Raw genomic sequence first — 69,838 nt, forward strand, 5'->3', positions numbered from 1 at the left:
TGCCGAATTTCATCGGATTAGCTATATGTTTGGTACTTTTCCGTAGCATTTCGGAGTCTTTGAACGTTTTAAGAAAAAATCAACTAACGATGGTTACTTCTCCGTTAAGCGCCACCAGCCAAGTGTTTCAGAATCCAGGGACAGCCAGAAAAAAGATTAAACAAGCAGTTAAGTCACCATCACAGCTTAAACCGGGAAGAATAAGTATAGTGGATGAGAGCCATCCCTCTGATTGTATACTAAGAAAGAGAAACGTTGCAATCAAAGTTGGAGCGTGCATGAAGTATGCAATTATATAATTATGCGCCCCTTTTTGTTTGCTAATGAAGCAGGAATAGATCATCCCACCAAGCAAAGCACAAGATCTGACCATGCATGCATGGTGGTGCACCCAATGTCCCAAAGACCCAAATCACCATAGTTAGATCAGCTTCTGCACCTAATATTTTTTTTGAGGGATCTGCACCTAATAATTGGTGGTAGTACAAGCCGGGCCTGGTTCTATCGGGAGCAAGTCCAACTAAACATGGGCCCCGTTCTCTGCACCCTGAGCTGACTTCAATTGGGCCTATTTTGTCAGCACGGGCCGAACCAGTAATAAGAACAAAACAAATAAATCCATCGCGTTCCTCTGATTTTTTGTTAGCACGGGCATATTTCCTTGAGCCTCAGAGGATCTCCAAGAGTGCCTAAAAATTGAAGTCCTAAAAAACTAGTCTTCAGACCTTGCCAAAAATTATTGGGAGGAAAAAAGACCCTCTCTTCCAACAGTTCTCAAAATTTACTTCCAAAATAATTTAATTCCAAAATAATTTAATTGCTGCCACATCATCCACTTATCTCTCACCCCATCGTTCCTAGCAAGCCTCCAATGCCCCTCTCCTCCGTCCTCCCTTTTGTCTCTACCGAAGCACCCACTCGTCAGTTGCACCCATCATTCCTCTTTTCCCAATCCGAGCTCCACAGCCATCAAGGCCAAGCATGTCTGCTCTTCCTGTAGCAACTCGCAGCCCCAACATTCACTAGTCATTCCTCCACCTGCAAGCTATGGCGGTCTGAGCAGAGCTGCACGGCATCACCTATGGAGGTTATCCGTTGCGTGTTGCGGGAGGACAGATGAGGAGGAAAACTGGCGTCCAGGGAGAAGAAATCGTGCAGGATCTGCTCAACTTCAGCGATTGGGAGTGCAACCGAGTGGGGCAAAAAAGGCTTGGATTTCCGTCAGGATTGGGCGTGCGGGAATATTGGGCATCAGTTTAGGGAAATGTTGGAGCTGATATTTTCGAATTTATTTCTAAAACTGCTTTTTGGGAGTGTATATTAAGCATTTTTGGAGATGCTCTTAGCAACAACAATATCGATCGAGAAGGGAGACATGACGTGTACCTTTTTCTTTTTGAAAAAAAAACTTATTCGTTGGACCAATATCGGCTAATCTTAGCCGTTGTTCTACGTACTCCATCTGTTCCAAATTATAGGTCGTTTGACTTTTTTAACATCAAATTTGACCACTCGTCTTATTCAAAAAATTTGTACAAATATAGTTAAATTTAAGTCACTCTTGAAGAACTTGAATTGATAAAACAATCTACAACAAAAGAAGTGATGTTTTGCATAAATTTTTGAATAAGACGAGTGGTCAAATTTGAGATTGAAAAAGTCAAACGACCTATAATTTGGAACGGAGGGAGTATCTCGTAGCGAGAATGAAGCGTCAGGGTAGAGGGAAGTGGATGCCGGATGCCTTCGTCTTCGCCCCCTCCGCGTCACATGCACGCCAGTACAGTACACCACCGCCATGGCTGTCTCTGTCTGATCGAACTCTTCCCGTTTCACCACGGTCGTCGTCGGTGAGGACTCCATTTTCTAGCTAGATTACTGTATGTATTTTAGTAGTATTTACAGTATTTTGCTACTACAAGATAAATTGCTTCGCTGTCACTGCTAATTGCTGTACTAACTAAGCTATAGCTACCCGGCTACCCCTTAACACAGATGCACTAGATCATGATTTTAATGGTCTGAAAAAAATAAGAAATATATAGAATGCTGATGCATGCCATGGGCTCATGCATGGTATACTATGTTACTTGGCAGTACGCAATTAAATCCATTGATCCCCGGAGGCCGGAGGACAGATTATATTGGAGAGCAAAGAAATTAAAGATTCAATTTGAAAAGGCAAATTAAAATACGTATAGATACATCTAGCTGCTATTGACATAGTGCTCATATATACCCAGTACAAGATGATCGATCGATCAATCGATGCAACCCAAGAACAGGAAGCATGATGCACGCACGCTGAAGCCTGCTTATGGAAATTAAATACACGCAATATACATACGGGCGCGTGCTGGATGGACATCATGTGTTCATAGGCATGGCATGTGAAATCAATCGCAAAGGGGGAAATCCCCGTTCCGTTCGTTCCTACCAGTAGTCCTGGCCGTAAAGCAAGCTCCCGGCAGTGTAGTCGTACATGCCCTGGAACGGCGGCGGCGCGGCCATCGCGGCGCCGTACTCGGCCGCCCGTCCCGCGCCGACGCTCGCCCCCGTGGCCATCGTCGGCGACAGAGCGCGTGCGGCGCCGCCTGCCGCGCCGGCCCCCGTCGGGGAGACGCGCCCGAACGATGCGTACGAGGATGAGGACGAGGACGAGGACGACGACGGCGCGTAGTAGGCGCCGGCGAGGTCGTGGTCGGCGACGTTGGAGTCGCGGCCGGTGAGCTCCTGCACGACGGCGCGGAACTCCTCGGCGCTGGCGGTGAGCTTCATGGGGCTGGAGATGTACACCACCTTGATCCCCTTATTACTCCCCCCTCCGCCGCTGCCGGCGTGCCTCCTGGCGCCCCTCTTGCCGCCGTGGTGGTGGTGCGCCGGCGGCTTGGAGATGCCGCTGTGGTGGTGCCCGTGGTGCACGCCCAGCTTGCCGTCCATGATCTCTCCGAGCAGCTGTCCGTTGAACGTACGTGGGCCCACGACGCGCGTTCGCTCGCAGAGCTCCAACTGAGATAGATCGATCGCTTAATCAAATTAAGCTGCGGGTTGTTCAAATCAAATTAAGCGGCTGGCTGGCTCTGGAAGTCTGGACTCTGGAGTGAGATGAGGTGGGTGAGGCTTGCCCGCGCTTTATATAGGCTGCGCACCCGGGTGGCGCCGCAAAGATCGTTTAGGGGAGGTGATAGCTTTTGTTCCTGACGAGATCAGTGCTCCCCCGGGGGTGGATCGGATTGGTCCGCGCAGCAGGTTCCCGGAATCTGCAGCGGTTTTATTTTCGAATTGGGCACATGGGTGTTTGATCTGATCGTTTTTTGTTTTCTGTGCGGTGGCGGTACGGTCATCGGCGCGACGGTTTCTTGCTTCGTGCTCTCACTTAGCTTGGATCGTGAGGGTTGGTGAGATCGACGACGACCTGGATGGGAGAGAGGGGAGAAGGTTCCTGGAAGAAAGGGGCTGGCGCAGGAGATGTTGACATGCGTGGATGATTTTTTTTTTTAACTTCTTGGCGCGGTGGGAGGGGCTGGGGGATTATTGGGGGAACGAAGGAAAGCTCGGTAAGCCAGCCATCATGTCGCGTACGAGCCCAACAAGAGTCGCCGGTCTTGCGGTCCACGCACGACTCCCCGATAGATCCACGTCGCGCGGGCGGGAGATGTGTTTCCGTTGGAGAGGAGGGCGACGTCGACCTCTCCCGCCCGAAGCTAGCTAGCGATCGGCGACGTATACGTGTCGCTGCGTGTCTGTGCGCGCATCAGCGCATGTTCACATAGTGGAAAACAATAATTGGGCCGGTTGATTGAAATTTGAACGCGCGCGCGCACGTGCGGTGCGATTTTTCCGCGATCTATCGCAAGCGATCTGGAATTAATCCAATTGCAGCCGTGCATCGGCGGCGCATGCATGGACGCGCGGATGGATTTCTCGCTGTGCCAAGCGTACGTACTGCGACGAGGTGAGATGCGACTACTATGAGAGCGCGGCGCCTGGTAGCATTGGCTGACTTGGCGGCTGCTGTCATGTGAGACCGTATACTGTTCGAGGTGCATGCACACTAAGCATAAACTACATGCGCTAGCTAGCTCTCTTACCAGCATCACTTTATGTTCACACACTAGTTCATCATGGCTTTGATCTAGTCATCTATAGTTAGGGGGTGGTAACGGATCATAACTCTAATACTCTCTTCACAATTCAACTTGATCCTTAATATTTTTAGTTCAAAATTATATAAGATTAGAGCCCAACCCTCTCAAAATTGTATAAGATTAGAGCCCAACCCTTTTAGAACCCGACTCTTATATTATCTAGTTTAAAAATTAAGACCTTTACCACCCCTATCTACAGTACACTGTTTGTTTGTTGAAGATGCATGTATATATTCAACACCCCAATTCTCAACCGTGGTGTGGTTTACCATTCTTTAGGCAGTATATATGTTCATGCACATGTGGCAGTTTTACTACCATGTACTTTGGTCATCGATCGGATGATTTATGACATGTAGTACTCGATAAATCTATGCTTGCACGTCTGTTTCACTACTTGGAGTATAGTACGATCGACTTATTCAGTCCTAGCCCCGCCCCCCTCCCCATATATGCTAGCTAGGTCAAACACCATGTGCTACGTACTTTATAACGTGCACTAACAAACATGGTACAACTGAAGGCTAAGCTAATAATGTCTTCCTTCACGTAGGCACGTCGATCACCTCCCAGCTACATTTATGCCCTGATCAGATTCAACGCATCAGTATAAATAATAAGGCAAAGAATTAAGAACTCGTATGAGTATACAAAAGACAACGACTAACAAAAGGAGTTCGATTTGGAATCGAAAATGTCAGCCGGCCGGTCGATCGAGCAGATGCACCGGATGACGACATGCCCCGAAACTCCGATAGAAGGTCCACAACTGCAGATGCCTGACCAATCATCAAGATTTAATAGAGGCGCCACCTCAGGACGTTGGAAGATCGATACGAAGTTTCAAATAAACACAAGATAGGCACATATATGGCATTGCAACGTGAACGAAGAAAACTATGAATAGGATAAAAAAAATAGAGCTGCATTTAACTGAAGTCAATCACATAACAATTATATTGGACAAAGATTCCAAGGTATTTCCCAGAAAATGAACAAAAGAGATTCCACCTCTGTCCCAAATTACTATTCGTTTTGACTTTTCTATAGATACATATACTTTTCTTCACATTTAGATATATACTATGTTCCGTTTTTTTTTAAAAAGATATATACTATGTCTAAATATAAAGCAATATATGTAAAAAGGTCAAAATGAATTGTAATTGGGGACCAAGGTACAAAATAGCCCGCTAATAGCTCGCTATTGTCCGCTATTAGTTTTTCAGAGATCTCCCGCTACGCTATACAATATGTGTCCGCTATGTCCGCTATAGGGGTTTTTTTTATAGGATTTAGTGATAATAAATGTCCGCTACTTCCGCTAAAGATGTAGCCAAAAGAAATAAAGAATCAATATAACTAGGGTGGACCATAGACAAAGCATCACGAGCACAGTTAGGCAGTTAAGAGACGTGTTGAGTCTATTTTAGAATGTTAGACCAATGATGCTTCTAATTTTATATGTATTATGGACGTATGGCCATGAAAAATTTGCTGAAATTGGTTGCATTACTGATGTTATTGGCCACATTATGCATTTTTTTTTTTGCAAACCGCTAAATGGATAGCTCCGCTATAGCTTTCGCTATAGCTCTCTTAGTTTTTTGGAAGGGCTTCCGCTAAACATCTTAGCCCGCGATTTTATACCTTGTTTGGGACAGACGGAGTATATAGAGCAAGCATAATAATTTATTATGGTTAGCTGTGTGCAGTGGTGAAGCCAAGTTGGGCTCTCTGAGTGCACATGCACCAGGGAAAAACACAAAGATTCGGTGATTAGCTTCTAAATTTTACCACGAACAAGATTTTTTTTACTTGTGTATATTGAGGTGTGCACTCGGGTCTTCTGTGCTCTAGCTTCGCCCCTCGCTGTGTGCACAAGCTGATATAGATATACCAGTCCACCCTAATTAATAAGATTTATAACCGTGTGCAGAAGTCCACCAAATAGCTAGATACTGCTTAGGGTAAGAGAATTGACAAATAAATTTCTGGTCCAAGATTGCGTCTCCATTGCCACGTACTTTGTATCGCCTGATAGTTTTTTTTTTCTTTTGCGAAAAACTGTATCACTTGTTAGTTAAAGCAGGTACTTGCGAGGTGGTTTCTGGTCTGCTGTCCCACCAGCTGCTGCATGCACGCACGCGAGGTCAAAAATTGCCCGCTCAAGACGACCGTCTCCCTGCTTAATTTGAATGTTGTGCGACGACAGCATGCCAATTCGAACTTTCATGATTCTGCAGGGAACACGAAGACGGAAGCTCCAACACAGAGCTCTCCTCGATACAAAATACGTACGCGCGTACCACGTCGAGGCAATAAAAAGTCCCGTGTCAGCGACACGTTTGGACGGACGCGTAACACAGATCGCTTGCGTACATGCAGGCACATCGAGCGAGGGTAACTGACACCGTTGCGCAACCGATGACGTCACTGCCTTTCATCATTCAAAATCAACGGCACGCAGCATGATGGAGCACGCAGACACGTTCGTAACAGGCAGGAAGCCACGGTTGGAACGGGACGGGACCGGGGTAATAAAGTGGCTGGAGAAAGCTAGGGACGGAGGCTTATTTGGTTTGGCGCTACAATCCTAGCGCTAGAAGAGAATTTTTCCCGCATGAAGAACTGAATGAAGTCTATTTGCAAAAAAATTTTAGAGATGAGTGTAACTTTTCATGACGAATCTAATGACGTTAATTAATCGTTGATTTGATACAGTTATGCTACAGTAACCATCCTCTAATCGCGCAGTCAAAGGCCTCATTAGATTCTTCAGGGGTCAGCGGGGGTTCTGAAATTGGTTTTGTAAACTGTCTTTATTTGACACCGTAATTAGCAGTCAAACTGTCATTATTCACTAGCACGCTGCAAACCAAACGGGCCAGAGACACCAAGGCCATTTTCATTTTTTTTGGGGGGGGGGGGGGGTCCTACGCGACAGCAGATAAGGAAAGGGTTCCTTCGAATCGACACGAACAGCCGGCCGGGCGGGCTGATCCTTGCAGCTAGCTAGCGACGAACTGCGGGTAGCGATCGGTCGGATCATGGCGCGGCATTTTCAACTGTTAGTCAAGGCGCAGTCCCTGTCCCGCGCAACGAAAAGCAAAAAACCCCAGCATGGATATGATCGATCGAGCTCAGGAGTCATCAGGACAGTAGCCTCTCCCGGCCGTGTCCCGTCCCACTTGCTTGCACGATGATGTGAACCCTCGTGTGCAGGCCTTCTTGTATCGTCTCCAGTCACTGTTGCAGTATCTGGAGCTACCGCAGCGCTGGATGGATTTTTTTTTTCTCGAATGCAAATAAAGGAGAGTTGCACATTTTTATATTAAGAAATAAAAAAAATTACAAACCATACACACGGCCAACACTGGAATGCGCTGGATGATGGATTCTCATTCTCTACCCACACGATCACGGATCACCTGTTGAGATCTTTGCCCGGACTAATGAGAGAAAAACTCACCGCCGCCGTGGCGGTTCCGTGCTTCAAGCTAGCTTTCAAGTCATCAGATCGGTTCAAATCGTATCTGTTGTATACGTACAAGGTACAACGGAAGGCGCTAGGTACTGCTACCTGCTCTTGTTCCTGACATAGTGACACATGCAACCCATCCAAAATCTGAGCGTATTTAATCTTGTCCATTCTAATCCATCAACCTGTGGCCCGGAGGGGTTAGTTGTTAGGCCATGACGTGACGCCTTAATAATCAACTGCTAATAATATGAGTTGCGGCTTGACTTCCAATAATCCTCACTCGAACCTAAGTGGGTAGGTTCCACCATAAGAAAATGGTACCAGTTGAGCTACGATCAAGCGATTTCATTATTAATGAGCAACTCAATTATTTTCTTCATTGTATTGGTTAACCACCCACGTTCTTTATACTGCTAAACAAAAATAAAATCACCAGGAGACTGGAGCAGCGCACGGCGGCAAGGCTTGGGTTCGGGCACCGTCTTTGAACCCTGGCCGTTGAACCGACCTTTAAAGATGAAGCAGTCTGTCGTGGTGTGACAAACCACAGCCGGGTGGCGGAATACACTCGTCTAAGTCCAGAGGGTGAGTACTCGGGGGTTAGCTTTGACTAGTTCGATCTCGCTCAAGAACACGATGAACACAGCCGGCTTAGAGTGGTTCGGGCCGCCGGAGCGTAATACCCTACGTCCACTGTGTGCTGTATTGCTTAAGTCTGGGTGAGCTCGGAGAGAGCTCGGTCTGTGTGTGTGTGTGCTCGAGAGAGCTTTTTCTGTGCAGCGAGCGCCTCCCTTTATATCTCAAGGGGGGCGCGTACATGGCCGTTAGGTCCCCGACAGGTGGGCCCCAAACGATGTAGTATAAGATAACGTAATGTTCATACATTATGGCGTTGCAGGTCAAGGAGATCTCATCTCCGGATTTCCCTGGTTTGTCCGTGGGAATCTTCCGACCGGCGTGCTTTGCCCTGTCTTGTCGAAACGGCGCAACAATGTCATCAACATACACCTCAACAATATCTCTAATTAGATTACAGAAGGTTTTGTTCATAGCTCGTACAAACGTGAGTAAGGCATTTCTCAGACCATATGGCATGACAATATAGCAATAAAGCTCATCTACTGTTACAAAAGCAGTATGCTTCCTATCCTCTCTAGACATCTGAATCTGGTGGAAACCAGAGTATGCATCTAGGAAAGACAAAAGGTCACACCCGGAGGTGGAGTCCACGATCTGATCGATACGTGGAAGAGGATAGGGGTCTCTAGGACATGCCTTGTTGAGGCTGGTGTAGTCGATGCACATCCGAAGTTTCCCGTTGGCCTTTGGGACGACGACCGGGTTGGCCAACCACTCGGGGTGGTGGACCTCCTCGATGAAGCCAGCGTGTAGCAGCTTGTGGACCCCTTCACGGATGAAGTTCTGCCGCTCCACGGACTGCTTCCGAGGTTTCTGGCGCACCGGCATGGCGTCGGGGTAGATCCTCAGATTGTGCTCGATCACTTCCCTGGGATCCCGGGCATCTGTGACGGTTCCCAGGCGAACACATCGACATTTGCCCGGAGGAAAGTGATGAGCGCATCTTCCTATTTCTCCTCCAGGTTTCCCGCGATGCGGGTGGTCCTGGAGGAGTCGGCTCCGATCTGCACCGTTTTCACCGGAACATTGTTCGGATCAGACGACTGAACCTTAGGTGCCTTTGCAGGCGCCCTGGCTTGCGAGGTGGATGGGTCCTCCTCGGAACGTGCAGCTTTTGTCGCCAGAGCATGCAGTCTCTCAACTGCAGCGACAGCAGCGGTGCGGTCACCCCACACGGTGAGGACACCGGCAGGGGAAGGCATCTTCAGGACCAAATACCCGTAATGGGCAATGGCCATGATGCGGTAGAGAGCCGGCCGGCCAATGATGGCATTGAACGGGAGGTTCACCTCCGCAACATCGAACTGGACGCTCTCTGTGCGGATGTTCTCCTCGGTCCCGAACGTGACCGGCAAGGTGATGCTCCCCAGAGGGAACACCGGATGTGGGCCCACTCCGAAGAATGGGCGAGAGGGAGTCAGCTTGGACCCCGGGATCTGCAGCTGCTTGAACGCTGCATAGCTGATGATGTTGAGGCCAGCCCCACCGTCTATCAGTACGTGATAGAGCCTGACGTTGGATATGACAGGGGCGGTGACTAGAGGTAGTACACCAGCCCCGGCCATGTTCTCCGGACAGTCGGATGGCCCGAAAGAGATGGTGGTGTTCATCCACCTGTGGTACGGCGCCGCCTTCGGGACCCCCGGCTTCACCGAAAGGACCTCTCGGCGAAGAGTCTTCACGTCCCGCCGGGAGACAAGCTCCCAGCTTCCGCCGTACATTACGTACAACTTTTTGCGGCGGTCGTCGTTGTCGGAGTCGGAGTTGTCGTCGTGGTACACGCCCTTCAGCTCCCGAGCGGGGGATTGGTACCCCAGCTCCTTCCCTCCGGCAGCGGTCCCGCTGTCGGAGGCTTTCTCCTTGCCAGACCGTTGGCGAGGAGGAGGTGAGCCGTCCTTGGAGGACTGCTCACGCCGCCCACTGACCCGCTTCGCAAGTTTCTGGATCTCGCGGCAGTCAGCGGCACTGTGGCGAGCAGTGAGATGCACTGGGCATGAACCTCCGCTGCCACCTTGCGGGCGCGGGCGTTTGCCATGCGCATTCTGGCCCCTAGCCGCTGCCGCAGCAGCTGGTGCTGCTGCTGCAGCGACTGGACCGCCGGGTTGCGGCTCCCCGCGACTCCGGTTCTTGTTCTTCTTTTTCTTGCCACCGCCCTGGGCGGTAGCACCGGAGCCACCAGCTTTGGCGTCTCCGTCTTGGGGGGCTGAGTGCCATGCACGGCCCTCAGCGGCCCTGGCACACTTGTCTGCCAGGGAGAAAAGCGTGGTAACGCTTTCCACCTCGTGCGTCGCCAGCTTCTCGAGCATCTTCTCATCACGTACCCCCTGACAGAAAGCAGTGATAATAGATGCATTAGAGATACGAGGAATGGTACCCCGTACCTTGGTGAAGCGCGAGATGAATGCCCGGAGCGTCTCCCCGGGTTTTTGCCTCACGGCGTGGAGGTGAGCCTCCACACCATGCTGCTGGTATGCACTGGCGAAGTTCGCAGTGAACCTCGCACAGAGCTCCTCCAAGGACTGAATCTGTGACACCCTAGGTGTCTGCACATTAAAACCGCATTTATTTCCTCTGCTTCATGTGTTAGTATGCTGTGAGCAAGGGCCTATTTTAAAACTTTAAGGACCTTTGTGTAATTATAGATTGTTCTAAGGTCAACTTTACAGTCTTATTAGAATAGGATGTGTGATTATAGCTTTTGTGGAGGGTTTATTTGCAAAATTCAGTGCAATCATTGCATGGCAGGAAATCTTTCAATTCAGCCTAAGTTTAAAGTGAATTTACCTTGAAAAAGACAAAAGTCCTTTGAATTCAAAATCCCTTCTATGTTTTCAAAATTAGCTCTTTATCCTTTGATCAAATCAATTTTTGCACAACATCAAAGTTGTAGATCTTGAAAAATTAAACAACTTTCATGTTGGGCACTTTTTCATTTGAGCCCTAGATTAAAAGTTATCCTTATTTTATAGTTAGGTCCCTAAAATTTTAGAAATTACAAACCGGTCCTTTTCCCCTTCCTCCAGCCTGCTTGCCTGCTCTGCTTCTCGCCGCCGCTGGGCAGTGCCGCCCGCCGCGCTGGGCCACCTTCCCGGCCACCTCCTGCTTCGCTGCCGCCTCACGTGGCGCCCCCACAAACCCCTTGACCTACCTCTTCGCGCTGGAGTTTCTCCTGCCTTGCCACGCGCCCAGAACCGCCCGCGGCCGCCACCTCGACGCCGCCGTGGAGAGCTCGGGATAGAGCTCGCCGCTCTCTCCTCTCGCGTGCAGCAGCCCTACAAGTACCCCAGCTAGCTAATCCGTTTGTCCTTTTGCTTTTTCCCCACTCTGACACCTCGGAACGCCGCCGCCGCCCATATCCACGCCGACGAGCTCACCCTCACCGTCGCCCCACCATTCCAGACCCGCTCTACCCCTACAGACCCCGCCAAAAGCTTTGCCTCGTCCCCACGAAGCTAACCGATCATTTCTCGTCACCCAAACCCCACCAGAGCCACCCCGCCGCCATGCTCCGAGCTCCAACAGCCGCCGCTCGCCGCTGATCCGCCTCCTCCGGCCACCTCTTCGCGAACCAAGGGTACCCAGGGGTGCGGCTTGAACCCCTTTAGCTCCTCCACCCTAGCCTCGCCGCCGGCGACCCCACTTTCGCCGGGATTTGGCCGGCCACCCCTGCTCTGTTCTTCCCCACCGGCCAGGGACCTCGGGTGAAAAGAAACAAAAACCAATGGGGTTATTTGAATAGCCCAAGACTCATATGAATAGTAGCAGCAAGGACCTCTTTATTATTTTTGGCTGTAAACTTTGATATTCCATAGAAATTCGTAGAAATTCAGAAAAATGTAAACCTCGATGTTTTGGAATCCTTGAGAGTAGCTCTTTTCAGTAGAATCATAATATGTTGGGTGTTAGTTGAGAGTTTTTGCTGTAAAAATAGATTTGTGTTACTAGTGCATAATCGCTAGTTGTTTTTATCTTTTTCTTAACTGACGGTTGAAACCATGTTTGGCTATGAAATTTTTATGGTAGAGTAATCATGTGATGCCAGAGCTTCTATAAAACTTTCGTGGTCAGTTCTCATGTTTAGCTATTTATTTGATTTAATGCTTGTTAAGTGAGCTTTAATCATGATAAATAGTTTCCTTGCATAAAAAATCCTGATACTTTTTTGTAGAGCCTTATTTTGAGTATATGTTCATACCTGTGAAATTTGAGCACCAGTTCATGACTAGAACAGGAGATAAAAATGAATCTTTTTAAGCTGATGTCTGTTTTGTTTATTTTATCCTAATTAATTCTGTGCAGAATAAATCCTGAAATATTTATAGTAGCTAAGTTATCTCTGTGTCGACCTTCCTTTTAAATTTTTAGCTTATTTTTTGCTCTGATCTGACCTGTATAATTCAATCTTGTTATAAGTGTTGTCTGAATAAATGATTTGTCCTGAATAAATGGCTGCATGTTTTGGTATGAAATTTTCAGGGCAGATCACTCTGTTTACCTTCTATTTGATGTAATTTTGGCTGAGTTTACTACTGAATGTGTGCTGAGTTATTTATTTATTAGCAAACCATGATTTACTTGCTATAGGAAACAACTACCACTTGTTTATGAAGTTAGTAAGCTTCTTTTGTGCCGTTGATCATGATGCCTTGTGTAGTTAGATATGTTAGTTATCTACTCTATAAACGATTGCCCATGTAATACGATTATTTGCTATTTGTTAGACTACAACTTTATCGTGATATGAGTGTGTTTATAATAATGTTCTCGCATTACGTATAGATACGACTGCTCTATCGGACGGAACGTACGAGCTAATTCCGGATTCCGAAGGAGGTGATCTCGAAGCTCAAGTGAACATTGCTGTACTAACTGAAGCCCCGGACCAAAGTTCGGAAGAGCCCTGTGCTGAAATAGTTAGTGACTACCAAGAAGGCAAGCCCCGGACATAACTTATATTTCAAATTATTACCATTTATTGTTATTACTTACTTGTGCATTTACAGTTCTTAGGATTTGAATTGAAACCCTAGATGCATGATCCTAGTAACCTATGTACTAAACACTAGACCTGAGTTCGATTAATTGCTAAGCTTATAGGACCGGTAAAAGTCGAGTGATTGCCTGTCACTGGCGAGCTTTATAGGAACTGCTTGTTTACTTTCTGTTATCAATATAAGGACGACGGACGGGGTTATGTTCGATATGATGACCTTATGTGAGACCCCGTCTGTGTTGATGAACTTGCTAAGGTCGCGGTGTGTGGTAGTGCTGGTTAAGTTTTTGAACGTACTAGCCACATGACGTAAATATGGTATGCGGTAAGCCTAGTAGCCGATTGGACCGGAGAGTGGATATACCTATCACTTTCTCTTTAGAGATAGGCTTTTAAATGTTATTGTTGATCAACACTGCGACTTCGAGGGACAAGGTTGGACCTTGGAGCCCTGTAGTCGGGGTGACCCTATCCACAAGCCGGAAAGAAAGGTAAACGGTTGTTTGGGAACGACCCGACAGTGTTCCAAACGTGTGTGTTAGGTCTGCCTGGGCAGGTTAACAAATTCGATTCGAATCGTCTGCTTCCCACAGTTTGGGACTGCTTGATCTCTTTGCCACACAGAGTAATAAGAGCAACATTATTATGATTAATCTTGATGTTTGCTTAAAGTTCTACCATGGTTGAATAGGATTAGTTGCTTACATAGAATGGTTAATCAACTAGAATATGGAAAGCTAAAATATGACATTAAGGACCTACTCTTTATTGCTTTTCAGCAAAAGGAAAACCAGAGCCTCTCAGAACCTTGCATAGTCTAGTTAGGTGGGCTACGTATACCCGTTGACGGTTAAGTCTTGCTGAGTATTAGAATACTCAGCCTTGCTGTTGAAACCCTTTTCAGGTTTGAGTTTTGAGGATCAGGTCGCTAGTTTGTCTTGGCCCTGCTCCTTGCCTCCTGGCTGGTCCGTAGAGTGGGATACGTCTTCGGCTGGCATTGACCTTGACGAGTGATACCTTGCTTGGGCTAACTTGGTATACCTTTGCGACGTGTTGTAGCCGTCGTTGTCTTTTTCCGCTGCTTTTCAAACTCTGGACTTACAATTGTGGTTTGTATAATCTGTTTTACAAGGTTTGGTTTTGTAATATTGGTTTGAACTGGTTTGTAATCACTACTGAGCTTGTGTTGTAAAATATGTGGTTGTAATATCTCTGGACTCGCCTTCGTGCGGGGTATGCTTGTTTGATCCGAGAACCGGTGGTTGTATCGGGACGTTATCCGACAGACCAAGAATTGTTCTGTTTGAAGTGCGTTGAGCCGGTGTTGCCTTTATGGTGATGGCCTGAGCACTTGAGCCGGGATAATTCAGGTGGTTCTGCCACAGAATCATCCCAGGAGTGAGGTTCATGAGCCAAGTCCGGGCTGGCCCAGTCAAGGCTACATGAAAGTAGCTCGCCATTACGGCGTCGTTACCACCAGCTGCTGTGATGGCGGTAACGTACACCTGCAGGAATTCCGACGGGTTAGTGGTACCGTCGTACTTCTCCGGCAGGTACGGGCGGAACTTGGACGGCCATGCCACCGCGCGGAGGTGCTCCGCCAGTGCAGCGCAGCCCACCCCAGCCACCGGGGTGCCCGCCTGTATCCGGGTGTTCACCAGAGGCTTGGGCGCCACCTCGTCCAAGACGGCGTTGAGGTTGCGGCCCTCAATGTTGAGACGGCGCTCTCGCGCCCTATCCACGGAGATGCGGCGCGTCCTCACCCGCGAGCCTGCGATTGAGCTCCACCCGCAGGTCTTCTGTTCGTGCACCCCTCACTGTGGGGGAGCGCACGGACGCCGACGCACCGCCCTGGCGCCGGTGGTAGGGTACCACCGCATTGCCAGACGGAGGTCGTTGCCCAGTCCTTGCAGAACTGGGGGAGGCCTGAGCCAGACGGAGGAGACGGTCAACGTCGTCCCGCCACTGCCTCAGGGCGTCTGGCGAGGCTGCAACAGCCGGAGGGTTGAGAAGCAACTCCCTAGTCGCCGCCAGCGCTCCGCCGCTCGCAACTTGTGAGGGCGCCCTCGACGGGCGCCCTGACTCTTGCCGACGTGCAGCGCGCTCCGCCGCCGACGGTGGCTGCTCCACATGCACGGTTGCCCCTAGAGCAGGAAGGCGAGAGGCGTGCGGCGCGGAGGACGCCACACCCTCTGTCATCTCCACGTCGTTCACTCGAACCATGGAGACGAGCAAGAGATGAACTGAAACCAGCTAATGCCCCTACCTGGTGCGCCAAATGTCGTGGTGTGGCAAACCACAGCCGGGTGGTGGAATGCACCCGCCTAAGCCTAGAGGGTGAGTACTCGGGGGTTAGCTTGGACTAGTTCGATCTCGCTCAAGAACACGATGAACACGGCCGGTTTAGAGTGGTTCGGGCCGCCGGAGCGTAATACCCTACGTCCACTGTGTGCTGTATTGATTGAGTCTGGGTGAGCTCGGAGAGAGTTCGGTCTGTGTGTGTGCTCAAGAGAGCTTTTTCTGTGCAGCGAGCGCCTCCCTTTTATATCTCAAGGGAAGCGCGTACATGGCCGTTGGGCCCCCGACAGGTGGGCCCCAAACGATGTAGTATAAGATAATGTATTGTTCATACATTATGCCGTTGCAGGTCAAGGAGATCTCATCCCCGGATTTCCCTGGTTTGTCCGTGGGAATCTTCCGACCGGCGTGCTTTGCCCTGTCTTGTCGAAACGGCGTCAGGGTGTAGCGTGCGGTGTTGCCTGCAGCGTAGCTGAACGGCCGTGTAGCTTGCGGCGTAGGCGGCATGATGGAAAAGTGTCGTGCCGACGTATCCATTTAATGCGGCAGATGGGCTCTGCGCGGATGCGGCGCAGGCGGCTGCACTGTGTACCTCGGTAATACGCGGTCTACAGTGAGACCGGACAAAGGCTGCCCCGCGTGCCGCGGAGGCAGAGCGCGCCTCAACCACCCACATTAAATGCGGTGGGTGGGCGAGCCTTGCAGTGGAAGACCCGTGCCCGCGCCCGCGCCTACGGGACACGTGTAGCCTCCGGACCCCCCCCCCCCCGGCGGTATGCTGGCTTTACGCGCGTGGGAGGTCCGGATAGACGCGGGGAGGTCTCGGACCCCTATGGGGGGTCCAGGCCCTCGGCCGTTGGCTCGGAGCTTCCCCTCCTCAGGGACACGTAGCGTCACCGGACCCGTCCCAGAGCTGGGAGCGGGTCCGGGGCCGTTGGCCCGGTGAGGTAGGAGCCTGACCCGTGGGTCCCGGCAGCTCCGCCCCTTATGACGTAGTCGCGGATGGCTATGCGAGTCCTGCCTTGCTGCAGTAGAAGCGGGTATGCCTGGTACAGGTACCGACACAGTCGTTTCAGTCACAACTACACCGGTTATTAGAAATATAACCACGGGCGGAAATAACCCCAGCCAACCACCATTGCCGCACAGTATATACTGCGGAGCTGGTTAGCGGAGCCGCGGAGCTGGACGAATGAGGGAAGCGCCGAAGCCTGAAAGAGGGCGTACATGAAGCCTGGTCAGTCAGCCGGTCAAGGGCTCAAGCTGGCAGGTTGCTACAACCAGCAGCTATTACCGTTATAAAAAGCATTTCATGATCTGTCCGAATGGCAAAGATTATCACTGGGCTCGAGAGCCGCGCCTGATTCAACAGACACCCGATACAAGGAACATATTTTCTTTCCCGGCCCTGTTTTTTCTAGAGAGCTTCAGCTTTCACACATAGAAGGGGTGTTTAGTTAGTGAAAATTTTTGATTCAAAAATCTCATCGATTGTTTGACCAGATGTCGGGAGAATTTTCGTGCACTAATTAAAAAACTAATTTCAGAACTCGCTTGGAAACTACGAGACAATTCTTGAGGTCTTTGACCGCATCATTAGCACATGTGAGTTACTGTATCACTTATGGCTAATCACGCACTAATTAGACTCAAAAGATTCGTCTCATCGTGTATATCCAAACTGTGCAATTAGTTTTGTTGTTTAACTACATTTAATGTTTCATGTGTTCAAAGGGGAGCCAAAAAATTTTTGGGAACTAAACGGCCCCAGAGATAGAGCTGCGCACTTTTTTCCCCTGATGCACGTGTGCCTTGATGAGAAAGGCAGCGATCGAGCAGCGTGCTAGTGAATTTCTCCGAAAGATCACTATAGCACACGACCACAAGCTACCACGTCCCCAAGTAGCTTGGTGCCCACGAAGGCAGAGCACCCGGAGCCACAAATCAGTACGCGCACGAGCCACGCGCCTACGCCAACGAGGCCGGCGCTGACCCCGGGCCTGCTGCTGTACGTGCTGCACTGCACGCACATCTTCGATCTCCCTGTCCTCGGTCTGAAGCGGCCAAACTGCCGCGACAGATTCCATTGCACAGCACATGGCTTCCTGCGCCGGCAGCAACATGCAGCGCTGCACATACTAGTCGATAGTCCACGGTTGGTCAAGAACTGTTCAAACCTAGAGACCGGCGCGCGCGGAAAGCGTCCCCTCCCCTGACCAGATTGTTGTCAACCGCCGGCGACTCAATGCAACCTAGAGGCTTGAGTAGCATGCATGCATGGTCGACGCCTCTCCCTCCTTCCACGCGCAGCTAGCTGTTAACAATACTCTGATGGAGGACACTAGACTTTTGATGATCAGCACGGCCTAACGACTAGCCCGTCCGTGTCATGAGCGTTGATAATCGGCCTTGGAGGAGGATGCGCCGCGCAGATAGTTGTACTCCCTCGGTTTTAAAATAATTGCAATTATAGAGTTCAAAATTTGTCCCACAAAAAATGGTAACTTTGACCTACCTACCATAAAAGACAAGATAATTTTCGGAATATTTTCATAAAAAAACAACTAATACCTCATCCACCCATCACAAAAGACAAAAAGTATTTTGGTAATTTTACACCTAGTATTGATTTGTGTGGTTGGTTCTAGAATTATATTTATTTTGCGACGGAGGGAGTAGTACTATATTTGTATCGTACGGCATGAAGGCTGACCTTCTAGATGCGGATGAGTTTTACATTTTGGTAAGCTACCTGGTTGTCCATGTCGCGGAGTAAAGGAACCCTGCCCTTTTTCTCACCGGTTTCTGGAAAAAGGGGATGCCTCCCTTGCCCCTTTTGAACCGATTTAGTGGGGGCAGTTGAGCCGGGCGAGCGGATGAGCCTGATGTTGCTGAGCCAGAGATGGAGAAGCAATGTGTGTGTCGCTGCTGGCTGGTGGATGCGTGATGGACATGTTGGACTGGGCAGAGACAGAGAGGCAGGCAGCGTGAACTTCAGATTATCCGAACGGGGAAAGTTTTGTAGCACGCGCGGCGGGATGGGGAGGAGATGCTGGCGCGATTCGTTTTTTTTTTTCGTGACCATGCCGAACCGAGCATCCTTAGCCCATGGACAGGCAGAACAGCGGCTGGAGGGAGATAAAGACGGAGCATTTACAGCCCATTATCTCACTGCCGGAATATGGAACAGGCCCACCGTTTGTCGCCGACAAATAAAAATTCTTCTCTTGAGAGATCATCTCGATCAGCGGCTGGTGAATTCTGATCCAGGAGCCCACGTTTTCTCTTGTTTCTGCCCTCCGGATCCAGGAGCCCACGTTCTCTCTTGTTTTTCTGCCTGGAAGGCCCAAAACAAAAGGAAAAAAAAAGTGGTCGAGGTGCGGGGAATCGAACCCCGTGCCTCTCGCATGCGAAGCGAGCGCTCTACATATGAGCTGCACCCCCATTTTGGTTTACCGGATATTAATGAAATTGATTTAACCAAATAGTTTAACATCATTAGAGTAAGGCATGGAAATAGAATATGCGTCTGAGGCAATATATATTTATCTAAAATGAAATTATATGAAAAATAATTCCAGAGCTCCCTACAGTGTAGTAGCCCTACATCCAAGTAGCATTTCTTTTTTTTTTCTGAGAGTATCCAAGTAGCATTTCGAGATAAAAGACTCACTCTGGTCTACAATAACTAGCAAGGTTGCCTGCGCAAATAGCGTAGGTAGCTAGATTGTTTTTTATACTAACATTTTCAAATTTTACTTGGAAATAAATTTATTAAATTATATTATTTTCATTATCATTGTTCTTTTCTATCATCCTACTGTATGACGTGGAATGTGTATTCATTTTCATGATAAAGGGAAGATTAGTTGTGGAGAAGTATGGTTTTACGTATTTATCGAAAACATTATAACTATTTTTTCTTTAGCTGTATTTTTTCATTATAAAATTTGAAGTTTGCAAACTCACAAGCTCTTCCACATGCTAACCACGTGATTAATATTAATTTGCCTCTTGATTTTTTTCACTTTTGTTTACATACAAACTATGGTCGCTTCTATATTTTTATTTCAAACATCTACTTGAAATACACTCAAATTTGATTATTTCACTTCCGAAGTCATGTAAAAACTAATGGCTAATATACCTAATTTATTATTTGGTAGGACTCTATATGTGAATATTCAATTTTACTTAATTTAGTTTTCAATATTAAATATTTGAAAAAAATACATAGGGAATATGTTCTCAAGGCGTCATGTTCAATCTATTATCGATCACCTTCTTTGCTATGGAAGTTTGCATTCTATGACTCTTGGCTGGTTCTTTATCAGAATCAACTTCTGATTCCCTCAGAAATTCACTTAATTTCTTGGTATACATGCACGCTACCCCTACACCTGAGTATATTCAACAGGTTGAGCTGGCAGATTCCTGAGATATTGACCGAGTCACCATAAACGTCTCGCTGTTGACGGGCACATTTCCTATCACTGAGAAATAACATCAGTTAAATTTGGAAATAAATCTAGAAAAATGTGAGCTCTAGTGCCGAGTCAAATTGAACCTGGCAGGACTGGTTCCATCACAAGAAACCTTACAGATGAGTGTTGCACTTAGTACACATTAGGCTAGTCTAAACCGTCATATCTCTATAAAATCCAATGGTGTATATACTTTTGTTTTTCCAATTAATATCGTAATTTCTACACGCTTTCAATGAACATTGGCTTCTTTTAACATTATGGCTAAGTTAGTTTACAACTGGTCCTGCGGAACAATCTTGCTGGAGTTCATGGTGACCTTTTTGTGCGTGGAGATTGGTCCAACGGAGCAATCTCGCCGTTGTCTTGCTTTGGTATAATGTTTTCCCTTCTATATCTATCTAGCTTTCATATTGCTTTGATCCTCCTCTCTTCAAGCATCACGATCGTGGCACTCCCTCTGCTCACACTATTTTTTTTTCCTTTTTGTCCTGGTGGACATACATGTCCTTTAGGCCATTATAACACATTAAGAAAAAAACATATATAACTGGATCATGTTTTCTTTTATGGGTTATGGAATCATGTTTATTTTTATTATATTTATAATCCATATGATATTTTTGTTGAGCTATTTTGGTTCCTTGTCTGGTTCCTACTTCGTATGGAAATCAAATTTCATATTTTTATTTTTTATTTTTTATTTTATGTATTTATTGATCATATTAGATATGGACTCTTTGAGTTAGTTTTGACCGTTAGATCTTTATAAAATTCATTGGTGTAGGTTTTTCTCTTTTTTAGATTAACGTGTGAATTTCTAGATCCTCTCGGCGAACGTGGTGGCTTCTTTTAACACTGTTGTATTAAGATAATAGATGCACATGTATATGTCCTTAAGGCTCCTCTCATGTTACATCCGTTTTGATTTTTGAACTCAGTGGAACGTTTTCGTTTGCCTTGAACTTCCAAAAAGATAATCAAATGACCTGTCTGACTTTTCCATTTGGTCCGGCACCAAAACTCCTAGTTCAGGCGCATTTTTTATTTAAGTCAAGTTTATTTATATTTCCGTTTTTCTTTGCCACAAGCCTACAAGGTATTAGCAGTACTCCTAACTACTTCAAGACAAAAAGAAATGCTTGTCAAAGCAGCAAGCGAAGGCAAAGAGCGATGCCGGTGGCTGCAAGCCCTTTTCTTCCCCCATCGTGCGAGTCCACGGAGTGATGTCACGGAGCGGTGGCGGCTTTCCCCGATTCACTGTGTGTGAGAAATCCCCGTGCACCCTTCTTCCACCTCCTACTCCCCGCGACTCCTCTTCGTTGATTTCTCTCCCTCAATTCAAACCCTTTGCAGCCCAAAACTCCATGTTCTTCTCCGGCTCGCAACCTGTTGACATCATCACCGGCTACCTAACCGCCGGCGACCGGTGATACTAAGCTAGGCCCCTTGTCCACCAAAGTCTTCTCTCGTCGAGAGCAGCTGCCCTCCTGCTCCTCGCCCGCTCTGCTGGTACTGGACTTGCGCGGAGTGGAGATCCACCCGCCCGGGCCTGGTTGGATTTCTTCGTTTCGGTTAGTAACCCTAGCTTGCTTGGATGGACTGTTCTAGCTCTTAAGAGCTCCTTTTGTTTGCTGAAGGAATTGTGCGCGGTCAAATCAATTTTTTCGTCCCCCTGTTCAGTTACTTCCGGATTTGTTGCCTGAAAGTAGTAGTACGTACGCTCGTGATTTCTCACCCCGTAAACGCAAAATTTTGTGAAGGAATCTTGCTAATTTGAAATACTAAATGAAGTCTATTTACAAAATTTTTTAATGGATGGGCTGTAAATCACGAGACGAATCTAATGAACCTACTTAATCCATGATTCGCAACAGTGATGCTACAGTAACCCTCCGCTAATTATTGCTTAATCATGGATTAATTAGCATCATTAGATTCGTCTCGCGATTTACAACCCATCTGTGCAAAAAGTTTTGTAAATAGACTTCATTTAGTACTTCAAATTGGCAAGATTCCTTCGCAAATTTTTTTTGCGTTTACACTCGCGATGAACTAAACACAGCCATTATCTATCTAACCATCCATGTTGGATCAGCTTTGGTCTACTTCTGCGCCAAATACCATTTCTGCCGAGACCACAGGACGACTTGGTGGTAGTCGTGGTGCGTGTGCACTTATTTTTCTTAATTAATTTGGAATTGGATCCCCAAGCCCCACGTCTATGTTGTGGTGCTGTCGTGCTGTCCTTGCTCGTACTCGCGTTGGAGCTCGGCTGCTGTTAAGGCAAGACAGCATTTGGGAATGTGTTTCACCACCACCTCGAATTCCCTTTACGAGGTAGCCAAAGCCGCTTTGCCGGCTTCTGGCTGATCTCCTTTAAACAAGCATGAGCTGCTCCAGCTCCTCCATCAGCCACCCCTTCACTTAAGACAGACCCTTGTTCTCTTGGTGACAAGTATTCTATGCTTCTCCTAATTTATTGTCACTTTCAGATTTTGTATAATCCTAGCGCAAGTGTTTGGTATAGCCAAATTTACAGTATCTATGCTCATCAATGCTTGGATTCGTATGTGCAGTCGCGAGTCGTCTACACAGCTCTCAGTTGCAAATTTTCAGGCCGATCTTTGCTTCCATAATACCTTTGCAAGATGGGGTATGAGATAGGAAATTCAGGATTAAGCTTAGTAACTAACGTTTGGCACTACAAGAAAACTATCCCCACTGTCTCGTGATACCTAATATCCTAGTGGTGTGGTGCTGTACTATTTGTTTTTTTTTGGGAACTACAAGCTGCTATCAACAATAGCTGGCATTTGGGAAGGTTTCACCACCTTGATCGATGTTCCTTTGTGAACCACAACTAAATGCCATTTGTTCGATGTCTCCAGGCTCTGAACATGCAGTTAACTCTGACCTGTTGCTGTTTTTGGTAAATGTATGAATATGCCAGGGTTTAATTGGACTATCATTTTGTCATTTCTAGCTGTATATCTTTTATTATGCTGCTCATGTACCTGGAAATTCATTTCTTGTGATGGATAGGTTGCTGGTCTGCCAAGTGGGTGGATTGTGCCAACCGCAGGCTGGCTTATCATCCTGTCATAAGAAAAACGAAAAAGGGACGACAGAGCAATTTGTTGTCTCATTCTTAGGAGCTGGCGAGAACCCAGCATGGCAGATGCTAGTTCGAGGACTGACACCTCGACCGTTGTAGACACTGACGATATGAATCAAAGGGTAACCCCACTTTTCTCCATCTGTTGTATCTTGTGTTCCTTATGATTGATCATTCATGAATTATTGGGAGAGAAGTGAACATAATGTTCGTACTATGCCTAAACTCTGTCGTTTCTAATAGTCTAATAGGGTGTGAAGTATTGGATTGTACCCAATAGATGATAAGCTGAGTTTATGTTCTTTTACGCACATAATTTCTCCATGTCTGTTTAACCATCTGCAGACCATTGTACTCTGCATGCTTTTATGTTATACTATTTGTTTAGTTAAGTGGGAATTTTAACTTGGAGTTACAGATTAGATATTAACTTTCTAATTTGGCAATCTGATGTTATACTATTTGTTTAGTTAAGTGGGAATTTTAACTTGGAGTGCCTTAAAGTGCGAACACTTGAATACTGTTAATTTCATGCAATGAAGATTTCAACTAAAATAAGGTTGGTGCATGAATTGGTTAATACCCTTGATTGTTTGATGTACACTAAATCCCTAGAAAACAAGGTCTTTTCATGCATTTTCCTCCTATTCGCTTTCTCAATTTTATCTGTTTCATCTGTTACTGATTATGTATTACTGTTTGCCATCAAGTCACTTGCATATAGATCCAAGGTTGCTAAATTTGTTTTTGTGTTTGCAAGCATTAGTTGACATTGCAGCATTTGTTCACAGTTCACACTGAGCACATCTTGTACATTTTAGATGTAAATATTGCCGGGAAAGTTGATTACTGGTTGAATGGAACCATTTGTGTTTGGAATTGTGGCCTTGTAGGTATAATGGATGATCACCTAATTTTAACTACTCATCTCAGATTATTTTACAAATTTTCAACTTCACTCCATTGGAGATCTATAATCATGAACTCCATAAAAAGACCATCATCGATGTACTGCTGCCCTTTACCTTACAGTTTCATGCATACAAAATTTATCTTAACCAACTCTTACAGTTACAAAATGGACAGAGTGGAGCTATTGTCATGGCTTCTAATTCATCTGATCGATCTGACAGATCTGACAAACCTATGGACCAAAAGGTATAAATTATATCCCCTATGCCTTCTTTAGTGTGTATTACCATTCCACATGATTGTCTGTAGACAACGAATTTGCTATTCTGTAGGTTTTACGGCGGCTTGCCCAAAATCGTGAGGCAGCAAGGAAAAGTCGACTGAGAAAAAAGGTACTATTACCATAACCGTGCACATCTGATAGCTATTCTGTTCTTGAATTTTGGTGCAGTGTGCCCGCTTCACTGATGCATGCATGTATTTGTGCATGTGTAAGTCAGGACTGTGAGGCAAATCTGCCTAGTTGTCATCAGTACTGTATTTATTTTACTACCGTGTAACGTTTGCACATTGTTATGAAGCTTCCATGCAAAACAATTCCACATAGGAGAATGGCTACATATAACATGAGAACCCCATATCGAATTCTTCAACAATTGCACACAGCACAAGTGCTGGATTAGATAGATGTTAATCTAGACCTGTGTCAATTCCTAACATCTGCTACTATTTGTAATAGCGTAGTATGGATGAGTTTGATTTTGTGCATCAGGGAGCTACCGCACGGTGGGGCAACTACTTGGATAACCTGCTAATGTGTGTGATTTAGCACTTCTGATTTGATCATTTTCTTTACTTGTTTCTTGTTCTCGGAAAATTTCAGAAAAGACAGAAGTAACCCTTGCATTGAGAAAATAGTACACGAAGGCACTCCTTGTGTTTTAATCTACTAACTTCAAAAATTTACTGTTTAGACTAAGCAACTGAATTATGTAAATTGAAGTATATCCTCTAGCTTTTCTTTGTTCACTTTTGTATTTATTGTTTTGCTATAAGCCCTTTCTAACACTACTTGTTTTCAAAGGCATTTGTCCAACAGCTTGAAAGTAGTAAACTAAAACTTGCAAGCCTAGAGCAAGAGCTCCAGAAAGCTCGACAACAGGTGTGTTTTCTTTGGTTGTTGAAGTCCATTTTGTGCTGATATGTTTCAGAGGGTTCTTTTAATTTTGTTACTTGGATATTACATTGCAGGGAATCTTCATATCCAGCTCCGGAGACCAAACCCATGCTATGAGTGGAAATGGTAAGCTCCCTCCGTCCCTCGCCCCCGTCGCACACATACATGCTTTTTTCTAATTGCTATTGCGACCTTACGTCATTGTAATTCCCAGGTGCTCCATAGGAGTATAACTGAAAAAGTAATCTCATCTCTGCAGGAGCTATGACCTTTGATTTAGAGTATTCTCGATGGCAAGAGGAACAAAATAAGCAGATAAATGAGCTGAGGACTGCAGTAAATGCTCATGCAAGTGATAGTGACCTCCGTCTTATTGCGGATGGGATAATGGCACACTATGATGAGATATTCAGGCTGAAGGGTGTTGCAGCGAAGGCTGATGTGTTCCATATACTTTCAGGCATGTGGAAAACACCTGCTGAAAGGTGCTTCTTGTGGCTTGGGGGTTTTCGTTCGTCTGAACTTCTAAAGGTGTATGCATATGATATAGATAAAATTATATTACACTGGCTTTTAATTGCAAATGTAAGCCGCTTAGAACCATGCTCTCACTGTTCCCCTCCACCCGCCCCCAGCAATTTTTAAAGGGTCACATTTCCCACATATCAGTACAAATACTTCCATAATGTGCCACTTCTTTGTTTTTTTTTCTTTTTAGCAATATTGCTCAATATTGTAAAAAATATCAGAATCACAAAGTATGCTCTAATATATCAATGGCTTGTAGCTTAAGGTTCTGCATGTCACCACCACATTCAATGACATTTACCAATTTATAACTCTCTGTGATAGAACTAGCTAATTTTGGTTTTCCCCAAAACAACTTCCAATTGTAAGTTTGTAACCGGAAAGGTTTAAAGCCAATTGCATGACTAATTTCCTTGGTAGGATGTGAGGTTTTCTATCAATGGGTGTTTCTGCTTCAAGATGAACTATTTGTCTATTCCTTACACTTCTGTAAAATTGCAGCTCCTTGTGAATCAACTTGAACCACTAACTGAGCAGCAATTGATGGGGCTATCCAATCTCCAACAATCCTCCCAGCAGGCTGAGGATGCATTGTCACAAGGAATGGAAGCATTGCAGCAATCCTTAGCAGAAACATTGGCTGGGTCCCTTGGTCCATCAGGATCTTCCGGAAATGTGGCAAACTATATGGGTCAAATGGCTATGGCCATGGGCAAACTTGGCACCCTCGAGAATTTCCTTCGTCAGGTAAACTTTGTGATATCCTAACCCTGTCAAACATGCAGTTTTGTTGCTGTTATTTGCTTGTGATAGGTAAAAGAATAATTGAAACTAAATTACTATTTGGCTAAGATGTTTGCTCGAGGATTTCACAAAGTTTAGGGAAGAAGGCAAGACACTTGATTTGACACATTTACACCACTTTTCGGCAATATTTATTGCCCTTGATGTTTCTAGCTCCGAAGATGTTTTACCATACTTTTGAGTTTTGACCAACTGGTTTTATTTGAACATGTTTTATTTATGCTAGGCTGATAATCTACGACAGCAGACCTTGCATCAAATGCAACGCATTCTAACGATCCGACAAGCTGCTCGCGCACTCCTTGCGATCCATGACTACTTCTCACGTTTGCGCGCCCTGAGTTCTCTTTGGCTTGCTAGGCCACGGGAGTAACATCGCTTGCGTTGGTGTCTGCTCCGTGAACTGCTGGCGGCAAACTCACAACACATTTGCAGATGACTGGAGGTTCCCTCCTTTCTGTACAAGATGTATTAACATCTTCTGGTCTAAGATTGTGGTCCAGTGCTGTACAAGTTAGGGTAAAGCTTGGAGTAACTTGTAAGTTATCATGAATTTATGATTGGCTTATTGTACACTTGTATTAGCAATAAAGATGGAAGTACGTAATAGGCTGGAAGAATATCCAGCGTCTATTAAGGTTGGGAACGAGCAGCGTGTCGCTTTGAATTTTTGGTTGAAGTCCTTTTTGGTTCACAGAACGAGAGAAATTTTTTTTTGGAGGGATCCACCCGATACTAGCAGGGACTCTGGTAAAATTTGCTACGCATTCTGGTGAATGAATTGTACGTCAATAAAATTTAGTGAACATTTTGCCCGAGGTTCCGTAAACCATTCCTTCACAAGTTTCACTTTCCATTCTTCAATTATCTATACAAAATTCAAATTTTGCTCAAAACATGCGGAAGGCAGTGCCTGTGCTTTTGATACGGCAGGATGCCTGTACTTTTGTTTAAATTTAAATTATGGTAAAACATCCAAGCGGCTAGCCAAGAAATTCAACTAGACGTCTCGACCTACACCGTGGCTACACGATGTGCGACGCGTCGGTACTCGGAACTTAAGTACCTACGGCGGCGAAGCTCCAGGTCCAGCTTCCACTGTCGCTATCCGTTTCACCCCCTCACAGGCTGCCACGAGCAATAGCCCTCTCTTCTCAGCCTGCAAGGTGTTTGGATCGACCCTCTTGCGAAATCGCTCCGCGCCCTTGAATCAGACCGTGGATGGAATCGGGCTGACCCCAAAATGGAGAGGAGTAGCAGGGTCGTGACCCTATTGACCCTTGGAAACCCTAGGATCGACCCTCGCATCGCTGCTCATTGCCGCTGCCTGGCCTCGAGAACGATTCCTGCTCCTTGCCGCACGTGGATCAACGTGTTCTGGGCAACGATCCTATTGATACGTAGCTCTCCAGACTCTTAGCACTTGCACACGTGGATCACCGAGATTGAGCACGTAGCTCTCCAGACTCTTGCACACGTGGATCAACGTGTTCTGGGCAACGATCCTATTGACACGATCAACGTGTCCAGAGATTCCTGCTCCTTGCCGTTATGTGGCTACTACTACAGTCTTGTCTATGTTGATCGTGCAACCTGCAGCATCGCACTTTGCGCCGCGCAGTAGGGAGGTTCGGTTCGGGGTGCCCCGTGGATTGTTCTAGGCAGATGAGAACAAGGGGCGGGCCGATCCTTGATCCTGCTTTTGTGCAAGCGGAGCAGCGGGGCGCGTGCAGGGGCACTCCGATCCGCTCCCTTTGCAGGCTGACTCTCTTCCTTCCCGCATTTCAGTACTTGTCCACGCGACCAACGATTCAACGAAGGGAGCAGGCAAGTGCTGCAGGAGCAAGCAGGCGACTAAGCGAGCAGTGCCGGGCCGCCCAAAGATGGCAGGGCTGGCCGTGGCGGCGTCCGCAGCAACGGTGGCGCTCTTCCAGTTCCAGCCCTCGCTGTCCGGATCGCGCTTCGCCCCGGTGAGTGCTCGCCTTCTGTGCCTGTGGTTTATTTTTCCCTCCGACACCGTGCGCTTAACCTGCTCGACGAAATGCCTCGGCCGATTAGCTGGGCGCTGGCGTGCTGGAGCGATACGTGTCCGTGGCTCTGCTACCCCTTGTATTGATGGGAATGGTCGGTGAGGCTTTGCTTCGCCCGTGCGGGCGTGTGATCCTCGTGAACCTTTCTAGCCATGTTTTTTTTTGGACGGACGGAGATTAGAGCCGATCAGATGCTCTCATTTTCATCACGGGTTCTGGTTGATGCCGTTTGCCTTTTTTGCGCACGGGGGTGGGGGTGGCGCATCAGAATGAACGTGCCAACATGCTCCACATATTTCATGTAAGCCAGGTGGACCTGCTTGACAGAACTGTTGCATCATCACTCGGGGTTGATTATTTGCTGGTGCAACTGCTATGTTTTGATTATGTTGTGCAGTACATGAATAAAATTTTTGCCTCCTTTTCCTCAACATTGGTTGATTCAAATCTTAGAGAAATCACTTCGAATTTAGCGGCTGGCACACAGAATTTTCCCAAGTGTTATGAAATCCGATTTAGTAGGCACTGGAGATGGAATATAGTTTCTTAGTTTGCATGATTTGGTATTTTGCACGCTGACACATTCACTTGCTGAATGTTCCATTTGATGCTTCTGTACATAGGTTGCAGCACCTGCTGCCAGTTTCAGAACGCAAGCATGTGGATTGAGGTGCTGGATTGCTGCAAAGTTGAAGCTCCGGAAGGCATTGAAAAGGCATGGATGGCATCTTCAAAGAAATCTAGATGCTCGAAGGAATGATAAACTTCCTGATCACTTGGAGGCTGCATTGCTGACTGAAAACAGAACCCATCGGAACATGCATCATGCTTATGGTTGGTATTAGGAAATCATTTTTCTTGCGTTCCATTACTTTTCATCTGCAGATGTGCTTATCATTGTCTGAATGCCTTATGGTTCCCTTGGTGCTGATGACATTGGTTTGCTTAATACCTTTGATAGTTACATTCAATTTGCATTGATTGTCTATAAGAAAACATGCTCAATAGAAAAGTTTTCATTCGCATCATGTAACTTCTCATTGGGCATTTTATATTTTTCTTTACACTTTCATATGCACGTAGTCATTGCCCCCCCCCACCCCCAAATGTTTATGCAGATTCTGGAGGTGAAATGGCCAGTGCAAGCTCTGTTTTTTTGGATGGTTCTTCAATGCAACAAGGACCCAATCCATCTGAAATCCGTTCCCCTGTGCTAAATGAAGAGTCTTCCATGTCCAATGGCCATTACAACAGCGAACCATCTCTTTGCATTGCTGTAATTGGAGCTACTGGTGAGCTGGCAAGAAATAAAGTTTTCCCAGCACTATTTACTCTGTATTACAGTGGTTTTCTTCCTCAGGTATGAACATAGCATAGATTCTGCTACTGGAAAATTGAATTTGCAGTCTTGCCGAAACTTGTCTGTGCAGCTGCCATTGTCATGTTGCACCTTTCATTTTCATTTTTTTGTACTGCAGAATGTGGGTATATTTGGGTATTCTAGGAAGAAAATAACAGATGAAGATTTAAGAGCTATAATTGAAGCCAATTTGACCTGCCGGGTTGATCACCAGTATGTTCTTTTCACATGATAATTTCTTTTGTCATGATGGTTGCATTGACAAAACATTAGCACTGAAATTAGTATCTATAGTATTTCCCTTGTATCTTTGAAATTAAGATAAAGAATTATTATAGCCAGACCAATCTTTTTTGTGCTTCTTCCAGAGTTATGCATATGTTGATGTATTTTCCTTCTCTTCCAATGTATCTGCCACCCTTTATTATTAACGCTTCAACTTGGATGTTTGACTTGTCAGCAAAATCATTTTCCTTCCAAGTGTTTTTATTTAAATTTACTTCCAAGATTTTTAAAATCAATAATTTATGCATCATGCTGATATGTTTTTGCTTTCCAAATTTCTTATGTATCCCCTATTATATTTTGACGCTCATAAGTTTTCAAGATCTGTATGTATTTCTGTAATGATGACATAGTTTTACTGCTGTAAATAAGTTTTACCAAGCTAAGAAGAATGCATGTGAATGCAGCGAAAACTGTGACGACAAGTTAAATGAGTTCCTCAAAAGGACATATTACATAGATGCTGGACATGACAACAAAGATGGGATGTCGAGATTAAATTCTAGGATGGCACAGATAGAGGTAGAACTTTTTGTTACAGTTTTTGAATCTTTTGGAGAACATTCATGTTTTATATTTGAACTTGAAATTCTGTTTATGAAGTTCATCAATATCCATTTTTGTTTCACAGGGTACTCGTGCAGCAAACAGAATATTCTACCTTGCTGTTCCCCAAGAGGCACTTCTTGATGTTGCATTGCCACTGGCTGACGGTGCCCAAACTAAGCTAGGGTGGAATAGGATAATTATTGAGAAACCATTTGGCTTTACTGGTTTGTCCTCACACCGGATAACACAATCTCTACTGTCAAGATTTGAGGAGAAACAAATTTACAGGTACTGTTATCTACTTTTATCCTTCCACCTTGGTTGTCTTCTCCTTTTTCTTTAAATGAATGGATTGTCAAATAACAGAGCTTTGTGATTGTTTTTCTCAACTGCTATGTTTGAAGGACTTGACAATTTGTTATTGGTACATGTCTTTGTATCCCACAGAATTGATCACCTTTTGGGAAAGGATCTGATCGAAAATCTTACTGTCTTGAGATTTTCTAATTTGGTGTTTGAACCTTTGTGGAGCCGAACTTACATACAGAATGTGCAGGTAGACTTCAAGGCTCATTCATATGCTTTACCATTTTGTATATACATCAATCATGTAGTGATGTGTGGGAATTGTTACAGGTTATTTTTTCTGAAGAAACAGCAACTGAAATACAAGGGAGGTGAGTTAATGCTATGGCATTGCTCTTACTATTCTTCAATAATGCAAAATATTCATAGTATAATAAATATAATGTTTAATACTGAGTCTCTGCATGATTAACTCATCACTGGGCCTGTTTAACCTTTACAGTGGTCTTTCAACAGGGTTTCTTTACCTTCACAATTGTCTCTTTAGATTATCTTCGTTTTCTTTATTGAAAATATATTCATATTTTGGCATTGTAAATTTTGTACTTCACAGACATATGCCCTTGCAGGTACTTCGGAAATTATGGGATAATCCGTGACATAGTTCACAGTCACATTCTTCAAACAATAGCACTGTTTGCTATGGAATCACCTGTAAGTCTTGATGGAGAGGACATCCGAGATGAAAAGGTAAGGCAGTATAACCTCTTAACACTTCTATCCTACAAATTAGAAAATGCTGACCTTTATTTATTTATTCATTTATTTATTCATTTATTTATTTATGTAGGTGAAGGTGCTCAGATCAATTCGGAAAGTGGACCTTGAGGATGTTGTTCTTGGTCAACTCAAGGACACTTCTGGTAAAGTTGACAGATATACAAAATCCATGACACCAACCTATTTTGCTGCTGCTATGTACATTGACAATGCACGGTGGGATGGGGTACCATTTTTGATCAAGACAGGCATTGGGCTTATGAAGAATAGGTACACTCAATGAGTTCCTTAAATTCGATTATCATGTCTTAATATCTCCTCACTCTAGCAATGTATTGTTATGAACTTATTTTTTCCCTATATCCACAAATCTCAAAAGGTAGGATCAGAAATTGATTCATATGCATATAGCATGCACTGTTCTATCAACTGTCTTCAGTAGCCCACCCTATACTGAGCACCCCATTGATAACTTTTGCAAGATTACCATTTTTTATAAATGAATATTACCATTTTCTTGTAAAATATCAGTAGTTTCTTATAAAAAATATCACTTGACAGATTGATCAATCATAACTGAAGGTCTCTAGTCATTTCTTTCCCTTTCAGAGCTGAGATTCGAATTCAATTTCGCCATGTCCCTGGTAATATCTACCGTGAACGTTTTGGCCATGACATAGATCTTGACACAAATGAGCTGGTTCTACGCGATCAACCGGAAGAAGTGATCCTGCTGAAAGTCAACAACAAGGTCCCAGGGCTTGGGCTCCAACTCGATGCTTCAGAACTCAACCTGCTTTACCGGGATAAGTATGGAGATCTCTTGGATCACCTTATGATCAATTCTAGAGAACTTGCCTAAACTATGATTTTTGTTGTGTAGGTACGACACCGAGGTTCCAGATTCATATGAGCATCTTCTCCTGGATGTGCTAGATGGTGACAGTCATCTATTCATGCGCAGCGATGAACTAGCAGCTGCATGGAACGTGCTGACCCCGGTAATCCATGAGATCGATCAGAACAGAGTGGCTCCTGAGCTCTACGAGGCTGGAGATAAAGGGCCTATCAATGCTTACTATCTAGCTGCTAAACATGGTGTGCGATGGGATGACGACTGGTGAGCTAACCCAGCACAGATGCTCGATGTATGAGATCTACCTCCAATCTTTGTTGTTGTATCGTATCGCAGTCAATGATGTACAGTACGCCTTCTGTTATAAACGGTCTGATCAAGACTTTCAAGGAGAAATGCAAAACTAGCATCTTTACTGGTCGCCGCCAACACAAACAGAGAGAAAAGGGTGAAAATGAAAATAAACATTTTGCTACATTTTAACCAAGACTGCAGCAAGCCGAACCCATGTTTTTTTTTTGCGTTGACCGCCTGGTGTACCAAGAGCATGGGAATATTTGGCAAAATGGCAGCGTAGATGGTGGCAAACATTATAACTTGGATATAAGGTTCAGGTTAACTTTTCAAACTCCAACACTAGAAACGTAATAAGATTCGGCTGAGCATTTGAAATGCGTTCCTCTTCTTATTAGTATTCTCAGCGAACAAAATAAACCTTCCTTAACCTCTTGGTCAGGCAAAATAAAAAAAAATCGTCAATCTTAATTTTTAGGCAAACCACTCGAGACTCCAACCAAACAGGCTGTTACAATCTATAAACTGAAACAAACACATCCCAAATTGCTCCCCCCCCCCCCAAAAAAAAAAACAAATTCAGCGTAGCTCAGGTGGTATGGTTTACATGTGGTGGAACTTGCGCACCTAGGTTCGAGTCCCCGACTCAACACGGGTGCTTGCATTTTTCTGACTTCGCTATTCTTTCAGTGGTGGCAACGTGCCCCTCGGATCAGACTCACGGAGGTGCTAGAACTGTGTGTGCGTTTCTAGAAAAGTGTGATTGCATGCCATAATTTTGGAGTGAGCAAATCGTTTTGTGCAATATTTTGTCAAGCAATGATGTAACATGTAATGTAGGCTACAGACTGGAAAGGTTTAAATAGGCAGAAGTCTAGATCACCCCACAACTATGAGGGGTGGACTACATAATCCCCTCAACTATAAAACCAGATATTCTACCCCCTGAACTTTTCAAAACCGGCCAAATTACCCCCTGGGGCGGTTTTGAACGGTTGTTGCTACAGTAGCACGAGTTTGCTATTTTTTTATTTATTTCGGTTGAATCTTTGAAAATCATAATAACTCACAGAAAAATCCAATTTTGTTGGACTCCACATGAGTAGATCTATACAATGAACACATAATATGCTATGCTTTAGTACAAAGTTTTTTCTTTAAATTTAGATCTATTTTTTTATAATTAAATGGAATAATTCATATCCGCAGTTCTATGGCTCAATTGAGGTGAAATTTTTATGGTGGCCTTACTATTGTATGCTTGAACTGTAGTAAAAATTTTATACTCATTAGATCATGTATAACTTAGTTATAGATTTATTTACGTAAATAAGTTATACATGATCTATAACTAAGTTATACTCATTAGATCATGTATAACTTAGTTATAGCATAAATCTAAGCATAAACGTAAATAAATCTATAACTAAGTTATACATGATCCAGCGAGTATGAAATTTTTACTACAATTCAAGCATACAATAATAAGCCCACCATAAAAATTTCACCTCAATTGAGTCATAGAAACTGCAGCTATGAATTATTCCATTTAATTATAGAAAAAAATAGATCTAAATTTAAAGAAAAAACTTTGTACTAAAGCATAGCATATTATGTGTTCACTGTATAGTCTACTCATGTGGAGTCCAACAAAATTAGATTTTTTATTTTATGATTTTTCTGTGATTTACTATCATTTCAAATATTCAACTAAAACAAAAAAATGGCAAAATTGTGTTACTGTAGCAAAACCACTGTTCAAAACCGCCCCAGGGGGTAATTTGACCGGTTTTGAAAAGTTTAGTTGAGGGGATTAGAGCATCTCTAGCAATAGCCTCTAAATCAGACCCTCTAAATGTTAAATGAGGGATGCCTCTATTTTTAGGGGCTTCTAAATTTGTTTCAACTCCAGCAATAGCCCTCAATTCTAATATATAATAGAGGGCTCCCTAGAGACCCCCTAAGAATGGAGGGTGGAGGAGGGATTTTGGAGGCCTCCCCAAAATAGAGGGTGAAGTAGAGGGTCTGCCGAAGTACATTTTTTTGACTTAGCCCTCTAAATTTAGGATAAGAGGCTGTTTAGATGGTCTGCTGGAGTTGCTCTTATATAGTCCACCCCTCATAGTTGGGGGGTGATCTAGACTTCTGCCGTTTAAATAAGTAGTGTCAAATGAAAATGCAGAGGCCAATCGCAATATGTATAGAACTAAAAAATGCGGGACCAAAAACAGGCCCGCATGTTACGAATTTGAGATAAATAAACCAAATGCTAGCTGGCCGCCTAATATATATTGAAAACTAAATTTGGGTGACTGTGGCAACGATTCAAATACAATACCTCTTTATTCTTACATGACTGCTAGTTTCTGTATAACATCCAATTACATTACTATTCACGAAAAAAATGAAGGAAAAAAATAGGGAAATAATGTATCAATCACGCGAACAACAGCGCGGCGCGAGCTGCCGAATCTAAACCCTGTCGCAGTGAGCAGGGACGAAAGACAGATTGTTGCCGGCGAGGTCGTAGAGTACGTGCAGGTTCTGCTGCTGATAGTTGCCTATGATGGTCATGCCCCCGCCGCCGGAGGACATGATCGCGATGCAAATGTTGCTCCGGCCACCGTCCTCCATCTCGAATACGTAGTTCTCCCGCGGCAGGTCCAGCGTTGCGCCGTCGAACTGCAGCTCCAGCTTCGGCACCTCCTGCTTCTTCCCCGACGACAACGACGACACCGCGAAGCAGAGGGGCTCGTCGTTCGTCACGGGCAGGTCCACCTGGGAGACGAACGCGTCGTGGAGGAGCCCGTAGACGAGCGGTGGCAGCAGCGTGACGGAGGTGCCGGAGTCGATGATCGTCCCGCCGCTCCCGTTGCCCCTCAGCGCGAACGCCGACTCCGGCACCGGCAGCGTCGCCGACCCGACCGTGATGCTCTTCAGCGAGAGGTAGTAGAAAGTCGGGTTGACGGAGCTCTGGATGAGCCGGGTGGTCTGTGCGGCGCCGCTGGCGCTGTCGTAGAGGTCCGCCGGCAGGCCGAGCAGGACGGGGCTGGGCGCCGACCCCGTGACGTTGGTGAAGCAGTAGGAGAAGTTGTCGACCCTGAGCTGCGACGGCAGGGACAGGACGCCGCGGCCGAAGCCGGCGATGCCGCTGCCGGTCGTGTTGGAGCTGAAGAGCCCGTTGTTGAAGTAGCCGCAGCCGAAGGCGAGGCCGGACACCGCCGCGTGCCCCGCGTCGCCGTCGAACGTGAACGTGTCTGCGTCGAGGCGGCCGGTCGTGACCGACCTGTCGCCGTAGGAGTAGGTGTAGACGCAGGTCCGGTTGCCCCACTTGCGCTCGCCGCAGGACGACAGGTCCAGCTGCTGGCACGCCGCGGCGTCGCAGGGGAGCGGCACGGACGTGGCGGAGAGGTTGGGGTCGTAGTACGGCAGCGCCTGGGCGTAGCAGGACAGGCACGGCTGGCACTGCGTCCAGATGAGGTCGCTGCCGGTGTCGAGCGTCGCCTGCACGGGCTGCGGCGGCGTGCCGATGGCGAAGCTGACCAGGTACTCCGTGTCGATCGCCTGGCCCTTGCCGGGCACCGCGGAGGCGCTGGCCGGCGACGAGCCGGAGGCGGCGGAGAGCAGCCGCTCGGCGCGGGCCTTGCTGCGCCGCACCATGCGCCGCAGCAGCTGGCGCCGGGTGAGGCCGCGGCCGGCGTCGGGGCGGGTGAGCTGCGCCCGGATGGCCCCGCCCGCGGCGTCGCTGCACGAAACGGCCAGCGCCGCCGCGAGCAGCGCGAGCAGGAGGGCTAGCTTGTGCATTTTCATCATCGATCGATTGGTGCGAGCTACTTACAAACTGAAGCGCGTGCTTCGCTGTGTTGTACGAGGATGCGGCTAGCCCTATATTTATAGGACTCGAGGGATTTCTACTGTTGGATTGTTGCATCAACTGCATCTAGTGGCCAAGAATGTTTGAACTTACTCGTACCATGTCGCATCGCCCAATTAATCGTATTTTTAATCCTACTAATTCAAACATCTCGAGTGCGTCCGGACCGTGTGTTCACAAATCACGACGCGACCATTAACAAAGCAAGGGAACTTTTTCATGCGTAATGCGGAGGCGGGAGTGCATTCTGGCGGGTACGTGCGTGCGCGTGTCAAAACCCGCCAAAGCTACTGGTAATCGGTCGGATACCTGGACGGGGTTGGCCTCTGTGAACATCGAATTCTCTTTCCACGGGCGGGAAAGGTTAGGACAGAGTAAGCTGCCGGCAGAGCAGAGAAGGGCTCGGAAAGACGAGGGCCGGCATGCCGGCCGGCAGATTTGGAGCGAACAGCGGCGAGAGGGCGGCTTTCTAGATGTCAAGCAGCCACATCAGAATCTTACACAAATTTACCATTGGTATATGGATCGAGAAGGCGAGAGACCCACAATTCGTAGCCGTTTAGGTGGCCTGCCGCTGCAGCACATCAGAATTGCAATGCTTTTATACCAACTTAGATGAGGACAAGTTATATAGTAAAATTCTTGTTTTCAGCGAGCTCTACTAGTAGACAATTTTCTTATTGGTTCAAATATGAGTGGTCAAAGTTATTGCTAAAATTCCCCTAAGACATGCACATTAGCCTAGAGAAAATTCTTTAGGGATATCCATTTTCTCCTAAATAGCCTTTTAGCCTGTTTAAACGTTGTTCACTACAAATTGGCCACCCGTTCCTATCTAAATGGCTGTTTAGCCCATCTAATAGGCAGCTGTGCATGATATTTTAGGAGTAAAATGGACCACAGGTCCTCGAACTTGTTCAGAGTGGCAAACCGTCCCCTAAACTTTCAAAATGCATATTCAGATCCTCAAACTTCCTAATCATATCACGTGAGGTCCAAATTACAACTGTTTAAGCTAATTGATAGTTTTATAATTTATTCAAATAAAAAATTATATCCAAAATAATGAAATATATACACACAAAAATAATTCATACCAATTTGCTTGTACAAATATATTCAAATACAATGTATAAAATTTTGGAAAACAAGAAACTCAGATGACCAAATTTACAAAAAGAAAAATTTTGGAGGAAATATTGGAAAAAGAAAATATTCGGCACAAAGTTTTAAACTTTTTTTGGGGGAAATTAGAAAAATATAAGAATTGAGCACAAAATTTCAAAAATTAAAATTTTGGACCCATGTGTAAGCTCTAGATAAGTTGAAACACTTCCACTTTATAACTTAAAAATGATTATTTGGACTTTCTAAAGCTTGGGTCAAAAGATGTGGGCTGGCGACAATAGAGAGTGGAAAAACAATGTTGATCGGAACCTTTGAATTCTTCATTCAGGAATTGAGGTGAAGCTAAAAAAGGATTTAGTTATCCAGCTACTGTTGTCAGCCTCATTTTCCTTCAGAGTTGCATCATGTATCCAGACTCATTCCGCCAGAGCTAGTTCAAAGTCTTTATGCTTTGCTTTAGTGGAAGACCTTTCAAAGGAAAAGGTTGGTTGGGAGCGGTACGCTCTGCTCTCTCGCGACCTCTACTCTAATCAAAAGACTAAAGGCCCCAGCGGAAGATGAAAAAGGCGAGGACTGAAATGAGAAGGGATCTCTCTCTCCTAAAAGGCATATCTCGTATGCTAGGGAATCCTTCTCTTTCCATAAGACCGATGATACTTACCAGAAGTTAAGTACAGAAAAGCGGGCAATTTTGATTTGCCAGCTACTTGTTTCATGGCTTTAATTTGAGCTGCGGATCCTACTCTGGAAACAGAAATACCCACATTAATAGCAGGTCGAATTCCGGCATTGAATAGATCCGCGACGGTGAGTATTAAGGAAAGGAGAGCGAGGGGAAGAGGGGTTTTCCTCGGCCCGATCATCCAGAATCCAAACAAAGTCACTTAAGAATAGGCAAGGGACACACCGTCCACGCCACCTATCTGATACACAAAGCGTGGGAAACCGAACCCGAAAGAAATTGCACTTGTTGAGATGGGACAGGTCAGTAGCCCGAAAAGGGGTTGTAGATACTGCTGTACGAACAGCGGGCTCTGAATTCGACTTGTTTTTAAAGTAGGATCGAGTAACCAAGTTCTCGGGCCCTGCCTGCTTCTTCCATTCGCTGAGCTCCTCTGGCAAATCCACGCGATACGATTAGCAAGTTTGAGAATCTAAGTGTGGATTTTGAAAGTTTGGGGATTGGGATGGCACCCCAAGCCAACTTTGAGGACCGGAAGTGCATTTTACTCATATTTTAGGTACATGATGGATGACCGTGTGGTTAGAGTTTAGGAGGAACACATGGGGTAACACTTTATATATCGGATGTTTTCCCTAACATATGTTTTCGGGTCATTTCTTGTCATTTTAATTTGGGGTGTTTTACAACAATCCTCTATTTTGTTTCACGTCCATTCCTTTCGATTTACTACGTCTTTTATTTTAAGTAGCTGAAATTCAACAATTTTTCATGCAACGGGTTGCTGCACAGTAAATCAATGTTTGAAACATCGAAAACAAAGCCTCCGACACCTGAGAGTTAAACATTATGTTTCATATCCATTCGTCTACAACATTGAAGACCAACATCTGCAACATCAGAAAAATAATAGCATTTGTGGTTTTGCATTCCTGTTCCAATGGAGGCCTAAAGCCTGTTGCACTGTGCAGGAACAAAGGACAGCATGTTGCCGACCAGGTCGTAGAGGACGTGCAGGTTCTGCTGCTGGTAGTTGCCTATGATGGTCAGGTCATCCCAAGTGTTGATAACAAGGCAGGTGAAGCTGCCGCCGCCCGCGTCCTCGAACTCGAACATGTAGTTCTCCCGCGGCAGCTCCAGCGTCGCGCCCTCGAAGTGCAGCGCCAGCCTGGGCACGTCGTCGGACCTCGCCCGCCGCGGCGCCGAGAAGCAGAGCTGCGAGAGCAGCGACGACGTTGCGTCAGGGGCGTAGAGTTGCGTCAGGGGCGTAGACAGGGGGGCAGGCAGGGGTCTGGCCCCCCTATGGCTCCTAAATTTACATTGAAAATTTAAATTTTAATTAAATTTTTATATAAATTAGTATAGTTAGCCCCCCTAATAATAATAAAAAAATTCTCGTCCACAGGCAGCCTCGCCTGCGCGACGAACGCGTCGCGCACGAGCTCGTACGCGCCCCGGGGTAGCAACGTCATGCTGGGGCCGGAGTCGATGACCGTGCCGCCAGTCCCGTCCTGCCTCAACGCGAACGCTGACTCGGGGATCGGCAGCCTCGTTTCGCCGACGGTTATGCCCTTTAGCGACAGGTAGTATGCGGTCAGAGACGACAAGTTTTGGACGAGAGGGGTGGACTGGACGGCGCCGTATGCGGTCAGAGACGACAAGTTTTGGACGAGAGGGGTGGACTGGACGGCGCCGCCGTAGAGGTCGGCCGGGAGGCCGAGCAGGACGGTGCTGGGTTCCAACCCCGTTATGGTGGTGAAACAGTGGGAGAAGTTGTCCACTTTGAGCTGCGACGGCAGGGATAGCGCGCCGCGCCCGAAGCCGGCGATGCCGGTCTCCTTGGACGTGAAGATCCCGTTGTCGAAGAGGCCGCACCCGAAGGCCAGGCCGGGTACGGAGGCCTCGCCGGAGCTGTCGCCCGCGGCGGCGAACGTGAAGGTGTCCGCATCGAGGCTGCCGGTGGTTATGGAGTTGTCGGCGTATGCGTAGACGTAGACGCAGGTTCGGTTGCCCCAGTTCTGCTTGCCGCAGGACGACCAGACGAGGTCGTCGCACATGGGCGAGTCGCAGGGGAGCGCGCCGAACGTGGAGGAGTTGGACGGGTCGAAGTAGGGGAGCGTCTGGGCGAAGCAGACCGGGCACGGCCGGCACTGCGTCCAGACGAGGTCGCTCCCGGTGTCGAGGGTGAGCTGCACGGGCTGCGGCGGCGTGCCGATGGCCAGGTGCACCAGGTACTCCGTGTCGGGGACGACGCCGGTGTAAGCTCCCGGGTCTACGCGGGCGCTTGCCGGGGCGCCCCGAGAGCAGCCGCGCGGCGCGGGCCTTGCTGCGCACGGCCATGCGCTGCAGCAGCTCGCGGCGGGTGAGGCCGCGGCCGGCGTCGGCGTGGTTGGCGTGCAGCTTCAGGGCTGCGGAATCGCAGCAAGAAAAGGTCAGAGCAAGCAGTGGCATCAAGAGAACCATCTTTTCAAACGAGAACCGTAGGAGAGCCGTCTTCCGAAGCTGCTTCATTATTGGCACTTGCTTTGCTCCAGTTCCTGCAAGTTAGCAAGTATGTGTGTTTATTTGCAGGCTTTTGAAATGGAGATAGGGCTCTATATAAAAGATTTAGCATTGCGTTATTTGAGCTCTATGCTTTGATGCAACCCTTGTTAAAAGATTTCAAATAATTCAATATCGTCACAGATGTATCATTTTCCTTATTCCAGCCCGTATATGTGTTTGGTCTTTCACGCGTACAACTCCATACCGTGTTGCTGACGTGCTCTTTTTGCCGTCGATCCCTCCAGTATCCTTTGTCAAACAGATGTACGTCGTGAAAAGGATAATCAGAGAGTAGAATTACAAAATGAGACCATTCTTCCTCCCGCTTGACACAGACAGAATGGAAAAGAACAGGGTCTAGATTCGGGAGTGGGTGGAACCTTAATGCAGTGGACATGGAAATTGCAGATTGACAGCGTGGGCTTATAGCTGACTGGCTCAACTTATAGCTTACAAAGAGACGAACAGGTCATCTCGAGTAAATTTCAAAAAAAGCCTACAACTATTTTGAGACATGTTGCAAAAAACTAGACTTTCGATGTCAATTACACAAACCTGCAACTATTTTAATCTTTGTTGCAAGAAACTATAACTTTCCCAGAAAGCTAGAGGCTGACATCATGTGTCCACCTGATGCACGCCACAGAGGCTGATAGGTGGATCCATGATGAGAAAGTTGTAGCTCCCTGCAACTTGTGTCAAAATAATTGTAGGTCTTCGAGATTTACATAATTACTTTGTTGCAATTGAAGCCATTCTTTGGACTACAGCGCATCAATCATTCCCTTTGAAACAATGGTGAGCAAATACTTTTATGCTTGCTACAGTTGTAACAAATAGAGTTTTCTTCAACAAAAGTCAAATTTTAAATGAGAACGGTAACTTCAACTATGCTATCACAATCGTGGTGCCATTTAGATTCATGAATGAGGACTAACGAATGTTGCGGATATCACTCATTCTTCAAATTGGTATGTCCAGTTCATGAATCAGCGCTATGGCTTCAGTTTTCACATTAAAATCTGGTTCAAATTGTCCTGCAGCAAAGACAAGACTAACAGTTTTGACCCAAAAACCTAGCTTATATTTTTTAAACATGACATATTTACATACAGTAATAATAGTTCTAGAGTTGGACTGTATTGTTGGAAAATATTGATGTGATCACATACAAATTAACACAGTTACGTTTTAAAGAAGAAAGTTTTTTTTTTTGCTTTACCTTGATCTGCCGCTGACCAGCAGGATTATATCTCAAGAAATGTAACTGAATCTCCATGCACAATCTCCGCAAATAATAGTCTGATCAGAAAACCTGCAGAGTGTGCAGTTGTTGAGATACCGCTTCACACTCAGGTACTCTCATCTTGTGACTAGTCAGTTGCGACTATTTCCCAAACTTGGTGAGAGGTGCTTTGAGCTGATGCTGAATCCTACATATTAATATTCCACATCTGTGATTCCGAGCATCACTTGGGTATTGGTATCTGCAGATCTGAAGATTTAATATGAAATGAAAAATATGAACCTAAATGAGTGCATACATTAGATTCCAAATGAAATATAGAACTAAATAGATATTTTTTTCACCTCATAGGTTTCTTTATCATACTATATCGATTAAAATGATAAATTACCCATGTTGACAACAGAGGATCTGCAGAATATGATTCACGGTTAGACATATAGTAAGGATAACAAGTATCTATCAAGTTGCTTGTTCACATTAATCTGACCTCTAAGATACAGGTTGCTTTGTGCAGCAGCCTGAATTACATTGTTACAGCTGCACAGGTAATTCAAAGGGAACAAGTTGACCATGTGCTGATATCATATTCGATGGAAACTGAATCCTGAATGTGTTTCCTATAAGTGAGACTTTTTGCTTCAGTAGCTTATCATCATTATAAAAAAAGAAAACATCTATCACCAATTTAATTTATGGTTTGGAAGACCGAGGGAGACTGTCTTAATATACTGAGACTTACCTAATCAACGGATCATCAAAGAGTTGATGCTGAGCACAAATATACTGCATCATGCACCTCACCAATAGTCCCTGCATGAGCAAAATCCATTTTTGAAGTGATGGAATCTATTTGCATCTCTCAGTACGATTTTCCGAGAAGTTATCTTTGCAATCAACTTTATTGCAGAATGGCAATCACCACAAACTCTGAGATTCTTCATTACACGAATGGGCATTCCCTCCGGAACTTTCAATAGTCCATATGCCACAGCTTGCCTCTCACTGTGATACCGCAAGCTATGAGTTTTTTGCTCCTCATCTACATCATGAAGCACAAAGCTCCCATCAGCTGAGTATCCAGATTCCATCAGCAATCCATCTAACTTCTCCAGCATTTTACGGATAATAGCATGCTCAGGATGTGCGGACACTTCACCGGATGTGAACAGATGCACCCTTTTGTCATATTCTATCCAACTACAGCCAGGAGACTTGTTCAAATGCCTTGAGCTAATGAATTTTCGCATCTCAGAAGCATCTTCCCACCTCCCAGTGGATGTATAAATGTGAGACAGCAAGACATATGGCCCAGCATTTCCAGGCTCTAGCTCCAAGAGCTTCCTAGCAGCAACCTCAGCTATCTCAGCATTCTTGTGCATTCTGCAAGCCCCCATCAGAGCTCCCCAGATGACAGCATCTGGTTCAACTGGCATGGTCTTAATCAAATCCAGTGCTTCCTCCAGACATCCTGCTCGACCAAGCAAATCAACCATGCAAGAATAATGCTCTGCTCCAGGTCTGATGGCAGAATTTGTATCCATAGAATTAAAAATATCCCTCCCCTCTTTAACTTTTCCTGTGTAGCTACATGCTGTAAGGGCCCCAACATATGTAATTCTATCAGGCACCATTCCAACCAACCTCATATCATCAAATATGCGGAGTGCTTCCTCCCCCAACCCATGTTGGGCATAACCAGTGATCATTGAATTCCACATCACAACATCTTTGAGCTCAAACATGTTGAAAACCTTCTTGGCCTTATCCAAATTCCCACATTTGATGTACATTGTGATTAATGCTGACATGGCAAAGACATCCTTGTCAAAGGAACACCTCAGCATTGCAGCATGCACCTCCCTCCCGTAATCAAGAACAGCCAGGGCTGCACATACCGTGAGGATGCTGATGACCGATGGGTAGTTTGGGCGAATGCCATCATGCAACATCTTGCGGAAGGTAGACAATGCCTCCATCAAGAATTCATTCTGCTCATACGCTTTGATGATTGCACTCCATGTTCCATCATCCTTCTCGTGCATCCTCTCAAAGACTGATTTGGCAGCATCCACCATCCCCCGCTGCCCAAACCCAACTATCATTGCATTGCAGGCTGGCAATGGGTGCTCCGGCATTGCATTAAACAGCTCCTCAGCATCCTCAACACGGCCAACCTGTATATACCCAAATAGCATTGCAGTCCATGACACCTCATTGCGCTCAGGCATCACCTCGAACAGCTTCCGAGCAAGGTTTACCTGCCCATTCTGAGCATAGCCAGAGACCATCGCAGTCCATGACACAACATTCTTTTTTGGCATTTCATCAAACAGAACGCGCGCCTCAGCTATCCGGCCAGCCTGGCAGTACCCAGATAGCATGGCGGTCCACGCAACAACATCCTTGTCAGGCATTTCATCAAACAACGCGCGGGCCTCATCAACACGGCCGGCGTCGAGGAAGCCACCGAGCAACACCGTGTAAGATATGTGGTTGCGCTCCGGCATCTGTCGGAACAGCTGGATGGCGTCGGCCAGGAGGCCGTGGCGCACGTAACCGCGCAGGAGAGATGTGAAGGAGACAACCGAGGGCGGGTAGGGAATGGTGGCGAGCGCCGCGGCGGCGTCGGGGAGAGTGTGACGGCGCAGGGAGAGCCCGGAGATGAGCGCGTTGTAGGAGGCGAGGTCCCGCGAGGGCATGCGGTGGAAGACTCGGAGTGCGGCGTCGGGGAGGTTGTTGCGGAAGTAGCCGGCGAGGAGGGCGTTGTAGGAGGCGGTGGTGCGGAGCGGCATGGCCTCGAAGGCGGCGCGGGCGCCCTCCATGTTGCCCGTGCGCGCCAGCCGGGCGATGCGCGCGTTCGCATCCACCACCGCCGGCGCCGCGCTCGACGGCAGGAAGCGGACGGGCGGGAGGCGCATGTCGGGTGGGGTGGGCAACAGGAACGACCACGAGAACAGGCCCTACAGACGGATGCCGCCGCCTCGCAGAATTTGTAGGTGTCGATGGTGTGGTGGGCTCAGAGTTGAGAAAAGTCAACAAGCCTCTTATACTCTCAGACAGTGGCGGAGCTTGAGCAAAATCTCAGGGGAGGCCAGACTGTCAGAGTTTAGCTAGGGGGGCCAGTATTAGGCTGGTAGATCAGATTAGCTAGTAAAATTAGATGGTCATAAGAAAAAATTAGAAATCCAGGGGGGCCATTGCCCCCGTTGGCCCTCACTATCCTCTGCCAGTGCTCTCAGATTTGAGAGAGCTTAGACCAAGATTATTAGAGGATGTAAGCAGACTAACATTAAGGTGGAGTAGAGAGAAGAGATGAGAGGGGAGAAACGGGCTGTAAAGTCAATTCCAATAGAAGGATTCACAGTATTTCATGTACATTAAATAGGAAGTTACATAAGCAATTTGAATAATTGGCAATAATTTAAAGAAGAGAAAGATTGAAAGAGTTTCATCTAAATGAAACTCCACATATAAGTCATTACGTGTCTTACAATTAAATGCAATAAGCACATAGGAAACACCGAAATTGAAATCTTGCATTGTAGGGGTTGTTTCATCTATGGTTTCATGATAGTTTGGGTGATGTGGCAGTATTGGAAACAGAGAGATGAAACCATACACTGAGAATAATCTAAGATTACAGCCAGTTTCGATACAAGAATCAAAAAACTTTATGAGAGAGTCAAATGGGACATATATTAATAAAAAAACTAACTATTGTACGAGTGGTCCGAGAGGTAGCTTGTAAGGATCTTTGCAGCCAGCAGCCGACTATGTTATTATCCTTGCTCATAGAGAGCTCCTTCTGTAGTCTGTACTTTTGAAGCTACTATAAATTGCACAGATCTTAAAGTTGAAGCACCGCATCTTAGAAATTGCAAATTAGATCAGTAAAAGTAGAATGGAAAATATTAACTAGTAGCCCCTTTAGAAATAAATTGAAAAAATATTTTGAACTATCAAACTATCAACTACGTCTGAATTTGACAATATAATTCTAAACTCAGACATCCGCAGCCACTCAACTCTTAAAACTGTTAATATTGACAATTCGTCAGTTTTGTTGGGGGTTTTGATAACGTGGATACCACGTGGTGATAGGTCACCTGTTAGCCATTCTCTCTCTTTTTCTTCTATCCTCTCCTTGCTCTCTCTCTCTCTCGCTACTCCGACGGGCGGACTTGACTGGAGCTCCACTGCAAGCCAGCGCCGCTGACAGGGTGCGCTGGAGCTCCGTCGGGGGTCAACGCCACACCGGATCATCCAAATTAACCATCTTTCTTACTGATCTTTCCGCTCCTGCACTCTTCCAAGCACCGAACCCTGAGTTCCTCCTCGGGCTCCCCCGTCTCCGTGCCCTGTCCGCACATGCCTAGGGCCTTGCCCCGCGGTGGAGCCATTATGGCAAGATCCCGCTCCCCTCTGGGGCGTGCTCGACACCGTCCTGGCTCTGGGCCTCTCCTTTTCACCTCCGGTGCCGGTGCATGCTCCAGCTCCGCCACCTCCCCGCTCACCAATGCATTCCCGGCAGGCAACATCTGCCCTTTCGGCCCTCTGTCCAAGCCATTGCCGTCCTCCTGCTCCGCCGCTACACTGTCGCCCCTACCCCCGCCCTCGCTGTGGGATGCCTAGCACGACGTCCTCGACTCTGGCACCGCCAACTACAGCCACGGAAGCATCATGCGCTTGTTGGATAATTCAGGCTCGGTTAGTGAGTTTGCATGGCTTAGCTAGAATAAAGAAGCTCATTTTTGAGCGCGTCAATGTACAGGCCACTCTGCATGGATTCATGCAATGGCTTTCCTTGTTTTCAGTTGAGTCGTAGGCATAGAGGAGGTGGTGATCAGGTCTCTGGGTCGTGGGATGGTGCAACCGAAGTGGAGGCGTGAGAATCGCAGCGTCGTGGACTCGTTTAGTCTGTTAGTTTCCTTTGTAATAGCTACTATATATTGTTCATCAATACATGGAAAACGCCTGTCTGTTGGGCACCAAAACTACCGTGTGTTTCTACTGCCATCTCGTGTGTGTTCGTGCGTTCTCTGTGTGTTCCAGGGTGTGTTCATCGTCTCCGGCGATGGGTGTCGGTGCGTTGAAGACTACACGTGGTACCAGAGCCGGTTGCGACACTAGGGAGCCATGTCGTCGCTGCCCAACCTCGGCGGGACGTCAAGGACGCCACCGGGCGGGAGCCGGCGGCAATCACCGTCGCCACCTAGTCAAACTTCAAGCAAGCGTCATCGACTTGTTACTCTTGGGAGTTACCGCTCCCTAGATGGCTTGGAGAGAAGGATTTCGTGGAGCTCCTCCAAGTAGATTGTTGAGAAGCCCCGATTTCGGTTGTGAGAGATCTTGTGCTCACCTCACCGGAGTGGTGAAGAGCAATTCTAGTGGAATCGAGGTGTGGAGCGGTTCCTTGATTCAAGCCGGCTCAAGATCAAGAGGTTCTTGATAGAGGAGCGGTTGATTCTTGGAATCCACCTCAACGTGGATTAGGGGTGACCGGCAAGTCATCGACACCACGGGATAAAATCTTGTGTCAAGCTCGGTTATTCCTTTGCTCATTTCATTTCTTGTATCTACATTTGAGCAATTTACTTTTCTAGAGCTTGAATTGTATCTTGTCACCCTAGGTTGCAAACCCAACTAGGGTTAGTAGTAGCATGACATAGGGCTTTCTTTTGTTTCTAATTAAATTTCTCTAGTGTTGTTGGTTTTAGATTTTAAACCGCCTATTCACCCCTCTCTAGTCGGTGTTCTTGATCCTACAAGTGGTACCAGAGCTAAGTACTCCATTAATTGCGGATTTAACCATCTTGGAGTAGAACAATAACTAGTGATAATGGTATTCATGTTGGGAAGCCACCTTTCTTTGATGGGAATAACTATGATTATTTGAAGACTAGAATGTCGGCTCATTGTTGACGATGCTTAAGTGCCATTTTCACCCGTCAACTATACTCAATAATAAAGGAAAATTGCATGCCTTACTCGCATATTTGTATCACTAACCTTGCTCCACAGTTGTTTTCGAATTTTGTACATTTCAAATGAGCAGGAGCGGAATAAGATGAAAACACGCAGCAGACGCCATACAACTACGCAGAATATCGCGTTCGGCGTCACCCACTTACAAGGAGGGCCCATCTGGCAGAGCAAACGGGCGCGCCACGCATAATGCATACAAGGAAAGATATCAGGGCCCACATGTAAGCCTGCCAGAGAAGGATAAGGACGAGAGGCGGCCAGGTGGGGCCGGCCGACCCCCTGGGTCGGCCGAACCTGGCCGGCCTCCCGTCTAGGTGCATTTCGAGGAGGAGTCGGCCCCAAGTCTCCTGATTACCTTCCATACGTGCATTTGGCGGGAACCGACCTCCACAAGTATAAATAGGGCCCCCTCTCACCCCACACACACACACACACACACACACACACACACACACACACACACACACACACACACACACACTTCATTCCATTCTCTCCAAGAAGGCTCTCCTCTCTCTTGCTCTCTTAGCTAGGTAGTGGAGCTAGGCTAGTTCTCTTTAGCGAGCAAGTCGTCCTCGGGGTCGTTGAGCAATCCTCGGCTCCTGGTATGTTTTTGTATCCGATTTGTCAGACTTCTATTCATAATATAGAGTTTTGCCATGGTTGCTTTACTATATTGATAGTTTATCAATCCATGCTTAGATCGTTCATAAGTTATGCTATGGTCTTGGTTAGGCCAGATGATCCGGGTACGGATAGAGGTTCATTGTGCTTTCGGGCTTGCTCTAGTGTTTTACTCGTCCATCCGAAGGGTGGGAGACCTGGGGGCACTAGAGTAGTGACTTCATACACGAGCGTGGTGCTCGGGTATGCGGGATCCTTCGGATATGACCGTGCTCCACGGTGTGACTGGGGTAGACGGCAGGTGGTGACAGCCCTGTCCGTCCGGCGTAACAGCGGTGTTGCGTTTAGCGTACTCCTCGACATTCGGGTTCGGTGAAGAATTCATGTAAAGAGGTAACGGGACCGGATGTACTCCGATGCGGGACCTTCTCCCCGCTATCCCATTTTTCTGGCACCTGCAGTCCTAACCATGATCTAACATGACCCCAGCTTTAGATAGAAGCACTAGGACACCTAACCTAGCCTAAGCTCCAGCTGACTTGACGTAGGATAGAGTAGTTCTTTGTTTTATATTTTCTCTCCTTTATTCCTTCCTATTGGAGTGTGGATGTGTGTTGTGTCACATTACCCTTGCTTATTCTTGATCTGTACTTACCCCTGTTAGAGTATTGCCTATTGCTTGAGGCACAATGTCATGGTTAATGTTGAGTACAATACCTTTGCCGCTGCCGTCCTTTGGGACACAAATAAATGACGATACCCTTACTCTCCAGGTGAAATGCTACAATAGTATATCCGTGCACTTGCGGATCCATCTGTAATTGTATTGATTATACCACGAGAGTGGCACCCCTTGGGTGCAGTTGCTAGGATGGGTTCAGCGCCCTCATTTCTAGTGATTGCACTAAGGACTGCCAACAGGCATTTCTGGCGCTGTTGCTAAGGATTAACCATTCCTAGTGATTGCGCTAAGAAATATCAACAAGCATTTCTGGCGCCGTTGCCGGGGATGGCATGTGAACAAAGATATTGTGCTGATATTAACTTAGACCTTGTACTCAAGATATAGTCTTTACTCTTTCAGGCTAATGTCACTTTATGTCTTCTTTTATTTTTTATTTGAAAGAAGACAGGGGTAATGTATGGCCGGTTTCTCCCTGCCGGAAAACTACATAGACAATCCAGAGAGGCTCGTGAGAAGGGCACGACCTCGCGTCATTCCTCCTCTCGCTATTCTCCCGCCACAGGAACCCATTTCGGAAGCACCACTCGTTCTTGAGGCTATGGCTGAAAAGACTCTCCGCGAGTTCTCCGTCCCCTCCACCGACAATGTGGCCACTGGCCCCAACATCAATGTCAGGGACGTGAACTTCGAGCTCAAATCAAGCCTCATCAACATGATGCAGGCTAGCTCATTCTGTGGCAAGCCGAACGAGGACGCAAATGCACATTTGCAGAATTTTCTGAAGCTCTGTGACACCGTTGTTATACGGGGTGTCGCTGCTGACGTTGTCAAGCTTCGTCTGTTTCCCTTTTCGCTCCTAGGAAAGACAAAACAGTGGTTTTATAAAGAAAAGGACATTGACACCTGGGCCAAATGCTCCAAGGCGTTTCTCGCAAAATTCTTCCCGCTGGGCAAAACAAATGCCCTGCGCGGGAGAATTTCAAGTTTCCAGCAGACAGGGATGGAATCCATCCCAGAAGCTTGGGAGGGGCTGCAGGAATACATCCTGGCCTGTCCTCATCATGGCATGGATGAGTGGCTCGTCCTGCAAAGCTTCTACAACAGGCTCACAATGACATCTCGAGCCAATATTGATGCCGCTGCTGGAGGAGCCTTCCTCGACCTGACCATAGCCAAATCCAAAGAATTGGTCAAGAAGATGGTCTCCAATCAGCGGTGTAGCGATGAACGACTCCAACCCTGCACCAAAGGCATGCATACTGTCAAAGAGACGGATATGATTGCCGCGAAGCTGGACCTCCTAATCAAGAAGATGGAGGAAGGGAGCAAACAACTGATCCATGCTCCCGTTTACGCCATGGGTTCGCACTTCACGTGCGAAGTCTGTGGTAATGAAGGACACTCGGGGAACGACTAACCCGAAACCCGTAAAGACTGCGCCTACCTCAACAACAACAACAACGGGTACCGTCCACAACAAGGAGGCCAGGGGTGGAACCAGCCACATCCACCTTTTTAGGGAGGTAATAATTACAACTCTTCTTTCAATTCAAATTTCAATTCAAACCAACCTCCCTTGAGAGAACTTGTTCTTGGCCAAGTTAAAATCAACGAAAATATAAATAAAAAGCTTTTGGCCAATGACAAATCCTTGGAAAGTTTAAATGTCAAGCTTGAAACTTTGTCTTCAACTCTTAAAAACCAGTTAAGTTTCAACAAAATGATCGAAACCCAGCTTGCACAAATTGTTGCTTCGTTGCCTGCTGTTGAGAGCGGGAAGATCCCGGGGCAACCCGAGTCTCCCGTTGAAAATGTCAGTATGGTGTCTACCGGATGGGGTAACTCGTCCCGGAGGCCACCACACAATAACCATGCAGGTAGGTACTATCCCCCAAGGAACGACGTTTGGGATGGCATGGTGGCAGCGGTGCAAGAGGGTCAAGGGGTCCTCATGATCAGCTGCTCGATCTACATCAAACACTTCGAGCGATGCCTAAGCGATCTGGGGGCAAGCATGAATATAATGCCCAAGGTAATATATGAAGCACTTGAATATCCTGCTCTTTCCCCAACAACTATGCTCGTACAACTTGCAGATTCAACCATTCGGTAGCCCGAAGGGATAGCCGAACACATTTTCGTACGAGTACGAGACTCCTTCGTCCTTGCCAACTTTGTGGTAATGGATATGGAGGGCGACCTCGGAGTCGACCTCGTACTTGGGCAACCTTTTCTAAGGTCTGCCAAGGCAAGGATCGATGTCGGAAAGGGAGAAATCCATTTTTGTGTCGGAAGGGAGGATATGTTTTTCAGGTTCAAGAAGAAGGAAGAGCAGCGCTTCATGATCCAACAAGACAGTGAAGGGCAAGCACTCTGGGGTGCACCAGAACCCCAGCCAGAACAACGACCCTCCACACCTAAAATAAATAAGAAGGAAAAGAAGGTGTGGCGGAAGGTCGAGAGTTCGGCCTCGTCCAGTTCTCCAGGACGAGCCGACGGATGGTAAGAACGATGGAGAAAAGTCGTGCACGTCGGACTTTAAACGACGCGCATTTGCCAAAGGTAAATTAGTATTTATCTCATGTTTGTTTCATCCGCTTTTCAACATTTTCTTTGCACCTTATTTGTTTTTCTCCACTGCATGTTTGAAATTTTCAAAATTGTTTTCTGCATGCTGGAATTTTTCTAGCATTTTTCCCTTTTTACAAAAAAGACCAAAAATATTTTCTGAGTTTTAAAATCCTTTGGGAAAAATAATTTGGACATCTTTTCGAACAAACTTTTGGTCGTGCACCACATTTCCAAAGTTCATAACCGTTGAGGAAGCATCTGGCCAAAGGCGGGCACCAAGGGGCCCACCCTAGGGCTGGCCGACCCCACAGGTCGGTCGAATCAGGACCAACAGCTCCTGGGCCCTACCTTCTCCAACGGCTACCTGACCGTTGTGCCTGGCTCTTCCTCGGGTGCACTCGCCCAAATTCCTTTTAATAGAGGCCGAGAGAGGGGTGATGAGCTCTCATTGTCGTGGTGTGCAAACCCACAGCCGGGTGGCGTAGTGCACCCGCATAATCCCAAGTGTAGGATGTGCTTGGGGGCAGTCCAGGAATGCTCGATCTAGAGGCGTAAGAACACGGAAGCACACAAGGATTTAGAGTGGTTCGGGCCACCGGAGCGTAATTCCCTACGTCCATTGTGTGATGTATTGACTGAGCTTGTGTGCAAGTTGGGGGAGGAGCTATGCCTGTCTCTACACGTGTGAAAACTTGTGGAACCTCGTGTCTGTGTGAACCTGTGTTCTAGCAGGCGTGCTCTCCCTTTTATATGTCCAAGGGGAGCACGTACACTGAGCGGGGCCCCGACAGGTGGGCCCGGCGATGTATTATAAACTACACTTTGGCATTCAATGCCTCAGATCCAGAGATCTTGTCATCGGCTTTCGTGCATAGCTTCTGACCAGGGATGGTCTTTAGCTGTCCTGTCGGAGTAGAGTCTAGCCTCTGGAGCCGCGCGTCGAGGTCATAATGAAGCGCCGAACTACTGACTCAGTCTGCTGTAGCAGCGTGCACTGTTGCTCCAGTTAGTAGCTGGTCATCATGACTCGTTGCCCATCCGCGCGGCGTTGAGTCTTTAATGCTTGCCTTGGTAACTGATGAGCTGCCTTGGAAATAGGCGGGCTTACCGTGTTGTCATGTCACGCCTGTCCAACCCGTGAGTGGGTATACGATGCCCTGCTCTGGCAGCGCACGCCCCAACCACCAGCATTTAATGTGGCAGGAGGGCTAGTGATCCACAGTGTGGACTGACAAAAGCTGCCCCGTGCCCAGCGGCAGCAGAGCACACCTCAACCGCTCGCACTTAATGTGGGTGGGTGAGTGAGCTTCCAGCGGAAGGCTTGCGCCCGCGCCCGCGTCTACGTGACACGTGGCGGCTCCGGACCCCTCCCGAGCAGCTAGCTGAGCCGAGAGCTCACGGGGGTCCGGATAGGCACATGGAGGTCCCGGACCCACCTACGGGGGTCCGGGTCCGCGGATACAGGTGCTGAGCATTTCCACCTCTGGGACACGTGGTGACACCAGACCCGTCCCCGAGCGGGAAGCGGGTCCGGGACCGTTGGTCCGGTGAGATGGAGCCGGACCCCAGGGGTTCGGCTGCTCAGCTCCTTAGGGCGTAGTTACGGATAACTACGCGAGTCTTGGCACAGTAGGAGTGGGTACCCCAGTTGCAGGGTACCGACACTCATGCTCACTCTCTCCACTCTCACTCCCTCTCACACATTCTTGCGCGGGTTTCCTTTGGATTTTGACTCATGTTTGATTGCAAGAACACTCTCTCTCATTTCTTTGCTGCAAGATTGATCACATATTTGGAGGAACAACTTTTGGGTAAGAGTTTCATTTTCATTTCACTAACGTAATCTTAATCGAGTTGTTCTCGTTCGTTCTTGCTCGTTCTTGTTTCAAGCATGAGAGGTGCAGGGCGGAAAATTTCCGGAGCTCTCAAGAGGATGACGAGGTTGGGCTCGTCCCGTTCGCAGGGCGAGTCGAGCTCTCATCATTCCCCGAACCTGCACCAATACCGACTACAATGGATTATGAGCAAGACGAACAAGAAGAACAGTTCGAGGAGCAAGCTGCAGAACCGCAAGTCGAGGACATGGAGATAGATGAAGATGATGCACCATACCTCGACTTACAAGATGACCGCGAGCGTCAAGCCTACGCCATGATCAAGAATCGAAGCTTTGGTCATACCAGAGCCTTTGATCCGGACCTTCTCGAAAAAACAGGTATGGATGTTGACTTTGCTCGTATTTGGCATGCGGTTGGATGGGATGGTTCTCGTCTCCTCACCATCCAGTTTCTTTGCACTCTTCGGGAGGTGGATGATGGTGTTTCTTTCCGACTTTTTGGAGTTGAACGCTATTTTAATTGGAGAAATTTCAGTAACCTCCTTGGTTTTAGTGCGCGCTTGCCGATTTCCCTTGCAAAAGCTTGCCGCAGTTTTGATCGACATGAGTTTTGGGGTTTGATTTCGGGTCAAGTTGTTCATGGCAAGTTTGCACCTCGGTGCAATGACATTCAAATCCGACTCTTCGTTTGATGCACAAGTGGGTGGCTATCACTCTCTTTCCAAGAGATGATCCACGACCAGTGCGGAACGATGAGTTGATGATATTATACGCCATGGTCAACAAAATCCGAATCTCCCCCGCACAAGCAATGGTTAAGCAATGGCTCACAAATTTTTGGATGACGAGTCCTATTGAATGCACTTCTTTGGTTACCCGCATCGCATCAAACATGGGAATCTTAGATGGGAACCCCATTCCCTTCATTGAGGAGCCCCGTGTTATGATCAATGAGGCATACTTGGTTCAAGGCCACACGCTCAAGAAAGGCCCGGATGACTCCTTGATTTTCTTTTTGTTTAGTTATGCAAATGAAATCTCATTGCCAAACACGGGGTATCATTTGTATAACCGCCATTCGCTAACCATCCCTCTTGTTCCACAAGAGGAGAGCCGCAGGCATAGTGTTTCTGGTCTTCCTGGTAGGGTTACAAGAAGCAGGGCCAGAAGGGAGAAATTCATGCAGCAGCAACCTCAGCCTCAACCACAGCAATATGAGGCTGGATGTTCGTCATGGCAGAGTGCCAGCTCCACCGAGTGGGCACGGCAGGCCTCAGGGCACCGGTCCACCAGTTCTAGCTCCAGTGGACCCCCGCGACGTACAGCTTCGTCTAGAGGTTTTGCCACTCTGACTCGGCAGATGGGCGAGCTGAACATGCGCACCACCAACATCGACGAGTCGCTGGACCAGAACATCGAGTCAACTCAAAACTGGTAGCGATACACAGGCGAGAGGATCTGCAACCTGGAGCAGCAACAGCAGCAATCCCAGGAGGAGTGAAGGGCCTACTACCATTGGGCTGGGTTTAATCCCAACCAGCAGCAGTGAGCCTGAAGCTAGCTTGGGGGAGGACCCCCATGAGAGGTACCTTGTATCAAACTCTACCTTTACCGCTTTCCAAATCCTTGCATGAAACCAAACAAAAATTTGCAAAATTCTGAAAATCCATAAAAATTTGCATAACTAAAATCAAATAAAAATTGACAAAACCTTTAAAAACCCAAAAATATTTACTTGCTTTCCAGCATGTGTAGTAAGCATGTGTAGTTTTTTCTTGTTGAGATGATGAATAGTTGCTCTGTTAGTTCCTTTCATATGCCTAGTTACAACCTTGTGCTCTCCCTAAGTTTTGAGTTTGGTGGCTAGATGTTCAAACCTTAAACTTGAAACTTGTGGGTAGCGAAAAGCAGAATTCGAATCTAGGTTGTTGTGGATTATGATATGGCTGAAAAGAGTTGCTATGATCTTCTCCTACGTGAAGCTTGATATCCGGAGTATTTCTTTTCAAAAATACAAAAATAAAGTAAAGTTCCTCGGTGATATGCAATTCCTATCCAGAGCCATATGAGTTACAAGTTTGAAAAACCTTTCCATATATGCAACTTGTCCTCTCATTGAGCTTTGTCAAATTGTTGTGACCCTTTGAGAGAATCACTTCATACGCCCATGATCAAGATCACGTACACGTCCACTCACATACTATACTTCTACACCTGGAAGATAGCAAATACATCCCCCATCCATCCACAAATAAAACTCCAATATGTGCCATGTTTATCTCTCTCCAAAGTTATCATCATAATGTATGGGCTATACAAAAAGAAATAAAAGATGCATACCCAAAGAAGGTATGCCACATGCCCACAAGACATGTAAAAAAAGATGCATACCCAAAGAAGGTATGCCACACACCCACAAGGTGTGACAAAAGAGAGAGAGAGAGAGAGAGAGAGAGAGAGAGAGAGAGAGAGAGAGAGAGAGAGAAAGAAAATATAGCCCATACCAAAAATATTACAAGGGAAAGAGAATTCATATAAAAGAGTTCTCATCCATCATCCACCAAAAATATCCACACACTTGCACATCTTGATCAAGGCTTATGACTTGTTTCTCCTTTGGATCCGGTCTTTGACTTAGTGAAATATGAGAAGCAAGGTTGTCATCATATCCTCCATACCTACAGATCCACCAAAAAGAAGTCATTAGAAGTAGGGTGGAAAAAAAAAAGGCGCATAAAAAAAAGGGCCTTGGTAAGGAATGAATCACATTTGAGCGATCCGAGAGAACACCCGAGGAACTTACAAATTTCTTTTTAAAAACTTTATAAAACCTCCGAATTGACGGTTGAACAAAGGAGTGGTAAGTGGTACTCTACAAGCCGTTCTGACCCTCAACTACCAAAGATGAGGATGATGCTATAAGCCCCACAGGAGTAAGGTAAAAGGTGCGAACAAGGCCAACTTATTCAGAATAAAGGTAAGAACACTCGGTTGTGCCTTGGGCATAAGTCAGGAATGCGACATTGTAGCAACTCCTGATCAACAACCTAAATCTAAAACTTTGCTCGGGACGAGCAAAGAGCTAGCTTGGGGGAGTTGTTGACGGTGCTTAAGTGCCATTTTCACTCGTCAACTATACTCAATAATAAAGGAAAAATGCATGCCTTACTCGCATATTTGTATCACTAACCTTGCTCCACAGTTGTTTTTGAGTTTTGTACATTTCAGATGAGCAGGAGCGGAATAAGATGAAGACACGCAGCAGACGCCATACAACTACGTAGAATATCGCGTCCGGCGTCACCCACTTACAAGGAGGGCCCATCTGGCAGAGCAAACGCGTTACCCACTTACAAGGAGGGCCCATCTGGTAGAGCAAACGGGTGCACCACGCATAATGCATACAAGGAAAGATATCAGGGCCCACATGTAAGCCTGCCAGAGAAGAATAAGGACGAGAGGCGGCCAGGTGGGGCCGGCCGACCCCCTGGGTCGGCCGAACCTGGCTGGCCTCCCGTCCAGTTGCATTTCAAGGAGGACTCGGCCCCAAGTCTCCTGATTACCTTCCATATGTGCATTTGGCGGGAAACGACCTCCACTAGTATAAATAGGGCCCCCTCTCACCCCTCGCGCGCGCGCGCGCGCACACACACACACACACTTCATTCCATTCTCTCCAAGAAGGCACTCCTCTCTCTTGCTCTCTTAGCTAGGTAGTGGAGCTAGGCTAGTTCTCTTTAGCGAGCAAGTCGTCCTCGGGGTCGTTGAGCAATCCTCGGCTCCTGGTATGACTTTGTATCCGATTTGTCAGACTTCTATTCATAATATAGAATTTTGCCATGGTTGCTTTACTATCTTGATAGTTTATCAATCCATGCTTAGATTGTTCATAAGTTATGCTACGGTCTTGGTTATGCCAGATGATCCGGGTATGGATAGAGGTTCGTTGTGCTTTCAGGCTTGCTCTAGTGTTTTACTCGTCCATCCGAAGGGTGTGAGACCTGGGGGCACTAGAGTAGTGACTTCATACACGAGCGTGGTGCTCGGTTATGCGGGATCCTTCAGATATGACCGTGCTCCACGGTGTGACTGGGGTAGACGGCAGGTGGTGACAGCCCTGTCCGTCCGGCGTAACAGCGGTGTTGCATTTTGCGTACTCCCCGACATTCGGGTTTGGTGTAGGAGTTCATGCAAAGAGGTAACGGGACTGGATGGACTCCGGTGCGGGACCTTCTCCCCGATGTCCCATTTTCCTGGCACCTGCAGTCCTAACCATGTTCTAACATGACCCCAGCTTTGGATAGAAGCACTAGGACACCTAACCTAGCTTAAACTCCAGCTGACTTGATGTAGAATAGAGTAGTTCTTTGTTTTATAGTTTCTCTCCTTTATTCCTTCCTCTTGGAGTGTGGATGTGTGCTGTGTCGCATTACCCTTGCTTATTCTTTATACATACTTACCCCTGTTAGAGTATTGCCTATTGCTTGAGGCACAATGTCATGGTTAATGTTGAGTACAGTACCTTTGCCGCCGACATCCTTTGAGACACAAATAAATGACGATACCCTTACTCTCCGGGTGAAATGCTACAACGGTATATCCGTGCGCTTGCGGATCCATCTGTAATCGTATTGATTATACCACAAGAGTGGCACCCCTTGGGTGCAGTTACTAGGATGGGTTCGGCGCCCTCATTTCTAGTGATTGCACTAAGGACTGCCAACATGCATTTCTGGCGCTGTTGCTAAGGATTAACCATTCCTAGTGATTGAGCTAAGAAATGTCACTCATCTCAAGGCCATGAGTAGAAAGCTATGGAGAGTTGTAAGTGATGGATATGTCATTTTAGACTCAAAGAATTTGACACCCCTAGATGAGGAAAATGAGATACTAAATGATCAAGGGGTAAATGTGTTATTTAGTGCTCTTGATGTAACTGAGTTCAATAGAGTCAAGAGCCTCACCAATGCAAATGACATATGAAAGAAATTCATGGAAATTCATGAGGGCACATCAAGTGTGAAGGATGCCAAGTTATATTTGGTTAAGGACAATTTTAGTGAATTTGCCATGAAGAAGGATGAGAGTATAGCCGAGATGTTAAACCGGTTAAATGACATTGTGAATGACCTCCATGGGCTTGGATTTGAGGTACCGGATGCGGATTTCAACCACAAGTTCCTTAGATGTCTTCCGGAAAGATATGACACAATTGTGACTTTGCTTGTGAGGACAAATGTGAGGACCGCTACTCCCACACAAATACTGGGAGAAGTTCTCACCCATGACATGTTCAAAAAATCTCAAGATGAAGCTCTTGGGGGGAAAATTGATGTGAAAAAGAAAAGTGTGGCTTTCAAAGCTCAAGATAGCAAAAATGAAGAAGAAAGTGGGTGCCAAGAAAAAGAATCGGATGAGGAGATAGCTCTCTTTGTCAAGAGGTTCAATAGAACGATGAGCAAGAAGAACTTTGGCAAGAGAGGACAATCATCAAGAAAAAATCCTTTTGTTGACAAGATTTGTTTCCAATGTAGTGAAGTGGGTCATATCATTGTAAATTGTCCAAACAAGAAAGATGACAAGAACAAGAAGGACAAGAAAAATAATGAAAAGAAGAAGAAGTTCATCAAGAAGAAGAAGAATGGTCAAGCTTATTTTGTTGAGTGGGATTCCGATGCAAGCTCCGATGATGATGATGATGATAACAAGCCATCCAAGGGAGTGGCCGGGATTGCTATCAAGGAGGCTCCATCACTCTTCTCCACACCACATTGTCTTATGGCAAAGGGTGGTGCAAAGGTACTACAAGATGATGATGAACTTGAAGAATTTTTATATGATGATCTTGTAGACATGCTCAATGATGCCGGCAATCTTGTGATCAAGGAAAAAGAAAAGTTGAAGGACTTGGAGTTGAAGTATGGTTCACTCCAAGCTTCCTATGAGGAGCTAAAGACCTCTCATAATAATCTAAAAGAAACTCATGAGAAGCTTAAGGAAGCTCATAACACCTTGCTTGATCAAAAAGATAAGGCTAAGTTGAGCATGGGGACTAGTAGTGAAACTTGCAAATCTTGTTATATATCTAGCTCTACTAACTCCTCATGTAGCACAAGTGAAAAATCTTCTTGTGATGAGTCACTTGTCTTGGAAAATGAGAAATTAAAGAAGGAGGTGATTTGTTTGACCAATGATTTAAGCAAGTGCTATGATAGTAGAGCCAAATTCAACCATTGTTGGTCAAGCCAAAAGTTTACCTTGAATAGGCAAGGTCTTGGATATATCCCAAAGAAAGGCAAGAAGACCTTCTATGAAACCAAGACCGTGTTTGTCAAGAAAGATGGACGGACATATTGTGAAAAATGCAAGAAGATGGCCATAATGAGAAGAATTGCACCAACAACAAAGCCATATCCTTTGATTCTAGCTATGTTCTTATGAAAGATTATAAGGGTTGTGTTAGTGCAAAATATGTTGGGTTATCTATATATGGTGCTAAAAAGAATGCCATTTGGGTGCCTAAAACCTTGGTCACTAACATCCAAGGACCCAAGAAAATTTGGGTACCTAAAAGAGTTACTTCTCTTTTGTAGGTGAATTACAAGTCCGGATAAAGACATTGGATGCTTGATAGTGGATGCACTCAACACATGACCGGAGATCCAATGATGTTTTCCTCTCTAGATGATAATGCAGTTGGCTATAGTGACATCATTTTTGGTGACAATAGCCGAGGCAAAGTCAAAGGAGTTGGTACAATTCCTATCTTGGTTGATTCTCTTTCAAAAGTTTTATTGGTTGATTCTCTCAAGTTCAATCTCTTAGCGGTCACTCAACTTTGTGATTTTGAATATAAGTGTAGTTTCACTAAAGATGATGTTGTAGTGACTAGCTTGGATGGAAAAGATCACATCTTTACGGGATTTAGACACGAGGATGTATATCTTGTGGATTTTGCTACTAAAGAGGCAAACTTGTCAACTTGTTTATTCACTCAATCATTGTTGGCGCTCCTTAAGTACCCATTTTATCCCGAAAGAGGGTAGGCCGGCCGGCCTAGGCCCATGAGCCGGCCGGCCTAGCCCGTTTCCGAGGCGGTTCGGCCTCGCCTTCGACCGGTGACTTCCTCGGCTCTCGCACCTTATTCAACTCGGGGCATCCATCCACCCAGAACTCGACGAAAACCTAGGGCCAAGACCCGAGGGAGACGACGGCCACCGCAAGTCTTCGAAGTTGTCTAGGAGATGGCTTAGGCCGCCCCTAGCCGCCATGGCCTCCCTGCGTGGTTGTGTCATGGTGGAGTTCATGAGCTAGTTGGAGTCGTCGATGGTATGTACTCGGTGGTGACGATCCAAACGAATCTATTATGTGAATAATGTCTTCATGTCATCCGATCTATTTAGCGATCAAGTATCTCCTGGGTTGACGCTTGGGAGTACCTCTTTTGTTGATTTCGTTCTTTCTTTGGTGCACTTGTTCTTAGATCTATTCTTAAGATAGGTCACTTAGGGTGTTCTTGTAGCCGTGGTGGCTAAGGGTTCATGCCGGACATACCAAAGGGGTTCGACACATCTTTGTGCACTGAAACTACTCTACCGATAGGGAGCGCCGTGACAGGGCGTAGCCTGTGTAAGATTAGGGTTTCGAGGGCCAATTTAGAGGTCGCGATTTAAAGAGGCTTTGGATGAGATGCATGTTGTGCTTACTCGTTTAGCTAGAACTACAACTAGAATGCGTGTGATAGGCTTAGTCATACCTTCGGTCATGCTTTATCCTTACCGATGTTCATGGATGAGATCAACCTTTACACAACACTCATATCTATCAAAGGTTTACTCTATATGTGCAATTCATGCTTCATGTTAGAATAGATCCGTTAGATTAGATGGAAAACCTTAGGTAGTTCTTTGTCGATCCACAGATTGATAAACCTTTGGGGAGTACTCTAAGGGAAAAGCTATCACGATCCGTGCGCTTGCGGTACATAAATTGCGGCGCTAAGGAGCGTCAACAATCATCTTTGGGTTGGTTATGGCATAGAAGACTTGGTCATGTTATATTTGGGTGTAAGTGCTATATTCACAAGAAGGAAACTCGGTTATCAAAGTTCCAAAGTAAATGTGACGAGGGTTTTCTTCTTGGATATTCATCATGTAGCAAGGCTTATCGGATCTATAACAAAACTCATGGTACTGTTGAAGAAGCATATGATGTTGAGTTTGATGAAACCAATGGGTCTCATAATGAACAAGAAAATCTTGATGATGTGAGAAGTGATGGCTTGAGAAATGCTATGAAGAATATGTCAATTGGTGATGTTAGACCAAGAGAAGAAGATGAGGATGAAGATGGTCCTTCTATTTCCATTAGAATAAATCCTTCAACCTCAATCTCAAATGATGAAGCACAACCAGTTGTACAAGATTCAAGTAATGATGATTCTCAAGTACAAGATCAAGCGGGTTCATCTAGTGCACCTTCTCCATCAACTCAAGAGCCCATTGTTCCTCAAAGAATTCATCATGTCCTTGCAAAAGGATCATCTGGTGGATCAAATCATGGGTGATATTAGTAAGGGTGTCCAAACTCGATCTCGCATTTCTTCATTTTGTGAACACTATTTTTTGTATCTTTTTTTGAACCTAACCATATAGATGAAGCATTTAGAGATCCGGATTGGGTGAATGCTATGCATGAAGAATTGAATAATTTCACCCGGAATTAAGTTTGGGATTTAGTTGAGAGGCCCAAGAATTACAATGTCATTGGCGCAAAATGGGTCTTTAGAAACAAGCAAAATGAAGATGGAATGGTTGTGAGAAACAAGACAAGATTGGTGGCTCAAGGCTTTGCTCAAGTCGAAGGTTTGGATTTTGGTGAAACTTTTGCTCCCGTTGCTAGATTAGAAGCTATTAGAATTTTATTAGCTTATGCTTGCTCTCACAACATAAAGATTTTTCAAATGGATGTGAAAAGTGCTTTCTTGAATGGCAAGATTAGTGAACTTGTTTTTGTTGAGCAACCTCCCGGCTTTGAAGATCCCAAGAAGCTAAATCATATATACAAGCTCTCATAAGCTCTTTATGGTCTTAAGCAAGCTCCACGAGCTTGGTATGAAAGATTGAGGGACTTTCTTATTTCTAAAGGCTTCAAAATTGGTAAGGTTGACACAACCTTGTTCACTAAAGCAATTGGTAAGGATTTGTTTGTTTGTCAAATTTATGTTGATGACATTATCTTTGGTTCAACTAACCCAAGTTTTTGTGAGGAATTTGGTGAAATGATGTCTAGGGAGTTTGAGATGTCCATAATTAGTGAATTGAGTTTCTTTCTCGGACTTCAAATCAAGCAACTTAAGGAAGGAACCTTTGTGTGTCAATCTAAATATGTGAAGGATATCTTGAAGAAATTTGGTATGGAAGATGCAAAACCAATCAAAACTCCTATGGATACCAATGGGCATCTCGACCTAGATGAGGGAGGTAACCCGGTTGACCAAAAGCTTTACCGTTCTATGATTGGTAGTTTGCTTTATTTGACCGCATCTAGGCCCGACATCATGTTTAGTGTTTGCATGTGTGCACGATTTCAAGCCGCACCTAGAGAATGTCATTTAACCGCCGTCAAAAGGATCTTGAGATACTTGAAATATACTCCTAATATTGGCTTATTGTATTCCAAGGGTGCTCATTTTGACTTGGTTGGATTCTCGGATTCGGATTATGCGGGGTGCAAGGTTGATAGGAAGAGCACTTCCGGTGGTTGTCAATTTCCTGGAAGGTCTCTTGTTTCTTGGTCTTCAAAGAAGCAAAATTCCATGGCTCTTTCAACCGCCGAAGCGGAATATATTTCGGCCGGAAGTTGTTGTGCACAACTATTATGGATGAAGCAAACTCTTCTTGATTTTGGTGTGAAGTTTGATGAGATTCTATTATTGTATGATAATGAAAGAGCCGTGAAAATTGCAACTAATCCGGTGAAACATTCAAGAACCAAGCATATTGATATCCGTCATCATTTTCTTAGAGATCATGTGAACAAGGGTGATATCAAGATTGATGGTATTGGCACGGATGATCAATTAGCCGATATATTTATCAAGCCATTGGATGAATCTCGGTTTTGCAAGTTGAGAAATGAGCTCAATATCATTGACTTCTCAAATGTGGCTTGAAAACTAGTGCACATGGCATGTGGTTCTTCTATGCATATTTGGTTTCAATTTTCTGAATTTTTGAGGCATTTTTGAGCCATTTATGAGTTTTCATGATTTTACTAGATTTATTTTTGATTTCTTGTTGAAACTTGCTCTTATGAGTCTTTGGAAGGTTTTCATGCAAGATTTGAGATTTTTAGATTTTTATATGAGCAATGATCCCAAATTGGAGTTGGAATTGAGAAAGTTGGCAAAATTCAGTGCTGTCAGAAATTTGGTAGCGCGGACGGTCCGCGGATAAGAGGCGGACGGTCCGCCGTTCATGAAATATTGTCACCAGAGGCTCTGCAGAAAGGTTTCAGCCGAAAAATTATAGTGGCGGACGGTCCGCCTATGGACCGCGGATGGTCCACTGGTCTTCGATGCATCTGGTTGGCTTCGGATACACCAGTGGTTTGCCTACTGAGCAAGTCGTGGACAGTCCGCCATGGGTCCGCGGACGGTCCGCAGGTGTTGAGAAAATTTTGAACAGAGGCAGTTTTCAATGGAGATCTATTGGAATTTTATAAAGGCGGAAGGTCCGCCGTGAGGTCGCGGACAGTCCGCACCTGCGCAGAAAGGTGGGGTCGGCCAGACTTTGACTTATATGGGGTGTCTCTTTCACCTTTCCCCACCAAACCGCACACATCCACCAAAGGCTCTCTCCTTTCTCTCTCAAGCACGTGGAAGGAACCTTCAAGGGGGAGGCTTTTTGGCATGGTTCCCGGACGGTCCGAGCACATCCCCGGACTCTTCTCAAGATTCTACATCATGTCCTCTCGGTATTCCATTGATTCCTCTCATTATAATTGTGGATTTCACCATGAAAGAGGCTAGGGTTTGGGGTGCTCCGATCTATTTTTTAGCCATGGATTCATGCAAATAGTTGGGGGAACTTGTTCCTAGTGTTGAGGAGATGCTATGGTTAAAATTTGGTTGGTGGATTTGATCTAGAACTCAAAATGTGGTTGAATCAAATTGTGGGCGATTTTGAGTTACTGTGCAGAACAGATTGGTCGCGGACAGTCCGCCTGCTGATTGCGGACGGTCCGCCCTTGGTTTCAGTGAACCGCGGACGGTCCGCGTTCAGTAGTGCGGACGTTCCGCCATTGGCAGATTTTTCAGAGATAGGACAGATTGACATGTATCAACATGGATTGATTCTATTGCTTTGATAATTGTTTTTATTGTTAATTCTTGATCTCAGGCCACCCAGGAAGATCCAAAAGGCCACTACATCAAAGATAAAAAAGGCTAGTGCATCAAAGAGGCACAGGGATAGCGATGATTTTGATGATCTGGATTATGATCCTAATCTCAGTGAGATGGCTGCAGCATCTTCAGTGGGAGATGTTGGTGGAGAATCTTCAGAGGAAGATGTTGAGGGCCTTGAGGATGATGTTACTGATTTGATGGGGCTTGATCTTGAGAGCAGGCAGTGGACTACTGAGTCATATGCTAATGCAAGGTCTGTAAATCAGCTAAATGAACCTAGTGATACCAATATTCTCTATTTTAGCACTATGGTTCAACAAGATGCATATTTTGGTCATTTGGTCAAGAAAAATGTCTTCAAGTATCAGACCATAGACTTAGCCTATATGAGATCACAGCCTGTCATGACTGAACTAGTTGATAGATTTGAGGCTATAGGGTTAGGAAACTTCTTGCAGCATAGATGTGATTGGAATGAGACTGTTATTCGCCAGTTTTATGCCACACTAGAAATCAACATGGTAGAAGAAAAGATATGGTGGAAAACTGGAAAGAGGACTTACTATGCCACATTTTCTTAGTTTGCTGCAGCTAATCAGTTGGATTATGATTTCATCACTAGTGAACAAAGTGTGAATGTTGTTTTGGAAAATTCACTTGATGAGAATGACTATCCCATGTACTATGAGCCTGCAAATGTTGGTATTGCTAGGAGTTTTGGGGGTATTCAGGGTCTAAGGCATCATCCTGCTGTGATTAATAAGATTGTCAGAGTCACATTCATGCCAAAGAGTGGCAACAAGGACAAGATTAGAGAGCTCTATTGGAATGTGATATCTCATGTCATGAACGGAAATAGAATAAATGGCATTGCTCTTATTATGGATCAGCTGGCAGATCTGAGGCTTAACATGGAGATGAACCTGTATTTTGCTCCATACTTTATGTCTATCATCAAGGTCAAGTCTAATATAAGAGGGATATGTGAGAGCAAGCACACTCCTTTCAGGCCATTCGAGAATGACACTGCTTTTCTTTTGAGGCCTTTGACTCCTTTCCTAGGAGATGATATGGATGCTGAAGCACAGGGGCAGGATGGTGATGATGATAGTGATGATGATGCTCACATGGGAGCAGCTACAGCTCAGCAGGCCATGCCACCACCATAGCCTCCAGTACAGCAGCAGTGGGCTCCTCCAGCTAGATACTTTGATCCATATTTTGCTTCCATGCAGCAGAGCATGTCCTCTTAGATAGCAGGGTTGGCTAGCCAGATGGAGAGTCAGATGACTCTTGGCTTCCAGAACATGCAGCAGCAGTTCTTCCCGCCCATGATGACTCAGATGCAGGGGGTCCAGGAGAGTCTACACTCTGATATAGCAGCTTTGGAATCACGCTTTGAGGATATGCCGTCATCCGAGCAGTTTGAGCAGCTTGAGCAGAGGCAGCAGCAGCTAGAGCAGCGCTTTGACACTTTCAGCTCAGCCTTCACCGGATTTTCTGACCACTTCTACTCGGTGTTCCCGGCTCCAGTGCCGCCTCCATAGTTCTACCCGCACCAGTCGTTCTACCCACCACCACCTCCTCCACCGCCGATGGATTGACTTTCTTGGCAATTGATGCCAAATAGGGAGATGGAGCTTTGGAGTGATGCTTGGATCTAGGGGGAGCTCATGGACTTCATTGGAGATCATTCGCTTTTGCTTCCGCTTGCTACTTTGATTCCTTTTGTGTTGAACTTTATTCGTGTCGAACTATGTTGCATTGCATGTTTATGCTTTCTGTCTTGCATGGACTCGGTTTGTGATTTGTGGTTGAATTTGAACATTTGGTTTGTAATATGTGATGAACTATGTTGGTTTGTGATACTCTTATCTATTTATGTTTATTTTTGTGGATTATTGAGGTTGTGCTAACCATGTCAAAATTCATATCATATATATATCTTGTATCTTGTATGCCTCGATTTCCACTTGTAGGGGAAACTCCGTCAAAATTTTCAAATATATATATATGTACTCTTGGTATTCATTCAAATTTATAAGCACATATCAAGGGGGAGTTCTTTCTACTCATCGAACTTAGGAGAATTTATTCATACCATATTCTGAAATTTTAAAGAAAAATGAGTAAGTTCTTCCAAAGTTCAATTCCAAGTCCACATTATGCCTTGTGTGTAAAGTTGACTTGAACACTTTTATCACTCCAAATTTTAGTGTTGTCATCAATTACCAAAAAGGGGGGATTGAAAGCATCTAGGCCCCTAATTCAAGTTTTGGTAATTAATGACAATGGTTTGTGGATTAATGATTTCATTTGAGATAATGAGCATAGGTTGGTCCACGGATGAAAGGGATTTGGTTGTGAACGTGTGGAGATTTGGAGATGATCTGCAAAGCTCGGGCACAAGGCAAAGGTATCAAATAGGGATTTTGCAATTTTACCGATCACAAGGTGTTTAGTGGATGAAAAGTAATCGGATTTGTTGGATAGATAGCCGTACTATCAAGAGGGGTCGTGTACTCGTGCCTGACGGGTCTTTAGTGGCATTTTGCTCAAAATGTCTAGATGCATGCATGAGGGCTAACGGTGTTTTGAAAAGGTTGGAATAAGATCAAGTTTGAGAGCTGACTGCACAAGTGTGGACAATCCGCCCCTGTAGTGCGGACCGTCCGCACTCGCACCAGAGAGCATGTTTGGCTCTGGTGGGATTTCAAATTGGCTGGAGGACAGTCCGGCCCAGGGGGGGCGGACGGTCCGCCACACTAATCAAATTTGTACCAGACACTTGTGGTGTCTCTGGTGGAAAAGCAAGTTGAACGGCAGACGGTCCGCCCCTGGGGCGCGGACAGTCCGCCGCTCATTTCAAGTTTTGTACCAGAGAGGTTGTTTCTCTGGTTTGGGCTTAATGGTTGAATGGCGGACGGTCCGCCGGCTAATTTCATTTTGTACCAGAGACGATGTTTGCCTCTGGTGGTTCAGAACATTGAACCGCGGATGGTCCGCCCCTGGGCGCGGACGGTCCGCCAGGGCTCCAACGGCTAGTTCAGACACACAATGATTGCACTCTGACTCACTGGTTTATAACGGCGGACAGTCTGGTTTTTGAACCGCGGACGGTCCGCGATTTTGTAGAAAATAGTGTAACGGCTAGTTTTTTAGGGGATGTCTATATATACCCAATGCCCGGCCTTTGGGAGGCTCTCTTGGCCATTTGGACTGCATACTTGACACTATAGAGCTAAGGCATCCCTCTCTCACACACACTTGCTTAGATATTTCATTCTTGAGAGTGTGAGAGCATCCTAGTGCATTGCATCAAGATTTTGAGCTTTGTGGCACTAGGGAAACTTCAAGCAAGCGTCATCGACTTGTTACTCTTGGAAGTTGCCGCTCCCTAGACGGCTTGGAGAAGAGGATTTCGTGGAGCTCCTCCAAGGAGATTGTTGAGGAGCCCCAATTTCGGTTGTGAGAGGTCTTGTGCTCACCTCACCGGAGTGGTGAAGAGCAACTCTAGTGGAATCGAGGTGTGGAGCGGTTCCTTGATTCAAGCCGGCTCAAGATCAAGAGGTTCTTGATAGAGGAACAGTTGATTTTTGGAATCCACCTCAACGTAGATTAGGGGTGACCGGCAAGTCATCGACACCACGGGATAAAATCTTGTGTCAAGCTCGGTTATTACTTTGCTCATTTCATTTCTTATATCTACATTTGAGCAATTTACTTTTCTAGAGCTTGAATTGTATCTTGTCACCATAGGTTGTAAACCCAACTAGAGTTAGTAGTAGCATGACATTGGGCTTTCTTTTGTTATTAATTAAGTTTCTCTAGTGTTGTTGGTTTTAGATTTTAAACCGCCTATTCACCCCCCTCTAGTCGGTGTTCTTGATCCTATAAGAGGGCGGCGCACCCGAACCAGCCACACCAGCAGGAGTGGAGTTCGTGTCTCCACCAAGCCGAGGCGTCGACCTCGACAATGATAACGATGATGGTGATCCACTACATTTCAGGAAGCTGGATGATCTTTATGCCAGTGGTGTTGCTCTTGAGGAGGCCGAGGAGGTAGCAGCTTGGGGGGAGCTGCTGTGGCTGTCGGTGACGGGGAGCCGGCCACATTCGAGGAGGCCAAACGTGAGCAGTGCTGGCTCAAGGCCATGAAGGAGGAGATGGCTTCCATCGAGCAGAACAACACCTGGAAGTTGGT

At 46.1% G+C, this 69,838-nt stretch overlaps 6 protein-coding genes and 1 non-coding gene across 19 annotated transcripts; 2 read left to right on the forward strand and 5 right to left on the reverse strand.

Annotated features, from left to right (window-relative positions):
• Positions 1 to 2,113: 2,113 nt before the first annotated feature.
• On the reverse strand, positions 2,114 to 3,391 carry LOC120693491. The gene has a single exon (XM_039976934.1). It carries the CDS (start codon positions 2,938 to 2,940, stop codon positions 2,434 to 2,436), a length of 507 nt encoding a protein of 168 aa, XP_039832868.1. The 5' UTR covers positions 2,941 to 3,391; the 3' UTR covers positions 2,114 to 2,433.
• A 17,762-nt stretch (positions 3,392 to 21,153) lies between these two features.
• On the forward strand, positions 21,154 to 27,299 carry LOC120692590 (transcription factor TGA2.2). 8 transcript variants are annotated; one of them, XM_039975947.1, is made up of 11 exons: positions 21,154 to 21,308; positions 21,403 to 21,620; positions 22,938 to 22,984; positions 23,092 to 23,286; positions 24,236 to 24,322; positions 24,409 to 24,468; positions 25,161 to 25,238; positions 25,328 to 25,379; positions 25,513 to 25,784; positions 26,283 to 26,528; positions 26,812 to 27,299. In XM_039975947.1, the coding sequence occupies exons 4-11, from the start codon at positions 23,221 to 23,223 to the stop codon at positions 26,956 to 26,958; spliced, it is 1,008 nt and encodes a 335-aa protein (XP_039831881.1). In that variant the 5' UTR covers positions 21,154 to 21,308; positions 21,403 to 21,620; positions 22,938 to 22,984; positions 23,092 to 23,220; the 3' UTR covers positions 26,959 to 27,299. The 8 variants fall into 8 exon arrangements, with proteins under 8 accessions (XP_039831881.1, XP_039831883.1, XP_039831885.1 ...); XM_039975948.1 differs by having other exon boundaries at positions 21,185 to 21,312; XM_039975949.1 differs by lacking the exon at positions 22,938 to 22,984.
• A 584-nt stretch (positions 27,300 to 27,883) lies between these two features.
• LOC120692589 (inactive glucose-6-phosphate 1-dehydrogenase 4, chloroplastic-like) lies at positions 27,884 to 33,180 on the forward strand. Its single transcript, XM_039975945.1, has 12 exons — positions 27,884 to 28,555; positions 29,239 to 29,449; positions 29,734 to 29,975; positions 30,094 to 30,188; positions 30,668 to 30,782; positions 30,892 to 31,097; positions 31,257 to 31,365; positions 31,446 to 31,486; positions 31,745 to 31,865; positions 31,966 to 32,165; positions 32,505 to 32,705; positions 32,779 to 33,180. The coding sequence occupies exons 1-12, from the start codon at positions 28,469 to 28,471 to the stop codon at positions 33,017 to 33,019; spliced, it is 1,869 nt and encodes a 622-aa protein (XP_039831879.1). The 5' UTR covers positions 27,884 to 28,468; the 3' UTR covers positions 33,020 to 33,180.
• A 2,123-nt stretch (positions 33,181 to 35,303) lies between these two features.
• LOC120692587 (aspartic proteinase nepenthesin-1-like) lies at positions 35,304 to 36,890 on the reverse strand. The gene has a single exon (XM_039975942.1). The coding sequence runs from the start codon at positions 36,856 to 36,858 to the stop codon at positions 35,518 to 35,520; it is 1,341 nt and encodes a 446-aa protein (XP_039831876.1). The 5' UTR covers positions 36,859 to 36,890; the 3' UTR covers positions 35,304 to 35,517.
• A 3,131-nt stretch (positions 36,891 to 40,021) lies between these two features.
• On the reverse strand, positions 40,022 to 41,476 carry LOC120689273 (aspartic proteinase nepenthesin-1-like). The gene is made up of 2 exons (XM_039971579.1): positions 41,469 to 41,476; positions 40,022 to 41,129 (listed from the first exon to the last, which is right to left on the reverse strand). Exons 1-2 carry the CDS (start codon positions 41,474 to 41,476, stop codon positions 40,058 to 40,060), a joined length of 1,080 nt encoding a protein of 359 aa, XP_039827513.1. The 3' UTR covers positions 40,022 to 40,057.
• Positions 41,477 to 42,005: 529 nt separating this feature from the next.
• LOC120692133 (pentatricopeptide repeat-containing protein At1g56690, mitochondrial-like) lies at positions 42,006 to 45,536 on the reverse strand. 6 transcript variants are annotated; one of them, XM_039975364.1, is made up of 5 exons: positions 43,262 to 45,489; positions 43,010 to 43,139; positions 42,864 to 42,930; positions 42,496 to 42,768; positions 42,006 to 42,310 (listed from the first exon to the last, which is right to left on the reverse strand). In XM_039975364.1, the coding sequence occupies exon 1, from the start codon at positions 45,438 to 45,440 to the stop codon at positions 43,320 to 43,322; it is 2,121 nt and encodes a 706-aa protein (XP_039831298.1). In that variant the 5' UTR covers positions 45,441 to 45,489; the 3' UTR covers positions 42,006 to 42,310; positions 42,496 to 42,768; positions 42,864 to 42,930; positions 43,010 to 43,139; positions 43,262 to 43,319. The 6 variants fall into 6 exon arrangements, with proteins under 6 accessions (XP_039831298.1, XP_039831297.1, XP_039831299.1 ...); XM_039975363.1 differs by having other exon boundaries at positions 42,006 to 42,768; positions 43,262 to 45,536; XM_039975365.1 differs by having other exon boundaries at positions 42,006 to 42,760.
• Positions 45,537 to 50,775: 5,239 nt separating this feature from the next.
• On the reverse strand, positions 50,776 to 50,884 carry LOC120693577. The gene has a single exon (XR_005683039.1). It is a non-coding gene; the product is annotated as a small nucleolar RNA R71 (small nucleolar RNA).
• Between the last annotated feature and the right edge of the window lie 18,954 nt (positions 50,885 to 69,838).

This window comes from Panicum virgatum, chromosome 9N (genome assembly GCF_016808335.1).
Source record: "Panicum virgatum strain AP13 chromosome 9N, P.virgatum_v5, whole genome shotgun sequence".
NCBI classification, from domain to species: Eukaryota; Viridiplantae; Streptophyta; class Magnoliopsida; order Poales; family Poaceae; genus Panicum; species Panicum virgatum.

Excerpts from the sequence above, each read along its gene's own strand:
- LOC120692587 (XM_039975942.1), bottom strand. The coding sequence starts at position 36,858 with ATGATGAAAATGCACAAGCTAGCCCTCCTGCTCGCGCTGCTCGCGGCG.
- LOC120692589 (XM_039975945.1), top strand. The coding sequence starts at position 28,469 with ATGGCAGGGCTGGCCGTGGCGGCGTCCGCAGCAACGGTGGCGCTCTTC. Across the intron at positions 30,783-30,891 it reads CTAGGATGGCACAGATAGAG|GGTACTCGTGCAGCAAACAG; the intron begins GTAGAACTTTTT and ends TTTGTTTCACAG. Across the intron at positions 31,098-31,256 it reads GAGGAGAAACAAATTTACAG|AATTGATCACCTTTTGGGAA; the intron begins GTACTGTTATCT and ends TGTATCCCACAG.
- LOC120692590 (XM_039975947.1), top strand. The coding sequence starts at position 23,221 with ATGGCAGATGCTAGTTCGAGGACTGACACCTCGACCGTTGTAGACACT. Across the intron at positions 23,287-24,235 it reads CTGACGATATGAATCAAAGG|TTACAAAATGGACAGAGTGG; the intron begins GTAACCCCACTT and ends CAACTCTTACAG. Across the intron at positions 24,469-25,160 it reads AAAGTCGACTGAGAAAAAAG|GCATTTGTCCAACAGCTTGA; the intron begins GTACTATTACCA and ends TTGTTTTCAAAG.
- LOC120693491 (XM_039976934.1), bottom strand. The coding sequence starts at position 2,940 with ATGGACGGCAAGCTGGGCGTGCACCACGGGCACCACCACAGCGGCATC.
- LOC120692133 (XM_039975363.1), bottom strand. The coding sequence starts at position 45,440 with ATGCGCCTCCCGCCCGTCCGCTTCCTGCCGTCGAGCGCGGCGCCGGCG.